This window comes from Gossypium arboreum, chromosome 10 (genome assembly GCF_025698485.1).
Source record: "Gossypium arboreum isolate Shixiya-1 chromosome 10, ASM2569848v2, whole genome shotgun sequence".
NCBI classification, from domain to species: Eukaryota; Viridiplantae; Streptophyta; class Magnoliopsida; order Malvales; family Malvaceae; genus Gossypium; species Gossypium arboreum.
In genome coordinates, this window is record NC_069079.1 from 23430995 (window position 1) to 23501753 (window position 70759).

The 70759-nt window shown below is 32.8% G+C and overlaps 4 protein-coding genes and 2 long non-coding RNA genes across 9 annotated transcripts; all 6 read right to left on the minus strand.

The window, feature by feature from the left end:
* Nucleotides 1-7502: 7502 nt before the first annotated feature.
* LOC108454676 (uncharacterized) lies at nt 7503-18401 on the minus strand. The gene is given in 18 exon segments (XM_017753212.2): nt 7503-7795; nt 8592-8723; nt 8726-8857; nt 11703-11850; nt 13471-13563; nt 13689-14015; nt 14893-14936; nt 14939-14966; nt 15124-15247; nt 15338-15480; nt 15689-15793; nt 15881-15925; nt 16583-16674; nt 16677-16707; nt 16818-16952; nt 17113-17388; nt 17492-17896; nt 17999-18401. Coding segments are annotated over 17 exon segments (2526 nt in total). The 5' UTR covers nt 18266-18401; the 3' UTR covers nt 7503-7795; nt 8592.
* A 455-nt stretch (nt 18402-18856) lies between these two features.
* LOC108454046 (protein ABA AND ROS SENSITIVE 1) lies at nt 18857-31414 on the minus strand. Of its 2 annotated transcripts, none has more exons than XR_001866659.2 (9): nt 31109-31396; nt 30618-30720; nt 29952-30051; nt 28814-28925; nt 26169-26697; nt 20012-20087; nt 19859-19905; nt 19395-19741; nt 18857-19157 (listed from the first exon to the last, which is right to left on the minus strand). XR_001866659.2 is itself a non-coding variant. In XM_017752356.2 (9 exons), the coding sequence occupies exons 2-8, from the start codon at nt 30704-30706 to the stop codon at nt 19555-19557; spliced, it is 1140 nt and encodes a 379-aa protein (XP_017607845.1). In that variant the 5' UTR covers nt 30707-30720; nt 31109-31414; the 3' UTR covers nt 18857-19157; nt 19543-19554. The 2 variants fall into 2 exon arrangements, 1 of the variants encoding a protein (XP_017607845.1); XM_017752356.2 differs by having other exon boundaries at nt 19543-19741; nt 31109-31414.
* A 1395-nt stretch (nt 31415-32809) lies between these two features.
* Nucleotides 32810-40712, minus strand: LOC108451910 (protein STICHEL). Of its 2 annotated transcripts, none has more exons than XM_053019980.1 (7): nt 40565-40712; nt 37642-39899; nt 37202-37421; nt 35445-36005; nt 34151-34931; nt 33312-33393; nt 32810-33209 (listed from the first exon to the last, which is right to left on the minus strand). In XM_053019980.1, the coding sequence occupies exons 2-7, from the start codon at nt 39847-39849 to the stop codon at nt 33111-33113; spliced, it is 3951 nt and encodes a 1316-aa protein (XP_052875940.1). In that variant the 5' UTR covers nt 39850-39899; nt 40565-40712; the 3' UTR covers nt 32810-33110. The 2 variants fall into 2 exon arrangements, with proteins under 2 accessions (XP_052875940.1, XP_017605115.1); XM_017749626.2 differs by lacking the exon at nt 40565-40712 and having other exon boundaries at nt 37642-39580; nt 39690-39822.
* A 5734-nt stretch (nt 40713-46446) lies between these two features.
* On the minus strand, nt 46447-48773 carry LOC108487495 (uncharacterized). The gene is made up of 4 exons (XR_008272734.1): nt 48703-48773; nt 48522-48588; nt 47395-47503; nt 46447-46716 (listed from the first exon to the last, which is right to left on the minus strand). It is a non-coding gene; the product is annotated as an uncharacterized LOC108487495 (long non-coding RNA).
* A 153-nt stretch (nt 48774-48926) lies between these two features.
* LOC128282461 (uncharacterized) lies at nt 48927-49760 on the minus strand. Its single transcript, XR_008272735.1, has 3 exons — nt 49607-49760; nt 49143-49221; nt 48927-49047 (listed from the first exon to the last, which is right to left on the minus strand). It is a non-coding gene; the product is annotated as an uncharacterized LOC128282461 (long non-coding RNA).
* Nucleotides 49761-61602: 11842 nt separating this feature from the next.
* On the minus strand, nt 61603-64079 carry LOC108466920 (uncharacterized). 2 transcript variants are annotated; one of them, XM_017767303.2, is made up of 4 exons: nt 63681-64079; nt 63313-63550; nt 62735-63043; nt 61603-62645 (listed from the first exon to the last, which is right to left on the minus strand). In XM_017767303.2, exons 1-4 carry the CDS (start codon nt 63713-63715, stop codon nt 62538-62540), a joined length of 690 nt encoding a protein of 229 aa, XP_017622792.1. In that variant the 5' UTR covers nt 63716-64079; the 3' UTR covers nt 61603-62537. The 2 variants fall into 2 exon arrangements, with proteins under 2 accessions (XP_017622792.1, XP_017622788.1); XM_017767299.2 differs by having other exon boundaries at nt 63313-63559; nt 63681-64074.
* Nucleotides 64080-70759: the final 6680 nt, after the last annotated feature.

A 70759-nucleotide genomic window follows, 5' to 3' on the forward strand; every position in this document is an offset into this window, starting at 1 on the left:
ATCTACATTACAAGTCGACCCGTATACTTGTACATACCGTTTCATAACTTTCCATTTTATTGCAGTATTCACACTTTGGGCATTAGTACATCCGGAGGCGGTCAAGTTGTTGGCGCCATTGCCGGGGAGGCAAAGTCACTAGATTGATTTTAACTTTTGCATGTTAAAGAATAATTAGGAAATTTTTAGGTTATAGTTACGACTTTCAATTTGTTCTGTTAAATAACACTTCTAACATTTATTTAAATTTTAGGAATCCTAGACACAAAATAATTAATCAGCATAAAGTTATGGATGACTTCTATTATATATGGTCCGATGAAGACTTCGATTATGACGGAGATATTTACGAAGATAAAGTCTATGATGATTGGAAAATCCAGGAAAATCAACGATTATTAATGCTCAAATTAAGTCAACTCCAAGGAGAAATCCCAGATCATCCCCAAGATGATAACAACCGCAATGATATGCCATCAAAAAGGTACCAAGAGGTGCCAAGTCTGAAATTGCACAGAAAGAATAAAGTTATCATAGGTGCTTGTGAAGAAGGAGAAACCTTAGACTACTATCCATTATAGCCGACGGAAAACTATTTAAACGAATTAAATAAAATCTCTAAAAGATGAGATATGGAGCTAGCTGAGGAAATGGACGGTGAATTGAAGAATCAAATAGATCAAAAACTCATCGTCCTAGAAATCTTGAGTAATACTAACAAAGCAGAATCACAAGAATAGTATAAGCTAAACCTACCAATAGAGATGATGATAGTTAGGACCGAATTAATAGAAGAATGTTTATCGATTCAAAGGTTCATAGAACAAAAAGACAAGAAACCAGCAATCCCAAAGGAGGACCTGAATTGACCGTTCTTTTCGTATCCATAATCTTAGACCAAGCACCCCAGAAGTTTATTGATCCGGGAATTTTCCAGCTATTGAAAGGAGTGGGAAAATATATATTGACAGAACTTACGATCATATAGTAGGTTACCGTCAGATCGAACAGTCGGTGTGTATAAATCTAAAGTTACAGTCGTTATGGAATGTTCGATTCTTCCAAAAACCAAATAAAGGAATTATCTGCAGGCTAATGAATGGACTTAAAAGCTTGTAGAGACAGAACTTCAGTGGCACAATACAATATTTTTTCTCAATTTGTCTACCAAGCGCATTACAAATTTCTCCTGAAAAGCCATACCTGATTGATGAAAAGGATAGAGACCTCACAGGAAACAATTGTGAGAAGCAATTTTCAAAATTCTTTTAAAACAAAAATGTTGAATATCCAGTAAAATAGTTGTGTGAGTATATGGTTTAGCCAATGACCAATAACAAGTAGACCATAAAGCAACAACCACTGCAGGGAAGGCAGAAGTTCCCACTTCCACTAGCCCTTCAAGCAATGATGAAGGGTTCAACATTAAGATGATTGATCATCTAACACCCTCTATTGAATCGCATAATCGAGTGATAACCAAGATTAAGGCTAAGGTAAGGATCATTCGGCAGATTAGGGACAGAAATGTAGCACTAAAGAAAGATCTGCAATGCAAGTGATACTTGCATAATTATTCACTCAATCTAGTGATCTTGTACTTTTGATTCAATGTACTAACTTACTCCTACATGTTTGTATCAACATTCATTTGTGCCTTGGTCTAATCAAGAGAGTAAGGATATTTAGCATTTTGTTGGCAATTTTGTTGAAAAAAAAAAGAGTAGAGTATAGATGATGGAGAATAGAAGTATATATGGAAGCTACTGGTTTGAGTGTTGTTGCTTGCTATATAGGAAGTATATGTCCTTTTGTTGACTAATGAAGTTGATGGTTAATGAAGCTATTTACGTTTCCAGAAGAAGATATTGCCGACATTGAATATGCATCAGAGCTTGTGGTGTTCATTTCTTTTTCTTTTGAACTTATTTGATTTGGTATGTATAAGTGAGGTGATGATACTTATTTGTTGATATTGTTACTGTGGATGTTCTGGAATTATTGAATTTATTTGGAACTACGATGCACTTTATTGTATCTGCTACTTGGATATAATTTAGAATTTTGATTGTTAGTGTGAATTCTAGAACGTCATTAATAGTTCAAAATTACTATATTATGTTCTAAGTTAAGGTAAGTAGAGCAAGGTTGTACTGAGGGGGAGGTTTTGTTGATTGTGGTAATTCGTTTTCCATGTTGTTTGATTTTGTTTATCAAATTGCCAAAGGGGAGATTGTTAAGGTAAAATGAGCGAAGAGTTGCTAAGTGGCACTCGGCATTGCCAATTGTATACTACCACTGAGGTGATTAAAAACTTGTCTTATTTAGTTTGACAATTTAATGAAGAAAATCTTTAGATCTAGTTAATGCTTAATGCTTAAACTCTTAATATTTATTTGTGATTAATTGGGTGTTAGGAAGAGTAGGGGTTAAAATTGGCCTCCCCACAGGGGATCATGCAAGTTGATGTTCCTTATTCTTAAAACTACATATAAAAATGTTCCTTAAGCTTCAAATGTTGGGAAATTTCATTTCTTCTACTGTTAGGATTCGGACCAACCATCAATCATTCTACCTTACCTCATCTTCCACTCATTGCTATTTAAATGCTTTTCTTCAACTACTTCTTCTTCTTCTTTTTATAGCACCTTGCTTTAATTAGTTTCCTTCTACTTTTATACATGATGAAATATAAAATAAAAAAGTAAAATCAATACTGAACATGCATGTGTCTCTAGAATTACCTAGTACAACATGTTTCTTTTGGTTTCATGAAAGTAGAGTAAATAATAGCAGATTAAGACGAAGGGTTTGCTTCACATGCAGTTCATGTTCATGGCTTTATGGACCACAGTAAAATCAATTTGGTGGACAAATTTCTGCAATTTTTTAGTCCAAGCAAAGAGCCACCACCACTGTCAAAAAATAAAAAAAGCTGAAACATATCATATGCAATTTTATTATGACCAACCCTAAGTCTAACAAGATATTTCCCAACATTTCTTTTTTTGGAGTTTGAAAACTTGTTCCTTTACACAGAATGTCCCATTTAAATATTATTTGGTTTGGTTCTTTTAATGTTATTGGATAATTTAAATACGTTATTGAGTTAATTAGTAATATATGAATAAAATGAAAACTCCTAAATTTCATTGTTAATTCTAACACTCTTTGGGTTAAATGATGACAAACTTTAAATTTAATATTATGGAGTAGAGAGATGTGTGTAAGAGAAGGCGTAGTTTGTGAAAGTGGACCCAGCCTGGCTTAGGCTAGTATGATTTTGGGGGCTTTGCCGAAAAGAGTAGGTTGTCATGGCTTTTAATATTTGTCTGGACTTGGAGTTAAGACTTAAAGGCCACATTAGCATGAGATTCAAAGCTGCACTGCCAATAAAGTTTATTAACCTTTCCTTTTACACTATCCATCTCTTTCTTCTCTGCCCACTATATTATGTACCTCTCCACTCTCATCTAATTTTAAACCTCATGGATTTCATTCTAAGTTATTGCTTATATTAACTTCACTTCACAACCCTTTCTCTTTTATCCTAAAAATGGTTCATTTTCTTATTTCTACATTAACTATCAAATATATTTTTTATTAGTAATTGGTTTCTCTTTTTAGAAAAAAATATCAATATCTTTATCTCGAATATAATTTATATCAATAACGCTTCAAGATTAAAACTTTAGGATCTTAAGTGTTCAAGTTCGGATCTCACCTATGTAAACTATGTGTAGGTAAATTAGTTTGAGTTTGAGTTGAGTTAATGATTGATTCTGATAATAACCGTTGATATAATTACAAGTTGTAACTTTAGCATATAAAAATTGTTAAAATAAAAGTATTATATTATTACGTAGGATTTTCTTAAATCAAATTTATTTTTTTATTGGAGAGCCAAGGATGATAATGATTGATGATTAGAATTAGGAAGGGGAAAAGGGGAATTTGTAATAAAGATTGAAGACGCGGCATGATGTAAAAGTAAAAAGAGTAGGAAGAAGAAAAGAAAGCATTATTAGTAGAGCATGAAATAGTAGGGAATTATTCAAACAAATCTATTAACCTAAATTAATTTGATGAAGAAAAGGGAAACATAGAAAGAGAGGTATGTGGTGACATGAAAAAAAATTAATTTTTGACATCTTTTAAAAAATGTGTCATTGTTTGAAAATTCAAAATATGTATATAATTTTAATTATATTTATTAAGTTTTAAGTGGTGGTTTGACACTATGGAATTCACTCGTATAAAAAAAATACAAAAGATAGATACAATTAACCCTAAAAGATATGGATGGAAATGCATGAATGATAATGATTAAAGAGCAAAGAGAAAAGGGAATCTGTAATAAATAAAATGAAGCAGCATTTATATGTAAAAGTAGAAGACGCATGAACCCAAGTCATTCAACACTTCCTATTCTTCTTTTATTTTCGTTTAATTGTGGGTCAAACTATTTGGTGAGTTCTAGGACTCATTTTTTCATATTTATTGTATCTAATTTAATTTTAATGTAATTGCATATGGTAATAAGATTAAATGATTTGAAGGAAATTTTTCAAAAGTAAAAATAAAAATAAAATTGATGACGTTAAATTTTGTATGATAGTTAATGAAATTCGAAATCTATTTTATTTTAAAAAAAAAAAAAAAAGTAAATGTCTATTGTCTTGAGATATGTTGATAAAAATAGATATGTGAAGAGTTTGGTTTTATTTTCCTAAAGATAAGGCAATGATAGTGCAAAGTTGTATAAGGGCTTGTTTCACACATTAGTTTGCAAAAGGCAATGGAGTGGTTGAATATTTTAATGACAATTAGGATCATAAAAGATTTTATTAATCAACTAATATATATACCTAATCTTATGTTCACCATCAACAAGATGACATTAGAATTCTATCCATTTTAAATTTCAAAAAAGTTTAGGAAACTATTTCTTATTTCGCCATAGCAAAATCATGGTTTGGTTATTTGAAAAAGAAGAATATATTTTTATTTGGATAGGTTGGATGAATGCTATTTTGTTACGCTTTTATTTTATATTTACCCTCAAATATAGACGTCCATATCAGCTAAGATGCTTTTACATCTTTTTTCATGTCCAAACTCTAAAATTCCCATTTTATTTTTTAGATTAATATTTATATATTTCATGGTTAATAATTTGCGATTATTATCTGTAGGTAACCAAATTTTAAATATGTTTGATACGTTTTCCTTATCTTTTCATTTATTTATTTTAAATATATCTTAAAATTATGATAGAAAAGTGTAAATATGATATTAGTGTTTGTTATTAATTTTACATAAGTTAACTTCTACATTTTAACACATTTCAAAACATTAGTTTTCGTTATTTCAATATTTTAATTTTTTTATTATCATAATAATAATAATTTATTTTAAATCTTTTCTATTATTTAAGATTAGATTTATTTTGATATTAAATTAAGTTCCTTTTAAATTATTTTAAACTAATTCAAAATCATAACTATTTATTTTATTTTTATTAAATAATAATTATAATTAAAATGATAAAATTTTAAAAAATTATATTAGGACATATTTTAAATATTAAATCATGTTTAATTTAAAATTCAATAATAATGTATTTTTGCTATATTAAAATGTTTTTAAAATATAAGATAATAATTTTATTTTAAAGCATTGTAAATATTTTATTTTTAAAATAAACTTTAATTAAATAAATTTTATACCAACATATATTTGTTATACCTATATCACGTACTCCTACATCTATCCTTAAACTATGCTATGTGTATCCGGTGAACCAAACTAAGCCAACAAATTATGCAATCAACAAACCTTCCACCTTTTACCACATGCAAACATGAGCCCAAAAAATCTCATGCCATTTCATATCTCTGCTAAGCATACATGATACACACGTAGAGATTCAAAGTCATTAATTACCTAGTTGCTTTAAGACGTCATATCTTAGGACGTCACTGAAAGAGAACTAAATATAATCTCGTTATTAGCAATATCTAAAAAGTAGACAACCTTATTTCTCAGTATAAAACCCACAAAAAAAACGGAAGAAAGCCAAGTCCCTTTTCCAGATCAAAACTTCTTTCCAAACTTTCTCACCAAAGATGGACCCTTTTCTAGTGGCTTTCCACCCCCACAAAGGTGAACCATCATACAATCCATCTCTTCCTTTCCTAATTAAACTCACTAGTTAACAATATTAAATAATTAAAAGTAAGACTTATTATCAATGACACTAAAGTGAAGCTAACTACTTTAAAAAGATTCTCCTCTTGAGATTGTTTTGAATGAGGCCATAGGAATCAAAAGAGATGAGGAATAAAGGAGCCTAGCCTAGGTTAAAATTGATTATATGCCCCATTCCAACTCGGTTCAAGCCCTACTGAATATGTCAGTTTGGTTCCCACTTCAAATTGTTTACATCGTAGAATATTTTAAAACCCTAAAAGAATGTATTGTACTCAGTGGTCCGAATTTGAATGAGAACATAAAAGAGATCAACAATAAAGGAGCCTAAACCTATGCTACCATTAATTGGGAAATTTGAGCCACACCTTTACTCCCAATTCTTATTTTGGAACTCTATTGTGGACACTTCTTTTATTATTACTACCACATTTAGTTGGTTTTAATTTTTTTTTGTTTTGTTTTGTTTACTTAAATTGGTTGTAAAATATAATTTTGTTGGTTTTTTTATTTTTATTTTTGCAATTTGTAAATGAAATGATTTGGGTTGGATTTTGGTGTTTAGGATTAGGTACATAAAAGTGCTAATGAGTTGAGATTAAATGAGTATTAAGGTCCATAAGTTTATTATTCCACTTCACAAAATCTATAGGAGTCCAAAGATGAAAGGAGAAACAAAAAAATATTACTACGATGTAAAAAAAGAGTTTAAAAATAAGTATTAAATAGCTTTTAAGAGCATTTTTTTGGAAAAAGAAAAAAAGAAACAGAATAAATTCTTCGTTTTTAAATTCCGTTGACCAAAAGATGTTAAAGCTGCATAAATTATTTGCATTGTACTCCCTATTATCAACCAAGAAAAAAACATGTAATGAGCATAGTATAATAATTCCATACCGATTTGAACTAATCTATATCAATAGCAATTCATCCTTCCCGAACACAGCATACAACTCATTCAGCGCTCTCAAAGTGCGCTTATTCTCCCATTTTTTCTTACCATGACAAGTATTTTGTGAAATAAAATAAAAAGGCTTTAAAAGACCCTCTTGGCCCAAACCTAAACACTCTAATATCCTTGTTCAAACCTACTCCCATTTTGAGTCAAAATCAAAAGATGGATAAATAGATACATCTCATCAAGGCTTTAGGAGTGACTAAGGGAGTCAAAAGAACAAGAAGTGAATAATTTATCAGCCAACCATTCTTCTTACGGCTAGATTCAATCTCCTAGTCTCTGCAAGAAAAATAATTTCATGCTCTTTTGAGAAGGGAGGATTGGGTGATTGCAATTTTCTCCGGCAAATAAAACTTTTGCACATTTTCATGAACAAGATCCATATAGACACATAGATTCATGAATCCCTACATCATAATTGAAAGAGTCAATAGAAAAAAGAAAGAAATGAAATTGATCAATATATCTCTCGAAACAAATGAAAGGGAAATGAAAACTGAAACATAAACCAAAGATCAACCAAGCCATCTCGGAGACTTGCGATCACCAAATGTTCAAAAATTCCTCTATCCAATCCTTTTCCTTCTTGTTGCTGAATATCTCGTATCTTTTTGTTGTTTCCCAAGCCTATAGTTCCATCATACATTACAATCAATCAACTAAACCTATTTAAAATAATAATCAAACTAAATTCACTAATCCCAATCAATTTGATGAAATCAGTTTGATTTAATTCAATTTAATTGGTTACCCTTGCTTATACATGACAATATGAAGCACGTACCATCAAAAAATTGCTTGTTTGCATCAATAGTACTTTCACGTTACAAGCCTTACAAACCAGACTCAAAAGACCTTAAGTTTTATATATATATATATATATATATATATATTAATTTTACCCTAGTTTTTATCAAATTGAACTTAAATCCCGAATCTCAAATTAAACTTAAATCCCGAATCTCAAATTATTTCAGATTTAAATCACTTCAAACATCTTAATTTTTTAAATAAGTTCAGATCAAATTGAAGGGTCTCAAATCAGAACCAACGGCTTTTCAAGTTGAATCTCATTTTCCTACCACTTTGGAGCATCTATGGTTGCATACTAAAAAGAGAATAAATAGAAAATAACCATTTCTAAACCTGTAATCCCACAAGGTTTGGAAATTAAAACTCTAAATCCAAAGATTAAACAGCCAGAGTGGAGAATTACCTACATGCAAAACGTGGGTCATTAAACCTAACGGTAATGGTAAAAGTAAAACTGTTGCCAACCTATTAGTGTGAAAAAGAAAAAAAGGAAATTGATAAAGCAATGGTTAGCACTTAGCAGTTCACCCTAAATGCATTACCCAAAACCACAACTAATTTATCACCAAAATTGGATTTTGCTACTAAGGATAATATTTTGAGAACGTACCTCAGCTTTTCATAAACATTTTTCTGAATTCATCATTCGATTTTGGTTTCTCATCTTCCTCTTTCTTGGTTCCTGGCTTGCTAGTAGTCCACCCAAGTGGTTTAAAATTTCTAGGCACTGCAAACGTATTTTTCCCTTCAGTTGAATGCTCTCAAAATGCTTACGAGAATGTGGTACCTGGGGAGCTACACTTGAACCCTTTGAGATTTCAACAGATTCTTTAGATGCAGAACTCCCTTCAATTCCACTCTGATTGCTATCATGTTCTGCAATTTCAGTTTAGACACATAAGAGACTAACCAAGCGAAGCTACGATGTAACAAGGATAAAGCAAATCGCACAAACGCATACACATATTATATGTCATGATAAAAGCAAAGGGAGAGAAAATAAATGCAACTGTAATTAACAAAACCTGAAAATCACCTTTGATAAAAATGAAGAAACTATCTGCATAATCTACACATTGCAAAGCAATGGGACTTAATAACACAGCTCCAATACATACAAAATATTCAGACATACCTTTTCCACACTGGAATAATTGGAAGTGCAGGGTAGGAGCATAATTTAGCTGAGTTGAGCTCAAGCTGTGAGAAGCTCGAGCACTACCCAACTCAAGCTTGATTGAGTTCCACTTTTAAAGCAAGCTCAATTCAAGATAAAGATCAAACTCTTAAAAGCTCACTCACTTAGGTTCAATTACCTAGTAAACGATAAAGCTTTGATTCCCATGCTCAATTTTAGACTCAATTATTTTTACTCAAGTTCGAGTTCGGGTTGGCATGGAAATTTTTCAATAATAATATATAAATAAAAATATACATTAAAAATAAAAAGCTTGATTAGGCTAGCAAGTTATTACGATCAAGCATTAAGATACTCAAATTTGACTCTCTCAATAACTCAAGCTTGACTTGACAATCCAAATTCAAGAATTTTCCAAGTTGAAACCGAGTAGCTTGTAAGTACATGCATCTCATTTACGGCCAGTAGAGTTTAAAATGTATGCAAATTAATTCTGAGGACAAAATAACCCTGAATTTATCAAAAGGATAGAAGAACTATCCTAACTGCGAAATTGAAAAATCCTTCAATTTAACTACTTAGAAAGGAGTGACTAGATATACCTAGAAAATGTTTAAACTGTGGAACTACAAGGAATTAAAAATAATAATGATAGAAAGGTACTTTTAGATATTCATCCCGTGCTACTTATGCAAAACCAAAATGCTAATGGAGAGATCAACCAAAGAGTTTATTCTGTTACTTCATTGTACTGAGTGGGGCAAATATTTGGTACTTTTAGTTTATGTGAATATTGGCTTTTTTTCTTATTGTTCTCTTATATTTTATTTAATATTTCTTGTTTTCCTCAAGAATGCAGAGTTGAAGTTTGTTGTCAAGCCTAACCTCCTCATTATGCCACAATACATATGAATATTCCATTTTCTATTAAAATAAAAATAAAAAATAAAAAGAAAGAAGCAAACTATAATAAGATGCAGAGCCAATAGAAATAACAATGCTAAGGTTCTTTTCTTTCATCTTCTCTAAAATTTATTGCCTTATAACTACGAAGGTCAAGATGTTGAAAGCCATAGAGCTTGAAGATTAATGCTAGATATAATTTGTCCAATTGTTCTAGAAGCCCCCTAGAACTCCATCCACCTAACACTTAGCAGAAAATTAACCAACAAGAAATTTAGGATATTCAAGATTGAGTACCATCTATTATGGAGTTTGAGCTCCAACCAATCTCAAGCAAACATCATTAAAAGAAACTCGGACTAGGCTTTGCTTGGTAGAGTGGAAAGAAAATTGAAAGGATGAAAAATTGAAAGGGTAGAAAATTAGAAGGATGGAAAACATACTTTTTTCTTTCCATAGGTGTGCTTGGTAGGAAAGATGGAAAAATGGAAAGAAAAGTAACTTTCTTTCCATCCATTGCTTGGTAGAGATGAAAAATGAAAAGAAAGAAAATAAAGCATTTGAAAAATGCATAATTTTGAACAAATATACACCCTCTCTCATTTTCTCTCCTCTCATCATTCCAATTTACAAGGATTTCTTTTTATGCATTAGGATGGAAAATTATCATCTCTCCTATTTTCTTTCCTCTCACTTTTCTTACCAACCTAGCACACTCAAAATTTATTATCTTTCCCCTTTTCCACTCCCTCCTTCCATCCCTCTGCTATTCCACCCAACCAAGCACACCCTTAAGGAACATAACTCAAGCTTCATAAGACTTACAAACTGGTGAAACACTAGTAAGGCAATAATACTAAATAGGCCTAAAGCTATCTGAAATTTCTTAGAAAACCCCTTATTCTATTATTTTTGCCGAGTCCTTATGTTGACAGAAAGATTTCACACGAACTTTAATAACTGTTAGGCTTATAGCCAACTAGAATCTTATGCCCTCGTGAAAGATGACACAACTTTTCAAGAGTGTATTTAGTATTTCACCTAACTATACCTTTTTGAATCAGAGCCATCCAAGGAGAAGAGCATAGAGATTTACAATCATCTTCAAAATTACATAAAGAAATGTGGTGATCTTATGTTCATGGGGGAAAAAGTAAAACAGAATTCCACAAGCGCCTAATCAAATAGCACATACACTAAATATCTAGTTATATTTCACATATTTAATACATTTACAATCATGTACTTATGGTTTCATCAGGCCTGATCCTGAACTCATTAATGCAAGTCTGCAACCAAGTTCACAGCAAGGTCTGTTCCAACCTAGCAGCTATCACTTACAAAAAGGAAAAGGAAAAGAAAAATAAAATCCTATATTTCAAACATGTGAAAAAGTTGCTACAATTGTCCTTTATAATTAAATCCACTCAAGCTCTGCTCCTGCTTCCTCTCAGCATATCATTCATTCTAGACATTTTCTTTTCCATTTGTTGGAAAGGAAAAAAAGTCTTCAGGAATTAACTATTTCATTTCAAATTTAATATACATGCACATGATAAATTGCAGATAAAGGAAGTTTGTGATGCCTTCTGGTAAATTAGGCATCTGCTGCAATAGTTTGAGAAGGTATATGAATCATTGCATAATCAAGAGTAAGTGTTCATGGAGATAGGCATTCACCAGATGTAGTGAGAGCACCAGATTCTCTCTTGCCTCGCTTTGGATTTGAGCGTGTAATGCACAACTTCTTGCCAAGCAGCATTTGCTTATTCTTTGCTAGAGCTGGAGCAAGGTGTTCTTCATCCTTAAAATCCACATATGCCAATCCCTTCAAATTCCAATTAAAGATATGAATCTTAAGTATATGTTCAGCCTGGCTGATGAAAATAATCTTAAAATTCACGCAGTATGTCGATTTTGACGCAAATTAGGAAAATAGGGTCCTAGACCTTAGGTATTGTTGTATAAATTTTCTACTGATTCAAAATCTTAACAGCAGGTGCTAAATTCTTAGTTTCTGAAATTTTACGAACTAATCTATAATATAATATTGTTTGGTACACATGCTATTGTGGATTGAATGCTCAGTAAAATTTTGTCCTTCAAAAGAGAGATGATCTTATAGATTTTTTTTTATTAATAAAAGTTTGAAAAGAGAGAAACTATACCTAAAAGTGAAAAATTATAAGGTTATAAAACCCTTTAAATAAGATTGACTGAATAAATAAAGTTTTAACTACTTCACAATAATTTTAAGAATTTTCCATCTAGTGGCTTCTAAATGACTTAAAACATGTTGAGAAGTTAAATAATTGACAAATTTTATATTCAATAGATTATCAAAATAAAATCTCAGATATGTACCAAAAATATTCAAGGAGAATCTGGTATATTCATCATCTTTCTGTGGTAAACCATTAGACTTAATAATGTTGAATATGTGAGATAATCTTGCGGGGGAATATCAGTTGTGAATGGCAGAAATAAACACAAAAATAAGAGAAGACATCCTTTAGCAAAGAATAATATCAGCATAGCTTGGGATTGCTTAAACGTGATATTCCTCATAGAAATTATATCTACTTAAGTACTAAAACCTAACTAAGTTTGTATCAAGGGTGAGGCCAACTAAACTGCAAAATTGGAAGGAAGAAAAATCTAATACAAAACATGAATTAGCAAAGATATATTAGTCTTTCACTTTCTCTGAAAATATGGATTAAATCCACTTCTTTTCAAACTTATATTTTCACCTATTTTTTTCTCTACTTCAAAATGGCGATTGAGTTATATTCATACTTCTTCTCTATTTTATATTTTCTCTTTTTAACAAGTGTATTCACATTTTCAAGTAAATATATCTTTCTTTTTTTCTTTTTCATAAAATTGTTTATTATTTCACCAACAACGTGGCTTGTCAAAGACAATCTATCAAAAGAGACAACAAAAACTGCTCGTAAAAGCAAGGTTTTCAGAACCAGACCAGTGGTCGAACCAGTCCAGACCACCGTTTCGACTAGTTTGTCCAGATCAATCGAATAAATTATTTAGAAAATCATAAAAATTTAAAATATATATTAAAAAAAATAGAGAAAACAAGTTCAACCGGTTTTTTTAGCCTGGTTCAACTGCCTGTGCAACCAATTCGTACCAGTTTGAAAGCCAACAAGGCCAACCCCTTATTTCGGACCAGCACCCTGACCAGTTCTGAAAACAGTGCGTAAAAGACATTCGACTGTAAAATACATAATCTGCTACTTAATAAAGATTGTGATATGGAAAGTGCAGCCTGAGCACCAAACTGACATCTAGTAAGCAGGCTGAAGACCGCTTCATGTTTCATTTCTAACATGGCAGTCACGGACACAAAAATAATTAAGAGGGCACATGCATGTCATACACAAATTCAGAGAGAGAGAGAGAGAGAGAGAGAGAGAGAGAGAGAGACCCTTGATTTTCCAGTGAACTTGTCATGCAGAATTCGAATCGCAGTGACTCCACCAACATCACTAAAGAATAGCTTTAGATCTTCATCTATTGCCTGCCAGCCAAATAGATAAGCTTGTCTTTTAGTTTGTACAAAAGTACAGAATATGAAGAAAAGTAAGTGTGACTATTTCTTTGAAAACAGGAAAACAATGGACAGCATGAAGGGTGTCAACTAACCCTAATGTTAAGATTTGATACAAATGCAGTGCACTGATTCGTATATAATCTGGTTTTACTAGAATAAGTGTCTTTCACCAGCTTCCTGTCATTTGCTTCAGCTAACTTCAGCCCTCGTGTGTTCTCTTTCTCATGCAATTTCTTCTGATTTTGAGTACTTTTCTGCCGCTTAGCTGGAGACTGTTCATCAATTGCGATTGAACCAGATTTCCTCTTTTCACGAGCAGTTTGCTTAAGGGGCTGCTCCCTTTGATCTGTCACTTCAGTTAAAGATTTAGATTCTTGCGCTAACCTAAACAATCGCAGCTCCTCAAGACGAGGCATAACCTGAAAAATTGAACGAAAAACAGAAAGTAATTCCAACTTTGGTAAAGGCTTATGACAACAACGGCTTATGACAACAACTGACAAATAAAACAAATATCAAAGAAACAACAATGGCTTATGACATCCCATGAAAAGAGGAAAAGGTAAGTACAGAAAACACAAACAAATTTAATAACTTTTTGCTAAACAAAGCCAAAAGGCATATTAAAAAGCACAGTTTATCTTTGTTTAACAGGGATAAAATGTGTTTCAAACTTCCCTGAAACTCAAGAAACTAAATCAATACTGTTGTCCAAGACTAAATAGAAACATATATTTTACATTTATAATGCAAACAAAATTTGTAGCATAATACTAAACATAGAATAACAAAAGTAGACCAGACCTATCATTTTTTCACGGGACACCTAGTGGCAAATCTCCCACCTAACCAGTGAGTTGAGAATGCAATAAAATGTTATCTTCCTTGATTCATCAGGAGAACAGATTTAGAAAATTGACAGCTTAGAAATGATAATAGACAAAATAACTACCTAAATCAGTGGTAGGCCAGTTGATGGTGAAACCAGGTGAGGTTAGGATTTCAATTTTTACTCCACATAAGTATTCTGTTTTTTTAGAAAAAAAAATAAAACAAAACTACTTCACATGTTATAAAATACATCTTTGAAATGTTAAATAAGTATTACTGGCTGAATAAAATTCTTGACAATTTCCAGAATGGATTTTTCTTCTTTGTCATCTATATTTATTTATTTTTATTTAAACTCGTCTACATGGAAGCAGAATTCCATAATTTTACGAGGAAATGTGTTAACGATGTGTAGTAAAACTTTTATATGAACAGCAAATAAAAGGAAAAATATAAAAGCCATACCTTTTGCACAGCATGGTCAAGATCATCCAATGTTCCAAATTCCTCTCAAAGCGCAACCAAGCATGGCAGATATCCTGAATGATTCTGTTTTTTAGAAAGGAATGTATCATCTAATTTACAATACATCTAAAGAGCAATTGAACAAAATTCAGGAGTAAACCCAAAAGAGTAACAAACATTAACATTATCAAACCATGCAAATTATATTTTCAACAAACATGGAAAATGTACCTCCGAACCTGTTCCACTAAATCTTTTGCTGTACCATCTCTTGTATATGGCCCTGGCTTCATTTATATGGCCTAAAGCAATTTCCATTGCTATATAACCTTGCCATGCTTCCAACATTGAACCACTGCACAGGCAGATGCATTCTTGAATCCTGTGAAACATCACATAACTAAACAACTAAAGAAAAATTCAAGCAAGTTTTCGATGGTCAAACCAGGTTTTAAGCAAGCTCCCCCAAACACCACGAGCAGCAGTTAAATTGTTATTCAATTTAAGCTCTAAGCAGGCCCAATAAGCATGCAAACGCAATAAACCATCAGTGTTCTTCAAGTGTGGTGATAAGTAATCTGTTGCTTGCTGAAATAAAGCCCACGAAGTCAAACTCAAGCATACAAAAGGGACTTACTGCTAGCCATCATAGCATGAAGATAAGAATTCTAAAATGTTTTTACATGCAACGAAGAACATCAAAAAGCCAAAATATTCATGTGCTTGATAACCTTAAGTCACACTTAACTTTAACCATGAGTCCTTTTAAACATGAAGAAGAAGTACACATGCAAACCTGAAAAGATTCCCTAATCAATGAATAGTTCAAAACATCGTCTCCTCTGGCTGATGAAATTCTACGCCTTAGGCCATCCACTCGAGTGAGGAACAAATCAAGGTACTACAACAAACAAAAAAGATTAACTAGTCAAAGCAAGAGTACTAATATATTACTTCAAAACATAATTAGAGAAATAAAAATCCACACCTCCTCAAGGGTCGAAAATGTGCATTGCACGGACTTCTCAAAGGCCTGAAACAATTTTAAAATGAAATTCAATAAAATAGGCTTAAATAGAACAATGAAACGATCAAAGCATTTTACATATTCCTTAATATAAACATGTAAAGAAGATTTCCCCCTCAAAATAGTTCCAGAAATTACAATAACTTATAAAACTTCTAATCGTTATAAAAGCCAAACAGCCGAAGTCAACAGAGCCACCATGAGAAAGCAAGGGCATTCAGTTCATTTGCATGTGGAAGTAAGATCATATTACATTATCAAGAGAACATAGAGAAAATAACACATGCAGAAGTTAGCATGGGGGAATCGTGAATTTGAACTATTGTTTTGCCAGTCCTGGATAAATTCTCTCACCATTTTCACTTTCTTCTTTTGATATAGTAGTAAAACCTAAGGGCAATATTTGACCAGCAGAAAAATAAAAAAGCTCATTTTTCCCTGTTAAACTATTTCCTAGAAAAACCTCCTAATGCTCCAAGCAAAAAACCTGGGTATCATATCCAGAAGCTATATGTATTAAACAGAATATCAAAGCTACTATTCATCAACTAGTAAACAAATTTCTCCTCCAATGATGAGCAAAGATTAAACTTCAAACAAACATCTGAATGTAGTCCAAACAGAATAAGGAGGACATTGTCTCTGAAAACAACCACAACATACAGCAGATATCTCTTTCTCAGAAGCAAGACCATGCTCCAAACATAGCAAATACCGAACCCAAAGTTCTCCAACCCAGGGGCAATTTCTTGTCGCCTTGAATAAACATCCTTCACAACGTTGCCTGCCTAAAAACAAAGGAAAAGGAAAATAATTGCTACTAACGCAAATTCAAGTATAAGAAGTAAAGGAAAGAACTTTGACAGTTAATTGAATAATAGTAAGTAAAACCAGGAACCTTTAAGGTTTTATCAAGATAGCGAGTATAATCAAGCCAGAGATCACTTGATCCAGGAAAATCAGTTATGGCACGTTCATACAGACTTTGGACTCGTGCTGGATCCCCAAAAGATTTTTCAAAATCTAAGTAGCCCTGCAACATTTTGATTTCTTTAATCAATTTAACCAGGCAGAGCAATATGAAGAAACCAAATTGAAGGAAGTGCTTTAAAACATACATGAAGAAACCAAACTGATTTTAAAGTTACTATGGAATGAAAGAATTTTCACCCTATAGAGATTTTAAACGATACCATAAAATGTTGATATCTTTCAGACTCAGATATACCCTGTCTTGTAATATGTTCTTCAAGATGAGCACGGGCATCGTACATCTCCTCTGCCTTCCGGTAAGATGAAGCAACACGGGAGGAAATCCCATCCACATTGTCGGATTCTGCATCAAGAGAATTTCCTTGCTCCACCTCCCATGCCTTGTAGGCTAGGAGAGTAGACTTCATGTTAGCAAAGGGAATAGACAACTGACGATGGAATATACTTTGAATGCGCTGGACCTGTTTCTCCTTTGCCTGAATGAATGATGGATGGATAATATGCAGTCAAGCTCAAAAACATGGTCTTCAGCGGAAGAGAAGTTTATAAGCGTAAAGAAAATAAGTATCATATTGGGACCTGAATGTCTGATTGGTCAATGGTTTGTAAAATAGATTGCTCAAACTGAGTGTATGCATCCCATATTTGAGAACCTTGAGCAACATGTAAAGCAGCAGCAGAAACAGCACGCTCAAAAAGATTTCTAGCCTTTGAAATCCCGTCAACCGAACTATCACATACTTTTGGATCATGTTGTAGCACATAATTTAGGTACTCACGCCAAAGGGGGATAGACAGATACTCAGAGATGCCTCTCTCGTAAAGTTTCTCGACTGACTCGGAATCGGAATCATTCAGAAGAGAAGCTTCATCTTTGGCCCATTCCACCCACATTGCTGGAGTCAATGGAAACAATACATTCATATTTTCCCTAGCTTCTCGTAGCTTCTCTATTTCACCCCTTATCCTCAAAAGCTTTACGTACTGTGAAATCAAATGAAAGCAGTGCAATAGTAGTAATATTAGGGATAGGGAATCTTGTAGTTTTCCTTTGACAAGAGAGGAAGAAAAGTATGATTAATATACCAAGACATGGGCGTCGTAGTTGGAAGGATTGGTAGAGAGGTCAGACTCTAAAGCTCGAAGCTGCTGTGTCTGCTCCGCTTCGTCTTCTGAATCGCTTGAGTCCGAGTCGCTATTGAGTTTCAGACTGCTCTCAGGGTTTTGAGCAGTGTCATCGTCCGCCATTTCAGTGTCATCTTTTATGGAAACCGAGGATTTCTCAAAATCCATTCTAGTTTCTTTTGCTTCGCTTTTTTTTTTTCCTCCTTCTTTCGCTAAAAATAACTTCATTTCCTTCGTTCCAAGAGAAAGTAGGATTTTGGATTTAATTTACATCTTTTCGATTTGGTCCCTGTTTTAAAATAAATTAATTTATTGTTTTTAAACAGCAGCATAAAACGAAATTTTTTTTTCAATTTGAAACTTCAATCTAATATCACCCGTCAACATTTTATTATTGTGATTCAATAGGGAGATATTTTTTAAATTTTAATGTTTAAATTAAACATTTGATATAAATGTAATAAATAATTTAAAATGGGTTCAATAAACCATTAAAATGAAAAATTCAGGCTAATTAATTTTAAAATTAAAATTGACTTTTATCAAACAAACAACATAATTATTATCCCCGAGAACATAATTATTATTAAATTTTATTATAGTTAGATGAGAATTTTGTAATTTGTCATAATTAAACAACTAAAAAGAATAAAAACATAATTGAATGACTACTAATGTAATTTACCATGATATAATTTACCATGACTACACCTATCATGTGAAGGAGTTTCACTAAATAACCTTCCATTCTATTTAAAAAGGAGGTAAACAGGACCATCTATTATTGCCAACAGAATCAGAAGGAAGACGCAAAACCAGTTCAAATTTGAATCAGCTGAATTACATTACATCTATATTAATAAAGCCTGCGACAAAATTACAATACTCCTCACAAAACCGTGTTTCACAATACAAATTCTCCAACCTATGAACCTGTAAACCAAGATCACAAGTGAACAAAGTCGATAATAACTTTTCACAACCTAATCAGCCATCTTGTATGCATCACTCCTGTGAAAGGTTATAATTCAGCTGAATAGACCAAGGTTCAATTGTTTTGCATCATATAAACCTGGATAGTGTGTATTTGGATCTTGGCTCTTCATCTCACTCTTAATATCTGCAATAGGGTCCAGCAGAAAATATCCGCATTATAATTTATAGTAGACAAAACTTGTGTTTGGACTAACATGATACGACTTCTTTTACTGACACACTGCACTTTGCATCTTCATTTCTATATGCTTTGAACTATGAGTTGCAAAAACTAGAAGACACTTTTGAATGGAAAACAAATTAGTATACAATATTTGGAAATTATAATCTGCTTAATGTCAAAGAAGACAAAAGCACTCACAGTTTGTGGCAGATTTCTTTCAGATGTCTAAAACCAAATTTTTAGAACTTGAAACAGCGTTCCAATTTTTTCCCTTTTTATTACTTTTCCTTTTTAGTAAGAGACTTCTCATTAAAATGCACAGTTGCAAGGAGGACAAACTCCGTACTTGCAGTAGATTTCATAGGTGTTGAGCTCTCCAATCAACTGCAAAGTTCTCATCACTGTCACTCTCACTGTCACTAGTTGACTCTTCACTGTTAGATTCCTGTCTATCAGTTTCCTTCCCCCTCTGACGCTTATTTGATCTAGAGGTCTCCAATTCCAGTTTCCTCTTCCACAATGTTTCCACTTTCTGCTTGTAAACCCTGAGTGAGGAAAAAGATGATAAATAAACTAGATGACTATAATAAGAACTTGCCTTTTTATTCACAGTTAAAAAAGGTGGATGAGTGCCACAAACAGTGACAAGCACAAAAACTTACTTTTGCTCCAAAGATTCAGCCTCTTCAATCATTTCAGCTGCATCAATCTGCACGTTGAAAAACATATATTACTCATAAGTCTATATTGCAAACTGAATTACAAGGCAGGCAAAACAGCCGTAGTGGGTCTACAAGGAGATAAAAGGACCTAACCTCCTCTTCTTCCATACGATTGTCCACCTCTTGCAGATCTTCTTGAATCAACTTTTCAAATTCCTTGTACTCATCTCTGATCAGGAAACAGAATTAGTCAAGGTTATGTTTCAAAAAGAAATATACAGGTAGGAGAAATTTGGGGCCAATTATCTATTGCAAATTAAATCTTAAGGAAATGTGCAGCTCAAAATCCCAGATTTTATGTCACTGATTGGTGAATCATATGAAAACACCAAAATGTTTTCCAGTGTGCAGTGACCTCATATTTTCTTCATTTCCTTAATTTCCTTTTAACTTTCAAATGTTAAGAGAAGCTAATCATGCAAAATAAATAGTTGGGTACAAAAAATAATTAACTCATGCCACCCACATAATGAAGGGATGGAGAATATTTTTAACAAAGAATCATTTAAATGTTGAATTTTTAAGGTTTAAAAGTGTTGGAATTCCTTAAATTAAGCAGATTTTCTACCTTAGTTCTAGGAATTTCCTTGTACTATTAGCCATAATCAAATTACTAATTTTTAGGGATAGGCTAATTTCTAGAGATTATTTCCTTTTTATTTTTCCTGCTATTCTTTAAAAGGCTGTAGTCAGATTAGAAGAAATAAGAATAATTCTTCTTCCTAAATTTGTACATGGTATCAGAGTATCAGGAATTCAGTAGATCCTGCTCTTTCTTCTCTTTTCTTGTTCTGTTTTCTCTGTTAGAAACCCTACTCGCATGGGTGACACCGAAAATTCCTATGAGACTCTTCATAAACTTCGGCTAACCAAAACTCAACTTGAGGCTCTTCATAAACTACTCGGGACTCCTACAGCCAGTGGGTCACTAGCTATTCAAGGTACTGCTTTAAATACTACACACGAACCTATCACAACTTCCTAGATACTAGACTCAGGTGCATCCGACCACATGACAGGTAATCTAAGTTTGTTTCACACCTATTTACCTTGTCATGATCACTCTCGGATTCGCATAGCTGATGGATCTTACTCGCTGGTGGCTGGAATGGGGACAGTTAGACTTACTGAAAATTTTTCCCTTGATAAAGTTTTACATGTTCCAAATCTTTCCTATAATTTACTCTCAATTAGCAAGCTTACCAAGGATGAAAAAGTACTTGTTGAATTTTCTACTTTAGGTTGTGTGGTTCAGGAACAAGAATCGGGGAAGATGATTGGCACTGCTAAAGTTGATGATGGCTTATATGTTTGGAACAAAAACAGTTCACAAGAAGGGATGGCCTTATCTACATCAAAAGAAGATTCTATCATGCTATGGCACCGTAGACTAGGACACCCAAATTTCATGTACTTGAAGAAATTGTTTCCTCTACTATTTCTAAATAAGAAAATAAGTTCATTGAACTGTGAAGTTTGCCAACTGTCTAAACACACTCGTGTCCCTTATCCTTTGAAACCTTATGTTCAATCTCAACCTTTCTCTTTAATCCACCGTGATCTATGGGGAGCCAGTCGAGTAAAAAACATCACAGGGGCTAGGTGGTTCATAACTTTCATTGATGACCACACTAGAGTTTGTTGGATCTATCTCCTTAAAGAAAAATCCGAAGTCTCTAGAGTCTTCAAAAATTTTCACTCAATGATTCGAACCCAGTTCAATTCAAATATTCACACCCTTAGAACTGATAATGGGAGAGAGTACTTTAATTCTATCCTAAGTCCTTATCTTTCTGAGCAAGGAATCATACATCAAAGTTCTTGTCCTGACACCCCTCAACAAAACGGGGTTTCCGAGAGGAAAAATAGACACCTTGTAGCCGTGGCTCGTGCTCTTATGTTTACTATGGGTGTACCAAAGTATTTATGGGGAGAAGCTGTCCTCACTGCTTGTTATCTTATAAACCGACTCCCATCTAAGGTATTAAACTTTCAAACACCTTTACATACTCTTCAAAAAAATTTTCCCTTGTTTCGTGTTCCTAATCTCCCAACCAAAACATTTGGTTGCAAAGCATTTGTCCACAACCATCAACCTAACCGATCTAAACTTGATCCTAGAGCCCACACTTGTGTCTTTATTGGTTACTCACCTACACAAAAAGGGTACAAGTGCTACTCTCCAACCTTACAACGGATGTTTGTGTCCCTTGATGTTACTTTCTTCGAAAATGAGCCATATTTTTCAGCCTCTCATCTTCAGGGGGAGATACTTAGTGAAGATGAGACCTTGAGCAATCTTCTCATTATACCTCAAGGCTCTATCAGCCCTACCACCACTACAAAACCTGCTGAAAATCCTACAGCCACTGTTATTCCTGTTTTGGAACCTGTTTTTCCTGTTTTGGAACCTGTTTTTCCTATCTCCACTGTTCAGCAACAAGAAACAAGGGTGATTAACCATACTAATGAAGAAAAACAGCCTACTCATTCTGAAAAACAACAAGAAAAAACTCAGGGGCTTCGTGTATACTCTTGGAGACATCAGCTGCCTGAGACAGAAACAGCAGTGCCAATGCCATCTTTACCCGAGGACTGTCTTGAGGAAGAAGTTTCACCTCCTTCATCTTCCATCTATCTTCCAATTGCAGTAAGAAAGGGCACTAGGAGCTGCACTCAACATCCCATTTCTCGGTTTGTATCCTATGGAAACTTGTCTAAATCCTACAATGCCTTTGTTTCTAATGTTGACTCTATAGAAACTCCAAAAAACATAGAAGAGGCTCTTAAGTCAACCAAATGGAGGCAAGCTGTGTTGGAAGAAATAAAGGCTCTTGAAGACAATGGAACTTGGGAAATATCTAAACTACCTATTGGGAAGAAGACCGTGGGTTGTAAGTGGATTTTCACCACAAAATTTAAACCAGATTGGAGCATTGATCGATTCAAGGCTAGACTTGTGGCCAGGGGTTTCACTCAAACATATGGGTTGGACTATGAGGAAACCTTTGCACCGGTGGCCAAATTGAATACTATTCAAGTGCTTCTCTCAATTGCTGTCAACTTAGAATGGCCTTTGATCCAATTGGATGTAAAGAACGCTTTTCTCAATGGAGAATTAAACGAAGAAGTCTACATGGATTTTCTGCCTGGATTCGAAGGAAGCAAGGGCCAAGTATGCAAGTTGAAGAAGTCCTTGTATGGACTAAAGCAATCCCCTAGGGCTTGGTTTAATCGTTTTGCCAAAGCCATGACTAGTAGACATTATACTCAAGGTCAAGCTGATCACACCTTATTCTACAAACACTCGGATAATGGGAAGTGCTGTATTCTCATTGTCTATGTAGATGACATAATATTAACAGGGGATGATTCTATTGAAATTGAAAGACTAAAAGAGTTCTTAAGTTTTGAGTTTCAACTTAAAGACTTGGGGAATCTTCGATATTTTCTAGGAATGGAGATAGCAAGGTCAAAGGCAGGTATTTCAATCTCTCAAAGAAAGTATGTTCTTGATCTACTTTCTGAAGTTGGACTGTTGGGTTGCAAACCAGCCGAGACTCCAATGGAACCCAACCTTAAATTAGGAACTGATAAGGATGGAGAAGAGGTAGACAGGAGGAGATATCAACTGTTAGTGGGAAAACTTATCTATCTTTCTCACACTCGTCCGGACATAGCTTTTGGAGTAAGTGTTATAAGTCAATTTATGCATGCTCCTAGGGAGAAACATTTGGAAGCTGCCTACAGGATATTGAGATACTTAAAAAGGGACTCCTGTAAAGGGTTGCATTTCAAGAAAGATGTAAATCGAAGCATAGAAGTCTACACTGATGCAGACTGGGCAGGGGCAGTTAATGACAGGCGCTCCTGGCGGTTACTGCAGCTATGTTTGGGGTAATCTCGTTACATGGAGGAGTAAAAAGCAATCTGTTGTGGCACGCAGCAGTGCTGAATCTGAATATCGAGCTTTGTCCCACGGTATATGTGAAGGAATGTGGTTACAACGGCTAATGGGAGAACTAAAATTATCCTATACAAAACCTATAACATTATACTGTGACAACCAGGCAGCAGTTAGCATAGCTCATAACCCTGTACACCATGACCGTACCAAGCATGTGGAAATTGATCGCCACTTTATTACAGAGAAAATTAACAAAGGGGAAGTTTGTGTTTCATATCTACCTACAAGACAACAAGTAGCAGACGTGTTAACCAAAAGCTTGAGCAGAAAAATGTTCGAAGAAATTATGGGCAAGCTGGGTTTGATTAACATCTACACTCCAGCTTGAGGGGGAGTGTTGGAATTCCTTAAATTAAGCAGATTTTCTACCTTAGTTCTAGGAATTTCCTTGTACTATTAGCCATAATCAAATTACTAATTTTTAGGGATAGGCTAATTTCTAGAGATTATTTCCTTTTTATTTTTCCTGTTATTCTTTAAAAGGCTGTAGTCAGATTAGAAGAAATAAGAATAATTCTTCTTCCTAAATTTGTACAAAAAGTCAAAAGAACAGTACCTATGTCCTGTGAGGATGATATTTTTTACTTCCTCCACTACTTGTACATTATTTACAATTATTTAGCACTCCATTCACATTTTAATTAAAAAGTAATTTACCCTTTAGAAGAGTAAACAAATCAGAGTTGAGACTATGATGATGATAATTACTATGATTTCTAAACTCCCATGTAAGCTATTGTACAACTATTTAAAAGTCCACTTAACTTTAAATAAACAAATATTATGGTAATTATCTTTAGCAATCATAAATATTTTATACTATCCAAACCACAGAACCATAAAATGGACATAGTCTTGAGAGGCTAAAGAGAAGGATCTGTGTGACTTTAAAACGAGTGTTAGAATTTTAGAGTTTAGACAGTTGAATGCACTGACTTGGGCAGCAAAACCAGAAGTTTAGACAGTTAATGAACATCAATCGAGTATCTTGAAGCGTTAGTTCAAAACTAGCTCATATTGCAGAAGCTATTCCAGCACTTGTCTTTGGTACAAGAGATGATAAGAAGGGTACAATAACAAAGCTACAAGAAGGGTATGTTCAGTGAGCAAGATGATGAATAGAATAAGTATTTTCTATCCCCCAATTAGTGTTAACCTGATAAGCATAGGATAATGAATAGGATCTCGTAATGCAGGATGACTCAAAAGGTATCTTCTTCCTTTTTCTCTTAACTTATTGGATACCCTTGTTTTTCTATTTCTCTTTGCATCTCTAAAAAGATTTTTTTTTTTTTTCTTTTGCTAGAGAACTGCATTTAGAATATAATCATATAGCGAGGTATCATAGACTAATCACAAAATATATCCTTACTTGAACCCTAGCACACAATATGTAGAAAACAAAAATCATCCTACCATTTTCTTAAGCTTACACTCAGTAAATAGGATAATCTCATCTAATGCAAACTACTTCCTTATCTTTGATTTTATGCTATTCCAACCCTAGTAATTTATTTCCTTTAGACAATTATAGTTGGACATTATTCGGTAGTAGTTCTGCAACCCTAAACAACAGTGTTCTAGTTCCAACTTCAATTTCACATTTAGCCTTTATCTGTATTTTTCTTACTGTTTGTGTTCTTTCATTGTCTCCACCTCTGAAACCGCATTATAATCTTTATCCTATTCTCTGTTTGGCATGTCCAAGATTAGGACAGAATAATTTCTGTTTGGTGTGCAAGATGAAGAATAGAATGATTATTTGACCAATACATCTTTCTAAAACAATGAAAGTTAAATGCAATTTTTTCTATAAGAAAAAGCAAGTTGTTAGGGGTAGAACAGAAAGCATACAAATAAGGGCTTCTAATCCTCAATATTAACCCATAAAAAGCCTCTCCATTTCAAGAGAATTGAGTAAATTTCATACAAGTACGGTTATCCAATTAATTATACTAGTATCCTCTTAGCAGTGAAACGTGGTTTATCCTATGTTATCTATCAACTCTTGTATATCACACACACTTAATTATAAATAGGATTCATGTAAACTGAACTAGCCTCTCAGGAGCAACTTTACACACTATTATCAGCTAATTACAAAGAGCAGGAAAGTAGTTGTGCTGGCAAAGCTTGAACTTGAACACTAACGTATTTTGTTTATCATAGTTTCTTATCTTTGAATCCCCCTTAAAACAATAGCTTCCGAGAAAGATATATAACATGCAAACCAGAAAACAATGGATTTTAAATATGCATGACTGCATTAAACTAGGAACTTACTTGACATCTATCTTAACAGGCTTAATGCCACGAGCACGTAAATCAGCTTCCTTATTGTCAAAGAATCCTTCAGGGAGAGCTCCCTTTACTTGCTTGGTTTCTGGAGCACTAGCCTGCTCTGAAGCCTGTATATTCTCCCTAGGAGGCTTCATGGCATTCATAGGTAACTTGGCATCATCCTTATCAAAGAAGTCATCAGGAAGAGATCCTTTAACGTGCTTTGTTTTGGTTTCTGGAGCACTAGCCTGCTTCACTGCCAGTTTATTCTCCCTTGGAGGCTTCATAAGATTCGTAGGTAACTTGGTTTCATCCCTATCAAAGAAGTTATCAGGAAGAGATCCTTTCACTTTCTTGGTTGCTAACTGTGTGACCTGTCTTGACTCAGGAGGCTGAGTCATCTTTGTTTGACTGGCACTGCTTTGAGGACAACCATCCTCTTCGGTCTCTGAATATAGACACTCCTTTGCATGAGTTTGTGCTGAAATTCCAGGCTTTTTGTTTGAACTAGGATCTGGCAACTTTTCAATCTCTGTTACAAAAGTGAATTAATTATGTCAACTCTAATTACCATATCATGTCACCTACAAATTACAATAACAAAAACAGCTTCCAAATAAATCAGAAGAAATAAAGTGCACACCATGCCTTACATTCTTTGTCGTGTCAACTAAGAAAGAATAGTTATTCTAAGAAAACTTTAAACCCATAAACAGAAGCTTATTTTAGCAAAGGTCTAATTTGGTGTAATTATGACGCAGGAGCTTAAAATTAAAAAATAAATAAATATATTTTATTATTTCAGTTTATTTTATTTAGTTTAAAGTATTAGATATGTTTTATTGACAGTAGGATTATTATTACTTGGGGGTTAAGTTTAGGATTATTAATTAAACTTTATTTGCAAGGAAGAGTAGAAACTTTGTTAGAAAGTAAGTCTCCTTTATATATTCTGTGACAGAATTTATAGCAGCAAACTTCTATTATTATTTCTTTGAATTTAATAAAGAAACCTAGAGGTTTTCTATAACCCTAAGTTTTCTATAGTTCCATCTTCTCTCCTATTCGTTTGTTCAGCCCTAATTCTTTAATTGTTTCTGTTTTCTTCCCCAACATACATCAAATTAGCCTTCATCTTAAATCAGACCCATAACTGTTTCATACTTCAAATCCAAACCTTTGAATTATATGGATACCAGGCTGTTACTACTAAGCGATTTCATACTTGTTGACACTTGTAAACATGAACTCCAGATGAAAAATATAATCATTGTACTGTTCGTCACTTGCATAACTTAAATCATCTATATATCTGAACCTTTTATATTTTGATATATAGATGATTTAAGTTATGCAAGTACATAGCTGGATTTCCTGACCTTTTATGGGTCAGAGGTCTCATTGATTTGGTTACACCGATGAGATTTTTTTTTTTTTCCAATCAGCATACAGCAGAAATAGACAAGGTTAATTTGGTAGCTTTTCATATGTTGGTTGAGGTGCAACTATGGTACTGTCAGAGGGAGCAGGAGGAACCAAATCTCACATGGATAATATTCATAGAATATTGCACTTTGAGATTTGGCATATGACTACACAGTAACTCTTTAGGTAAACTGGTTTACTTGAAACAGATTGGAAAAATTAAGAAGTATCAACATCAATTTCAAAGGTTGTTGGCAGGTGCTAGTACAGTGTGAGTGGACCAATGGGTGACTTGTTTACTGCAGGATTAATGGACTCAATTAGGCTTGTTGTGAAATGCAAAATCCCCCAAACCTTGTTCAGGCAATGAACATGGCACAAGCCTTTGAGAAGAAGCAACAACACTGTTAAGAGAACACTGGCAACACATTGACTAGAATATTAAAGACACCAACATGGCAGCAACAGTTCCCCTTCTATTGCTAAAAAACAACTCTGGGAATGATGAGATGGTGGCAATAGGTTTAAGTCTAAGTGGTGCGACTCCTCACTTTGTTAAAAAGTTGACTGGTGTAGAGATGGAGGGATAAAGAGACAACGGCCATTACAACAATTGCGATGAACCATACTCACTTGAGCATCAATGTAAAAAGCTATTTTGGTTAGAGATAAAGGATCCTAACAATGTTGTGCAAAACCAAGATGAGTAGGGGAACTAAAATATCCTTGCATGCAGTAAGGGGCAAAAAATATGCACAAACTATGCAATCACTAGCTTGCACACAAGCTCTTTTTCCAGGATGAGAGTAATGTTATGAATGCCTTAGTGCGCAAGACAAGAAGTCAGATGTGCCAAAGATGGAAAGAGCTTCTTACAAATTTTTCATGCTCTAAAATAATAATAAAAGTATTTATATCTATCTATCTATCTATCTATCTATCTATCTATATATATATATATATATATATAGAGAGAGAGAGAGAGAGTATATCCTGGCCATGCATATTTGAAATTTTAGGAATTGCCAGATGACCTTATTAATACATGCAATTTATTGACCTAAAAGCATTGAAGTCTGTATCATGCATTTAATCTTTTCTGTAGATAATAAGATAAAGTAAAGCTTGATGCCAGTATCAAAAGTCGAGCAACCTACATTTTCGTTAGGGAATACATCTAAATGCAGTCAAAACAAAATAATGCCATAATCAATAGCTCTTACCAGTTGTTTGCTTCTCCGTCCCATGATTATCAAAAAACCTTGGAGGCAGACCAGATTGCGTATTGCTAGCTTGAGTACGCCTAGCAGCATTAGCTTTCAAGGTATTAATTGCCTATTCCAACATGAAGCCTCTGATAAGTATTTCAACTAAGATGGATAGAAGTAAGCTAGCAAAGAAATCATGGAACAAATAATCAATGAGAAATGAAACTACAGACAATAGTAGTAAAACCCGGGGGGAAATTAAGTTTGATTCCAGAGGTATTGAATATTTGTTCTACCTCTATTTCTATGCCTACGTATTAATTCCAAGAATAGTTCAAGTTAACTCATAACTATCATTGCAATAGTTCCTTTATTTTTTTTTTTTGCATTTGCAGGTAAATATTAATATTTGTGTACATATATATCCATGCATGTATGGCATCTAAATGACCTTACCGAAATTGAATGAATACATAAATCAATGAAAAGGTTACTGTCAACAAGAAATTGGTTTGAAATCCATATCCATCAATCTGATTCAAAGAAAGATAATAAGGGCAGGACATGTTACTCAAAGGTCATATCTGGTGCAACTAAATTATTCAAATTTATATATCACAATCAGAGAAATTACAGAGTTTACACAAGTTGACAACTGTCAAAAGCACATTCCAAAACCCTTTCAGATTAAGGATGATAAAAAATAGACAGAAAAACATACGCCGTAAGACTGAGGAGGCAAATAAACAGAGCATGTTATAGCTTTAATGTACTCAAAAGTTTTCCTCAACCTTGCAGAGGTACACAATATATTGGCAATAAAAAATCAAACTCAGCTAATCCAACAAAAGTACTTCCTTAAACTTCAAAGATTATAAGAAAAGAACATGGCATATATATTTCAAAGCAAGAAAAAGTAGTATCAACATTCTTTGTTAACGTTGTAGCATTCTCACCACACTCCATAAACCATCTTATGGTCAACTATCTCCAAGACCTAATCAATTACCTAAAGACTGCTCCCAAAGGCACTCAACATCATCGAACATGCCTGGTGAGTTCTCACATTAGCATTATAACAGCATTTTGAACCTACCTCAGGCAGAGAGTTTTTGTCAAGATTCTGAGGGTCATACAGGGAAACAGACATTACCTCATGATGTTTACGAGAAGCTTGGTGTGCATCCCAATGGGATACAGATTTCAAAACAACATCACAAACCCGGCAGACAGGTTGGTCAGATTCATTGTAACTGCATGTGGAAAAGCAAAGAAAGAGAAATTACAGTCAAAAAACAAAACATAACTAATTTAAGTATTATATAGCAACCAACTTTAGAAGATGAAAATCAAAACCACCATTAACACTCTATATATAGAACAATGAGGCAGATTTAAAGAAATTATACCAAAAGAAGTACCAATTAAAATTATGTTTTCATCCGTTCACATTGTACACTTAATAGACAATGACAAGTATAGACTTTATACAAGCCTCCAAAAACTTAGAAGCAACATCCTCAAGAAAAAAAAAAGATCTAATTTTAGAACATAACCATGAAAATAATCATAACATTTGAGAGTCATTTCAAGAAGCAAGAAGAAATCCAATGCAAGCGTGACAAAATTTTCCCCACAGAAAATTACCCCTTACCCCAAGTTCCAGAAGGATATATTTCGGACCAATCCTTTAGAAAACAGACATTGAAAAGCAAAAAATATATATTACAAGAAAAAAAAACAAAATAGAAAAGCATTGCCAGGACATAATATTTTCATTTCACGGCTAAAGTATATTGTAATGAAGTGATAAATTTACCTGATAAGGGGAGAATCTATGCGCTTCTCCTTCTTTTGTGCATTCAATTTGGCGCGAAACAACGCCTTGTTCCTCCCTTGGGCATCCATTTCCTCTTTACAACCTTAACAATGAATAAAACAAATTCTTCTAAAAAATCGCAAATAATTGCTTCTTGAGTAAATAAATTTGTATAATCAGCGTTATAAAAGGCTTAGATTATAAAAAATTCACAACAATATAGAGAAAACAAGAAATAAAAAGGCTAAATTACAAGGTTAAAATTAATGCTTTAATAACCCACCGATACACTGCCCTATTAAATTTCCAAAAAGTATTCATAAAATTAAAGAGAAAACAGAGTGACGGGGACAAATCAGAAATATGTAGAAAAGGAAAATATAAGACCAAATAATACAAAGAAATAAACAAGTAAATTCTGAAAGACAACTGAAAATTTAATATATATATATATATATATATATATATATAATACAATGAAGTAACAGTACCTGGCCTCTTGAACAGTTGGAAATTGGATTATACGTAAGACGAAGACGCAAGTTACGCGTGAAAGAAAAAGGGAGAAGAAGAAATGGTCGCAAATCGAGAGAGAAGAGAGAGCTGCAGTTTCCTTTTCCCGGTAGAAAGCCAATAAGTAAAGGAGAAAAAGGTCGTAACCTAATGTAGAAACACCAACGTCCTCTACTGTAGAAACCGGAACAAACCGACCAGGGACGGGTTGAACCGGAAACAAGCAAGTATATTGGTTCGAATAGAGTCATCAAATTTATTTTTGAGGGGTAAAGTATAAAAATGGTGACCAAATTATTGATTTTATTCTATTTTTATCATTTAATTATTTTTATTTTTATTTAATAAATTAAATATTTTTGTCATTATTATATAAGTGATGAGAGGTTGATGTTAGTTTTTATTCGTCTGATAATAGAATTAATCCTTACATATTTTATTAATTTAATTTTAAATATAATAAATTTAATAAATTTAATTTTAATATTCATAAAATTCGTAATTTTAATTTAAATTCTACTAAATTCAATAAATTTAGCTCTCAATATTTATAAAAATAAATCTTGAATTCTAAAAATTTATAAATTTTATGAATTTAACCCTTTTAAAGAAAAAATCAGCATTTAATAAAGTTTTTTATATTTAATAATAAATTTAACCCTTTAATATTTATTTTAAATATAAAAATTTTCAAACTCCAGCTCCAGCAGCAGCCCCAGCAGCATCTCCGGCCCCTCACCACTAGCACTGCCCTCAGCTCCCCTTGCTAAAACTAGCAGTTCATCTCATCCTTCCCTCAAATGTCCTATTTCTGTTCTGCCATTTTTTTTTTCTTTTTATAGTGAAAAAAGTAGGTTGCAGATTTGAGCCTAATTATCACAAGCTTTCAAGTACCAAGTATTCATAACGCCATTCATTAGCAACAACCACGTCCCTGGAGGCGGCCATTCAAGCACCGGGAATTCATGCCCATGCCCCTGGAGTCGGCCATTTCTTTTGTTCCCATTTTTCTCTAACTTCAATTGTAACAGCAATGAACCCAAAAAATTTGTGGTAGATAGATTAAAATGGTGGTTTATTAAAATAAAAAAATTGTTTAAAGTAATTAAATTTTTATTGAAAAATTAATCTTATAAGCCCAAATTACTTTATTTTATGTAAGGTTAGGATTGAATAAAATGTCAATATACTTCAAGGTCGAGTCAAACTAAGTAAAGATAATTTTTAAAAGCCTCTTATCTAGGTTCAACTCAAATTTGTCTGAACTCGGCCCATAAATATTGAGGCTAAACTTATTAATTTTTTTAAAATTTGAACTAAGATACAAATTTTGTGAACATTGAAGTTAAATTTATTAAATTTTTATTTAAGATCAAATTAATGGAATATGTAAATATTAAAGAGTTAAATTTATTATTAGACTAATAAAAAATTTAATTTCAATTAGTTCTGGAATTTACTCTTAAAATAATTAATAACTATTATATAGTATTTCATTAAAAAAATAAATTGACATAACATGTTTAAGTTACTTTTACAATTTTAAATACAAATTATTTATTTTTATATCATAAAATTAAAAATAATTAGGTAAGTAGTGAGTAATTGAGATGAATCCACCATAATTAAAGACCCTGGGGGACTGAATTCCGTATTTTACTCAAATTGGAAGTTGGAAATAAAAAACAAAATACCAAAACCTGTTGGAAAAATTTAAAAGGTCGTTTTACAGCATGTCTCAATGGATATGTCTTTTCTGAAGCTTCTACACTTCCCCTCTAATCTCTTATTCACCCGTAAAAAATATGATCGAAGCTTAAAATAAAACAATTGCCAAATTCCAGCAGAAACTTTACATCAACTTTCCTATCATCAACCTCACATGGCTTGAAAGGAAAATTAAATACATAAATATTTTATATATTTATATCTAAAAGAAACAAATGACATCAAGAAACCCAATAGATTCAACATTCTAGATTACCTTCTACATTTGTTTTGTATTTTCTTTGATTTCCCACACTCGCCAAACAATGAAAATCGTCTAGTTCTGCACGATCGAACTGGTGTTCCCTTGACCTGTTACAAGAAACACGATCATGTCTTTTTTGCATAAGCTTGAAACAAATCCTGTGGCTTTTATATGTTGACAGAAACAAGGGAGGGGTAGCAACAGCCTACCTTCGCCCTTCTCCGGGGCTTCGAGTTATTCCAACAGAAAAGCCCACTGCATCCTCCGGTTCCTGACCCAGATTCATATCCACTAAAGAAAAACCATGAATGAGCAGCAAGTACACAACATGAAAACAAGTCGTAGCCTATTTCTTTTTAAGTAGAAAAGAAATTAAATAACCATCAAACCAGTGCGAAAACAGCATTCCAATGAATGAAATATTTCGGTCAGTTGGAACAAACATAAAACAGATCCCTTATTCTTACTATTAGTTGCGGTATAGTAAAAGTGATTCACGTTAAATACAAAGTGAAAGACTTTTAACATTTTGTACATTATTATTGTCTTTTTTTTATATATATTTTCATAGTTAACTTTCACTACAGTTTAATAACTTTTTCACCTTTATTTATAATTAAGGACAATTTAGTAAAATGTGCTTTTAGGTAATCATAAATTTCGTCAACCAAACAACAAAATCTTATATCTCAGCCAAATGAGCCAAACAGGGTAATCTAACATAGCCAGTAATGTGCTAAGCAGTCATACATTCCGGTAATCCTACTACTAGAGATAATCTTATATTTCATGAACCAAACACCGCTAATAGTGTTAGCTTCTAGTTCTAGTGAAAAGTAATAAATCGCTACAATACTAAATGGTTTCAGGAATGTTCCCCAGCATGAAGACTTTTTATGACATTTTTATGATAGTATCACTATTCAGTTATTGCACTGACAAAACTAACTAGATAAATATCTTTGAATCAACAATTAATATTTGAAGAAAGAATTGGTAAATGGCAAAAATAATAGGCAAAACCAGTAATGGTATCAAGCAGACTTACAGGTTTTCTTTGCTTAAAGTGCTATTGTGCAGCAAACTGGGAGACATGGGATAATGATCAGCCCTTCTACCTAGCTGGTCCTTCTGAATCTCTTGTCCATCATTTGTTTTCAAAATTTTAAGCTCCCTGTTTAGTTCCTCATCCCATTGCTGAGAGGAGAATGCTGCTGAATCCATTGATCCCAAATTACTTTGACGATAGACCTCTTGAGGCAGAACCTGATTCTTTTCAGGCTTCAACCGAGTCAATGATCCAGGAGTGCCTTTCTCAGCAGCCTGTAACCAAGCAGTTTCTAACCTTTGCTCACGTATAATGGATTCAATTCTTTGCATTGGAATCTCTTGCCTACACTCCTTTGAGCTGTCAATGTCATCTTTGCCTTCAGCAAGTAATTCAGGTGTTCTCACAATAGATTGTGAAGAATAATTAGAACAATCTTGTACTCCTCTCAGTTTACCTTCCAAATCACTAAAACTTCCCTTGGATACCTTACGCGACTCCTGATGTAAGTCTAAACTAGAAATACCATCTAGTACATTCTTAGGAATGGCCTTTCTTTCACTTCCAATTCCGGCAGCAGTTTCAACCTGCTGCAGATTTTCCAGCATCTCAGCTGGATTTGCATGATTTAAAGAAATCCCAACATCAGCCAAGAGAATTATTTGAACTTCTACATTACGTCTCATCACTATTTCCATAGAGTTTGTAATACTGCTTAAAAACCTCTCAGCTCTCGACTTGATATCTCCATCCGCAAATGCTAGATATGCAATTAGAACACCTGCTAGCAGAAAAACTGAGTAAGAAATAAATAGAAAAATATAATGCTATCCTAAAACATAAAGTTCTCTATCAAACAGATGTTAGCATGTACATAATTATCTGGATAAAGAAATAAGAGATGGAAAGGAATAGGTAGAAGTACATATACAGATGGAATGTGCCAACTATTTTAGTTGGACTTTATATCCATTCAACCTTCAGATCTTGTTATAGGTGTAACAAACTTCAAAGACTAGAAAGTCAAGGATTTTTCCCTGAAGGAAACACACAAAACATACTACAGAGAAGGCATAACACATACTACAATGTATCTCTCCCTGTAAGAATTGCCATCCTTTTGTTGTTGTAATAACATTTATGCATCATAGACCTTTATGGTCTATCTCAGAAATATATTGCTCACAAGTGGACTACGGCAAGATTGATGTGAAGAATTTGATGTAATTTTATCAAGAAAATTTATATATCATTGAGAAATATGCAAAATAAAACAAAATAACTTAAAGTCTACCTTCATCTTCAGCAAGAGACAAAAGCTTCCCATGAGCAAGTAGCAGCTGTCTCAGTGTCTTTGAGTGGCACTTGTTAATACACTTTGCCCAGATATCATCTAATTTTTCAGAATTTCTGCAGGCAAGTATCATATTTCCATTTAGACTATTGTCACATGCAGCAGGTGTGGCACTACCATCCAAATATCGACCACGTGAAGTTTTGGAATTGGAACCATAACCATCAATCCTTGACACTAATTCTCCCTGACGAGTGGATTTTCCATTCACAGATTTCTGTAAGGATGCAGTAGTTGATTTCCAAGGCATACGCTGAGTTCCAGACTTTGGCTTGTAAGCTTTAGCTTCCCTTGAAGTGCTTTGCAGGTCATCCTCAATTGTCTTGGCGCTCTGCCTCCGGCTGCTGCCTGACTGAGACAGATCCGGTGAAGGCAATGAACCAAGCTGTAGCAGAGTAGCTGTAAACCATGTTGAGCGTTCACTTGAAACCCTTAGTTGTTTCTCAGCTTCTGAAAGAAGCTTTAAAGCATCTTTTAACCTCTCCACTTCTGCTTCAGTCACTGCAGCAGACACCACAGATCAACATGGATATATTTCAAAATAATAATAAGAATAGTGTAAGAATAGGATTAAATATGATAAGCACTGCAAAAAATTTGCCCTTAGAAAATGCAATAGGAGCCTCCTCTCTTTCACATCTTCAATGTCATTGAATATTACCTAAGGGAGTTTATATAGTTATAGGGAAAAAAGACAATAAAAAAAATACCACATGCATCTCCAATCTAAGGAGCAGCAAATACAAATTAAGCATATTTCCATAAAGCACATACCAATATTTAGGTCATTTATTGCACTAGTGTATTCCATCCCAGATTGGATCCTACTCCATTTTATAGAGCAATGCAGGACAACTTAAAAATATTGCTTGGTTTAATGCATTAGTTAAATGATAATAACTAAGATAGCTAAAAGTGAAAAAGAACACTAAAACAACTGTTGTAACATGTTAACAAGAGATTTAATCAGTAGACAAAAACCTCAACTTGAAGCAAACAAATTCAAATGTTTCTATTTGACAGGACTAAGAACAAAATTGATTTTGATTGGCATGTAAGAATAAAAAAGTTGGGTATTTCTTATTTTGGTTATGAATAGAATAGTAAAGAGAAACTAAATCACGTAAGGCCTTCTTAAAGACATTTGAATAGAAATGGACTACTCCAAATACAAAGAAACCAAATGACATGAGGCATAGTTTCAAGTTTCGGAACTAAGAATTAGGTAAAAATAAGAACGACTCTAGAGCTACAAAAGATTTCTTGGCTTATAAAGGCATAGGTGTTTATTTTATTCTTCAATGGAGAAACCACATTCTAAGTGTTTACCGATATCAATATTCAAGCAAACTAAAGGGCATGTAGATACTGTATAGAATTAAACTCCTATCCAGTTCAACTATTTAGGCTCATTTTGCTCCAAATAACTAAACTTCAACATGTTATATGTCCGTCAATTTTTTTTCAGAAAACCATGATATATCTTATTTGTGACGTGATTTTTTCTTGCTTCTTTTTCCTTTTTTCTTGCTTCCTAGTTATTTTGATCTTCACAATGATTTTTGGTATCACCACTGCTGACTTAAGTACATCCAACTAATTATAACATAATTAGAATATGGAGGTGCCATTTTTCATATAAAAAAGCTTTCTCTGTTACCAAAGAAACAAAAACAAAGTAATTGGATGACACTCACAAGCTCGTCCACCAAAGAATGAATGACTGTACTTAGAATCAACAATATTGTAAGTTCCAGCAATGATATCCATAATAAGGCTGGCCAATTGGGACATCAAAACCATTGGATCAACCCCAGAGTCCATCAGCTCTCTAGCTCTTTTCACTGTTTCTGCCGTATCAGATGACATTGCTAATTCCAAAAGTTCCAATAACTTCTCATCTGAAACAACCCCTACCTGCAGGAAGAAAGTAATGCAAATAATTCAACCTGTTCATATGTAGAAAATTATTACAAACTCTGAACATTATAGTTCTCCTTATAAATGAGACTTGGCAAACATACTATATTCCAATATGTTATTCTACTAACCATAATTTTATAGCAATCATGAAATGACCAACTAAAACCTGAAAATGAAATAGCTGTGACAAGGAAGCATTTTCAAGCATACTCACAAGTTCATTTACAAGAGATGCAGTGATTCTTTTACCCAACAAACTTAGCTGGTCTAGCATTGTTTCTGCATCACGAAGTGAACCATCTGCATTCAATGCAATTAAATCTAATGCATCTGATTCAACCTCAAGATTCTCATCAGCAGACATCTTCCTCAACCTGGCCATGATATCACAATCTTTTATTTTGTTGAAGAGATACTTCTGACATCGTGATTGCACAGTACGTGGAACATTGTCAAGATCAGTTGTTATGAATATGAACACAAGACGTGGTGGAGGATCTTCAAGGAATTTTAGCAATGCCAGCCATATCTTAGAGGGCAACAAATGGCACTCATCAATAACAAAAACCTTATATCGAGATGAACTTGAAGCAAGCCCCGTTGACAGGCTTTTCAGAAGATACCTAACTCTATCAATTCCTCTTCTATTGGTGCTATCAAATTCCCAAAACTCCCTGCGTTTCCCAGAAGTGAACTCAGTGCATTCTGTACAACAGCCACAAGGCTTATCATCATCAGTAGTCTGACAATTCAAAGCAGCAGAAAAAATTCTGGCAGTTGATGTTTTTCCAGTCCCACGGGGACCTTGGAAAAGATAAAAGGGGGCAATCCTTCCCTTTGAAACAGCATTCATAAGTGATTGTACCACAATATTCTGCCCAATCAGTTCATCAAAGAACATTGGTTTGTATTTCTGACTTAAGCTCTTAATATTTTCTGGCGTACCCTCCTCCTCAGCTTCTCCAGTATGAGCTACAATCTCTAACCCATCTTGACTCCTACAGCTTGATGACCATCTCCTTCCATCCAATCTACTCAGGGCCTCTAAATCAAGCTCTCCAAAGTTTGTAGAGAGCTCATCATCACTGCACCTGGTTCCAATGGATGACCCGCCTCTTCCATCAGCACTATTGCTAAGCAATGGGAGAACACCTTGAGCGCTTCTCAAAGCATTTTTCCGCTTATTGGAAAGTGATAATGATCGTCTATGTCTATGGTACATGGATTGACTTCCGCAGAGAATGCTACTTCCTTTCCTTCTTAAAGTGTCAGAGAGAGAAGGAGAATAACAACTCCCACAAACCACTCTATGCTTTGGGGTCCTCTTTGTCCAATAACAAGGAATCCCACATCCTTGCTGACCTGGCAAATCCAAAGGGTCATCCACATCGTCATCTCCATCATTCAATGAAGTCGTGGTCGCATCCCATGAGCCAACAACGCTTGGGTTGTGGTTGAAATACTTGTTATAAGAACTAGTTGACAACGCAGGAGTGCTATAAGAATAAGAAGAATCTTCCTTTCTGTCAGCCTTCAACAACCTAGAGGATGGATGTGGCCAGTTCTTAGGCTTGAGCTTGAGAAGCAGTGGAGATGCCCCTGATATCTTGCGAAAATCCTCGGAATTACTATAATCTTCAGTGTCATCAGATTGATCAACAGAATCATCCCTTCCTAAACTTAAAGCCAATGCAGGATGAGCCTTGAGCAATTTTCTGGAGTAAACTGAATTTCTATTAACACCATTCTTTTTTTGTTCGTATCTAGAAAAAACATCAAAATTGGAACCATTTTTCTTACTATTCTTGTTGGCCCCCAACATTCTTTTGGCTGATGGTGTGACCAATGAGACGAGATTGGCATCTCTACACCTGAACAACATTGAAGCAGATCGACTCTCACCCAAACAGGTATCACTTTTAGAATCCCCACATTTCCTGGCATCGCTCAAGCTATTTTCATCCACGCTACCTTGAATCCAAGAAGAGGACTGATCCCCATCATCCCCATCATCAAAATCATCATCATCCTCCCCATCATCATCCACATTTACTGATGAAGATTTCTGACTCCTCCAATTATAAAGGAAAACCCTCTTATCTTTCTCATTGCCATTACTATTAGTAATACGACCATGACCATTGCTTTCAACTCTAAAAGGTAACAAAGATAAATCCAAATGAGCATTCCCATTTGACCTACTTAAACTTTCACTACCTAAATGATTTCTTGAAGCAGTAAAAGTAGAAGTCGATCCTGTACCTGCCGCTACTGCTGCTGCTACAGATCTAGAGGAATTGATAGGGGATTTCCAAGAAGAAGTGGTCCCAGGATCTCGCAAAACTCGAGCAGCTTTCCGGATTTGAGTCAGCTCCTTCTTCAAGTGCAGCCTACTTGGATCAGGCATTCTCAAATCTGACATTTTCTTTCTTCTTCTTCCGGCCTCAAATCAGCTAAACAAGAATCAACCCACTAAAAAAAAACTTTTAAACACTCTACATTTCTATCTCATTCTTCTCATCCATAAATTCAGATGGAAAGAAACAAAAAGCCATAAAATGTTTTGAAAGATAGTATTATTAGAAAGGCAAAGGAAAGGTAAGGAAGGGTTTGAATGCGAGCAGATCTGACAGGTGTTGTTACGGACAGAGTCTTGTAATGAGTTGATCTAGTGTGGGTCTCAGATTCTAATGTATGAAAGGAAACTGGATTTCTTTTTTATTTACAAATCCTAATCACTTTCTAGGGTTTTCTGTCGCCTTTTAGTTGGCGCCCCAAATGAAATCTTTTAAACTTTTTGCTCTGTTTTTTCTTTTTCCTTGTGAAATGAGTAAAATAAGTCTAATTCTGCTTCCATTCTTTCAAACTCCTTTATAAATTACTCAGTCCCACAAAATAAGCAAATAAAAATATTATTTTTCTGAATTTGGAGTTACACAATTCTTCAACTCTATTTTTATTGGTTTGTCAGCCAGTTTTTCTATTTTAAATGTGTGTTTAAGAAAACAAAGATGGTTTTATAATTAGATTTCATTCTTGAAATTTTAAAGGGTAAAGAGTATAGGGACTGAAAGCAAAATTAAACCAACTAAAAAAATTTAAGCGGAAATTGGGAAATGTGAAAGTCGGAAACTCACTCCAACCGCGGAGAGCACGGGATACAACTTCTATTCTGCTGTCACCTTGTCCCTCTGTCGCCTCAGAATTTCTTTTCCGCAGGTCACGTTATTTTTAGACTTTTGATTAAAGTATGTATTATAAATAGCAAAAAAAATTAAAAATTACTTAAATGAATATATTTATTAAAATTTTATAAAAATGAAAAGAAATTTTGATTGAAATCTAAAGTTAGAGGGTTGTGGAAGAATATTCTATCAGCAGTCGAGCACCAGTTGAGCATATTCTGTTATTTTTAGTTATTCTATCCGTTGTAAAATATTGCGTTTTAGGTCTTTTATTTTTATGAATACGGAGCATTTTGTTGGGGACGAGTTGTTCACAAAACGACTCGTTTTGATGTTAGCAATTGTTTAAGTAATACGATGCGGTTTTAGACACCTAGACTAATAGATGCCACATTGTTTTAAAATCGTTATTCCACACATTTAAGGCACTAATCAGGTAGTAAAATGGTTGTTAAGGATTTTCTACAAATTTTATGTTCTTTTTGTTACAAAGGTATCAAAGCTACTCAGTCCTCATAGCCAACAAAGGCTTCACCACCAGGCTTCAGAAAGATATGGGATTGTTGCAGCCGGAGCTATCTCAATTGCAGTTGGAGGAACCAAAATCGACTCACACTTGAAAGGCTTCCATGAAAATGTCAAAAGTAAGATTCGTTCAGAACTTCATTCACTCTTTAAGTAGTATTTGGGACAGTAATCATCTGCTAGTGTGTGGAAGTTGGGTTAGACAAGGGAAAAGGTATCTTAGGGGGCCCTCCCTCAGGGTTTCCATCAAAAGAGCATCTAGTTATGTCTCTTATGCCAGATTTAGGACATATGAATACATCTCCTCAATCAGCATGCATCGAACCAGCAGACAAACCCTTTAGGTTGGATTGTCCACATTTTGATAGGGTAGATTTTAGGTGTTGGTGGGCCAAGCTTGAGTAAGTTTTTGAAGCTGAGTGTGTGGGAGACCTAGCTAAGGTTAGAATGGTGATTTTTAATTTGGATGGGAAAGCCTTGGATTGGCACCATTTCTTTGTGTAGAGGTAAGGAGGTTTGTATCAACTAACTTGGGAGACTTATGCTCGAGGGTTGCAAGAAAGGTTTGGGTCTAACACCTTCCTGAATCCAATGTTTGTTTGAGTTGGTTTCCCCCAAACAGCAAGGATCTGTGGATCTTCTCCATGACAGCTTTGTAAGGTTACTAAATCAGTTACATCTGCCAGAGATTTATGCCTTGAGTATCTTTATAAGTGACTTGAAGCCCGAGATTGGTCAGTACTTAAGGTTATTTAAACCTTAGACCTTGGTTGAGGGGTATTTTCTAGCTAGACAAGTAGGAGGCATCTTGACAGGTTTATCGAGGAAAAGTTTTGCTATAGGTAGTGGTATAGGACAACTTAAGCTACTACTTCCTAATACCAAAGTGCATTAGTATTCTAATGGATCAACAAGAGTTGGAGGACAGTCTACTCACCCTGTGGGGCAAAGAACTCTCGTCAAATCTCCATCCCAAGCTGAAATGCATAAGAGGAGAAAAAAATAACTGTTTCTAGTATGCTTCCAAGTACACACTACGCCATAAATATGCCAAGTCACAGTTGTTCCAACTATTAATAGAGACTCCACAAGATTGTGAATGTGATGTCAAGAGCCCAACTTCTGAAGAATCCTAGTATTGCAAAGAACAATTGGAGCCATGAGACCAAGAAACAAAACCTACTACTTCAAATTTGTCCTTACGTACTCTTTAAGGGTCTCAAGAGCACAATATAATGGGTTTCTCATTGGCCAAGGTCAAGTGATTGTTTTGGTAGACTCTAGAAGTACACACAAGTTCCTGGACCCCAAGATGGCTAAGAGATTGAATAATCCAGTAAAACAATTTACTCCACTGACACTTATGGTAGTTAATGGAGTTAGACTCTCTACCTAGGGACTTTGTCGATATGTACAATGGGAAGCACAGGGCTCTAGTTTCAGTACTGATTTCCTGATACTTCCAGTGAAGGGATGTGACCTTGTGTTAGGTATCCAGTGGCTCTTGTCCCTAGGTTTCATCATTTGGAATTTTTATTCTTTGAGGATGCAATTTGATTACTATGGTCAAACTCATATTCTTCAAGGAATTTTTCTTGGAAGTTTGCAGTTGTTATTAGGGGGTTAGTTGTCCAAGTGTTTCAGTTTGGCAGGTCTTGGTCCATGTCCCATGTTGCTTGCTTCATGCCAACAAACATCCTTGTCCTTGTTTCATTCTCATTTAACACCAGAGTTACAAACACTCATTGTCGAGTTTGACGATGCGTTTCGAACACCTTTAACCTTTTGTTCGGTTACAAGATCATAGAATTCCCTTGATTGTTGAAATTCAAGTGGTGAAGGTGAGACCCTACAAGTATCCAGCAATTCAGAAGGCTGAGATAGAAAAACTTGTCCAAGAAATACTACAGGTTAGAGTGATCAAGGATAGTAACAGTCCATTTGCGTCACCTATTGTGATGGTGAAAAAGAAGGGTGGTAGTTGGAGGTTGTTCATTGATTATAGACAACTCAACCAACTAACCATCAAAGACAGGTTCCTATACCTATTATTGAGGAACTACTTGATAAGTTGGGTTAAGCTTCATTCTTATCCAAATTAGATTTGAGATCAGGCTATCGCCAGATCAGAATGAGCGAAAAAGACATATAAAAGACTATTTTTAAGACCCATGAAGGGCACTACGAGTTTACAGTGATGTCATTTAGCTTAACCAATACACCCTCAAACTTTTAGTCATTAATGAATTATATTTTTAAGAAGTTGTTAAGAATATCAGTCCTAGTTTTTTTGATGATATACTAGTGTACTCTAGGGATTTGTCAGAACACCTCAGACACCTACGAGAAGCTTTGTATGCAAAGAAAAGTAAATGCAATTTTGGCACCACACAATTTGAATATTTGGGGCATCTTATTGTTGTAGGAACAATTAGTCTGATGTAATATTAGTCCAGTCATGCATATTTATGTTTCTATCTTCTAGGAGTCATCCGTATCGATGCTCAAGACAAAACATCTCCACAATTAGACTAGATAGACAATATATTAGGGTGGGTTTAGAAGGGAGATGCATTTACCTACAATTAGTGTAAAAACAGCGGTGGCTGTAAAATCAGATATTGTAGCAATACTGTAACGTGAGACAAAAATTAAGCTAAACACACCCCACCGCCCATCCAAACCCATTAGTCTTTCAATCGGTTTGCTCATTTCTGATTAGACGAAGGACATGCTTAGGTTCATCTACTAATACAAGATGTCTTTCTATATTACAATCCAACCACATAATACTGCTTAGTGTTAGTTAAACATTAGATAACCAATGAGCCAATATTTGCTTCCATTTTACTTAGCGTGCAAAAACCATTGAGGACAATACATAAAAGGTATTAATGTAATTTGTGGATAATTTTATTAAACCAATTTTCATAGTTCCGATCTCTTATACTTACCATACACATATCATTTTCTCAATATCATTTTAAATATTTAATCAACAAGAATACATAATTTCACATATTACTCATCATAATGGCATAGTGTTTAACATCATAATTTCATAGTAAGGTCCATATGTAAATACCTGGAAAATTTTCAAATGTACTAAAGCTCACCAAAACATAGTCAAACATATTTAAAGTATCATTTATCACTAAAAATCAATAGACTTATTTGCTCAATTATATTCATGAAAGGGTGGGAATTTATGACAAACATTACTTTATTCATTTCATTATACTTTCATAGTCTCAATCATATCTTATACATCTACCTATCTGTCTTAACAATAAGTGTTATCATAGTCAATTAAATTTATCATGATACAATTTAATTCATTTTATATTACAAATATATTAAGTCCATTTATACTTGATCACCAATTAATCATCCATGTCCGTTGTTCAATAATGAACATTTAGTTATTATTTATTTTATTTTTATTAAAAATCATTACATGTAAATAACACACCCATCATTAGTAAACTATCATCATTTTAAACATTATATTTTGATTCTTCCATGTTTGCACTCATTGAGGCATATCTATCAATTTCAAACTATCATTTATCACTAACATTATTATAAGATTAACTACTTAGTAGATATATGTAAAAAAGGCAAATTGCGCTAGCACAAATCGATTTCGCTATTCGTCGTCCATTTTGTCTTTGTCCCTCAATGTTTCAACCTTGCCGTTAGCTACATACATTAATTCATTTTCAAGATAATATTAGTTCATATTCAATAAAAGCATAACCAACAATCAAGCATAATTGTACACCCTACAATTAAGTCCTTTTTAACATTAATGTTTGACATGCGCGTATGTCGTTATTTGCTCCATCAAACCAAAATCTAACTTCGTATTTATTCACTAAGGACCTCAATCTATTAATCCATATCATTTATTTCCAGAAATTTTCATTCCTTACAATTTGCTTCCTATTAACGCATAATTAATTATAAACTTTAAACTTAAATCAAGCTTAATTCAATAACTCCCACCATATTTCAAACATGTTCTTCACATATCTAAGCTTATTCAACCAAACATATGATGATTTCAAGTTCAAACTCTAAGTGTTCTTTATCATGCACTATAAGAAAACAGACTTTTAGCGGCGTTTTTTTTGGCCTTTAGCGGCGTTTTTACAAGTGCCACAAAAAACGCCGCTAAAGTTTACTGCGTTTATTTAAAAAAACGTGTTAAAGGTCCTAACCTTTAGCGGCGCTTTTACCACAAACGCCGCTAAAGGTCATGAAATTTTAAAAAATATATATTATAAAATATTATAAAAGTAATGAAAAATTAAAATTCATTATCAAAATATTGAGAAGAATAATATCCATGATATAAATATAAAAATTTTCTATTAAAATTCATTATCAAATTAAATTTTCTATGAAAAATTTAACTTTAAAACTAAATATAAAAATTGATGAATTCAAATTTAGAATTTAAAATAATAAATTAATAACACAATTAAAATCCAAAAGTTAGAACTCGAGTTATTAAATATTAAAATAAAAATAAAAATATAGAATCAAAACTAAAATAAATAATAAAAATTAGATTAAATATAAAGATATAAATAAAATACAGCAAGTCTTTTACTAACAGCAAGTCCTTTACTAACAGCAAGTCGAAATACAGCATCTTGTTTGCGAACCTAAACAACACTGACAATGCAAAGGTCTTTTATAAAAGACAAATTGCTAAGTTTTGAACTAGGAATTCTAATACCTCGAAGGACAATGCAAAGTTTAAAGCTTCATAAACTACACTCTCATCAGGACAAGATGTCAATGAACCTACAAACAGAGGGGAAAAAATATTATAGATTTAAATAGTCTGAAAGTGTCTAAAGGATTTTTGTAAACTACTCTAGTCTGTTAATACAGAAGTAGTTGAAAAGGCTGTGCATAATATGTACCTACAACATACAAAATAATGTAACGTGAAACCTAAATCTGTTAACTACAAAATTGCAGGAAAAGAGATCTTTTTTCCAGCAACTAAACACTTCAATTTGCAGCGATAAAACATCTCAATTTCCAGCAACTAAACACTTCAATTTGTAGTACTTAAAACACTTTAATTTACAACATTTAAGCACTTCAATTTACAGCATTTAAACACTTCAATTTGCAGCACTTTAACATCTCAATTAACAACATTTATACAACTCAATTACAGCGATAAAACATCTCAATTTCCAGACACTTCAATTTACAACATTTAAGCACTTCAATTTACAACATTTAAACACTTCAATTTGCAGCACTTAAAAAACAGTAGCCATCAATTAAATAAGAGGAATTTTAAACATTTAATAGTCATTTCCATCATAATCGACAGCAAATTATCCACCATTTAATTAGCTTAGTTTCAGCATTAATTCGGTAATGAGCAACAATATACAGCAGCATTCAATCCATCATACAAAGATATTTCAAACATCAATTTACTCACTTTCGGACCTCATTAACAGCAGCAATTTAACTGATTTCTTTCATACAGTTCTTCCAACCCGAAACAGCAAGATTAAACCACCAATGATTGATCTTACCTAAACCTGATAAACCATGTTATTAGGATGTTGAAATTTGAAAACGAAGATCATTGCTAGTGCTAATTAATAAAAACAACAAAATATCTAAACGTTGCAAGACAATAAGTCAAGAAAAATAGGGCATGCTTTCAATACTTAAAGGCTAGCTCAAAATGTTCCTAAATTGCCAAAAGGACTAGTAGAGCACTGAAATTTAGTAGGGACTAGAGACAGCTAGAGTTCCTTTCTTTCTACCTTTTTCATTTCATTTTGTCCTCCATATAAATTAATTAGAGCTATAATTTCTCTTGCAAAAAAAAAAAAAAATACCAGCTGCTATCATGAACATTTAAATACTTGTGCACATAACGAGATGATTTATTTCAAGGAACAATTAGTATAAAAAATTAAGGAGTTGTTTCAAAGAACAAAATAATAAATATAGAGCATGTTCTGGGTAAAAAATTAACTTTGGAACAAATTATAACACAAAACTAACAACAGTTTTAAGCTCAAACTTATACATTTATTCAATTATATAATTAAAACAACAATCTTATATAAAAATAATAATATAATATTTAATAAATATTCATAAAAAATGAATAAAATATGTAATTACATATTAAATTAAATGAAATAAGCCGACACTTGGAAGTGTAGAACATAGAGATATAAATATAAATCTCAAAGATTTCAAACCTCATAAATAGGCTCTAATTGGTTCCTTGGAGTTCTTTTAACAGTTTCACATTGTTGTTTTGCTCCATGTGCTTTTAACACTTTCTCATTGTCATTGTTTCACGTTCGGCTGAAATAGAAAGAAAAAAAGGACAGGTAGGTAGATACAACAACACATATCTACAGTGTTAGGATGCATAAAGAAAAGAATAGATGGCAATAAGTGACAAAGAAAGGCATAAATCATTGAGTATGAAATAGAAAGTAAAGAAGGGGCAGCTTAATTTCATGCCTCGTAATCAGTTAAAAATAGAAGCTTAGTGTGAATGTAAGGATTAGGTCTGATTACATTAAATTACTTGGTGGCCAACAGCTTTGCAGTATTCAATACATTTCAGTTCTTTCTTTGGTTTGAATTTTCCAACTTAGCTCAAACAACACTAGAGAAAAAAAGCCGACAAAACAACGCGTATTATTATTATTCCTACTGATTGTAGAAAAGTCTACAACAAAACCAAAATAATAGACAAAGAACATGCTTCTCCTCTGCCCCCTCCCCTGCTGCTTTTTCCTCTTCTTTCTGATATTTTCTTTGCCAAATAGTTCATGCTTGTGGACCTGCACACTCGTCAACCTAACCCAATGGTGATATCTTCTTCATAATTCTTTATAATCTCAACCTTATCTAAACTAAACTTAAAAAATTAAGGAGTTGTTTCAACGAACAAAATAATAAATACAGAGCATGTTCTGGGTAAAAAATTAACTTTGGAATAAATTATAACACAAAACTAACAACAGTTTTAAGCTCAAACTTATACATTTATTCAATTATATAATTAAAACAACAATCTTATATAAAAATAATAATATAATATTTAATAAATATTCATAAAAATGAATAAAATATGTAATTACATATTAAATTAAACGAAATAAGCCGACACTTGGAAGTGTAGAACATAGAGATATAAATATAAATCTCAAGGATTTCAAACCTCAAAAACAAGCTCTAATTGGTTTCTTGGAGTTCTTTTAACAAGCGATATTAGAATATCCATATGCTTTCAAGTAGAAAAATTTATTCAAGGGGGTTACTGTTTATGAATGGAATGCTTGTTAAGTGCCATCTATTAAAGACTACTTACAGTTTTCTCAAGTCCTTTGCGAACTAGTGGATCACATTGAATAACACCATATCTTCTACGGCCTTTGCTGGTAAAGGATAAACACAAAAAAATAAGAATTCTATTGTGAGTTATAAGTTATGAGTTATGAGTTAAGGCATAAATAATGAAATATAAGCATTATTTAAAGAATAAATCATACCAAGTATGGAGAGAGACCTACTTTAGCAGATGTTTCCAAAGATTTCAGGTAAATTTCATTGCTGGGATCCTACAAATACAAAGCTACCAAGTTAAAAAAAGAGCATTCAAGCATTGAATCTATAGATCCATCCATAAATGCAGAATTGATACTTTAGCCAAACAAAACTAAAGAAAAACCTCATCAACGCTTGTTGGAAATATTGAGTGCCTTTTCAAGTAAGGCTGGCCTCATCTTCCTTGTTAGTCAAAAATGCAAAAGAAGTCTGAGCATTTCCCAAAGACCATAAAGCATCATGCTTCTTAGGGTTAATCGACAAAGCCTCCTCTAGCTTCGAAATAGCATCTATTCACAATTAATTTTTAGTAACCAAGAAAATTAATATTTGAATTACTAATGAACGAAATTAAATTTATTATGTGCATATATATTATGAGAACCTTGAATCATATTCTGTGAATCTGGAACGCTTTGAAACTAAGACAACTCAAGTAAAGCTGCAGCCCATCTTGTTAAGTTCTGCAAACAATAAATACAAATTAGCCAAAAATCAATTTTAATTGAAAAAAAAAAGATGAAGAAGAAGAAGAAGAAGAGAAAAACGGATCAACAGAAGGAGGAAGCCAACGTCGGCATCTAGAGGATTGGAAGCATAAATAGCTTCGAAAATTTTACGAGCTTGCTCGAAAAAGTGTAGCCTATCGAGCTCACTCGAAGATTCCACGGCTGCTCATTCTAACTTCTTCTTCTTCTTCTTCTTCTTCTTTTATCGGGTTCAATATTTCTTATATAAATAGCTTGAAGATAAAAAAAAAAAAAAAGATAAAATAAAACGAGAGAGAGTCCGGTGAAGGGAGTAAAAAAGAAGCAAATACAGAAGAACGAGCAACAAAGATAATCTCACTCTCCATTTGCTTTGCTTCTAGCGTTATTGTTCAATTCAAGAGTTACTGATGTTGATGAGGGTAGTTGAGAAGAAGAGGAGCTTAAAGTAGCAAAAGCAACAAAGAGAAAGGGTGTTTTGAGGATACTGATTTTAGGGGAAATTTTTGGGGTTTCAGGGGGGAATTTGGGGATAAAAATGCATCATTTTTTAAGTAAAATGATTTTTGCGGCGTTTTTTATAAAAACACCACTAATCTCCATTTTATATTTCATTTTTATTTTTGTATTTCATTTTTTTGTTATCAATGTTTTTTTATTTATCATTTTTAATCTAATATTTAAATATATCAAATAGTTTAGATTAAATATTTTGAAAATAAAAGTATTAATTAGTTGTATAAAATTTCATCATTTAACAAATCTCAAGTAAACTTTAAATCCTAAACCATTTAATATATATAAAGTTTATCTATTATCTCTTAAATAATTTAAACTATAATCATAATTTTAAAATATTAAAATTTATATTATCGCTTTTACAATTATATAAGAAATTATTTAATATATAAATTAAAAATACTAATTAATCCAAACCCTAAACCCTAATCTCTAATCCCTAAACCCTAAAATCCTAAAATATAAACCATTAATCCTAAACCCCTAACTCCTAAAACTTAAACCCCAATTTGTAAACCATAATCCATAAACCTTAAAATAGTAACTCATAAACTTTAAACCCTTAACGATACACCTTAACTCGTAAACCCTAAACTATAATAATAATTAATTCAATATTTTAAAATTAATCTTATCTCTTTTACAATTATATAAGAAAATATTTATCATATAAATTAATAAACACTAATTAATTTAAACCTTAAACTTCTAATCCCTAATTCTTATACCCTAAATCCTAAAACATAAACACTTAACCCTAGACCCCTAACCCTTAACCCCTAACCCCTAACCCCTAAACCTTAATCCCCAACCCTTAAACCATAATCCCTAAACTCATAATCCATAAACCTTAAAATAGTAACTCATAAACCTTAAACCCTTAACCACATGCCCTAAACCGTAAACCCTAAAGTAGAATGATAATTAATTCAATATTTTAAAATTAATACTATCTATTTTACAATTATATAAGAAAATATTTAACATATAAATTAAAAACAATCAGCCATATACCAAAAATCTTTAAAATTATTTTAAATAATAGTATTTTAATTTTTTCATTTTTAACAAATATTTTCTATGTTTTTACTTTCAAATTTTTCTACATGTCATTATTTTTTTGAAGAATTTAAATATTCAATTAAAAATAAATTGTATTTTAATACAAATAAACCAGTTAAATTATAAATAGACAGATGAAACGTTTTTTAAAAAAAGCGCCGCTAAAGCCACTAAAAGCTCGGCGTTGTGCAAAATTTTTAGCGGCGTTTTCTCAAAGCGCCGCTAAAGATCGAGCATTAGCGGTGTTTGTTAAAAAGCGCCGCTAAAGATAGAGCATTAGCGCCATTTTTTAAAAAGTACCGCTAATGCCACTGAAGCTTAGTTAAAATGACGGCGTTAAGCATAAGTTTTGCGGTATTTTTTTAAAAAGCGCCGCTAATGCTCGATCTATAGTGGCATTTTTTGTTCAAACGCCGCTAAAAGTCAGTTTTGCTATAGTGATGGCATCATCAACTAACTCACATAATAGCAAAAATTAAACAATGGGTTGGTTAAACCAAGCTTTCATCCTTAAAAATCCAAGAAAATTATCAAAGAACAAGCTTATTTACCTTAGAATAAATGGCTGGTCATGGGAGGATGAAAACCAATTATTTTCTTCTTTTTTTCTTAGAGATGGCAATAGATGATACCAATGATGAAAATTTTGGTTTTCCTCTCTCTCGCTACAAGCTTTATATACATGTCATTAACATATAATTTAACCTTAATTAACTTTTAATTAATCTAATCAATGGCTAATATTTAATTACAAATCATTTGGTGCTTTTTAATGGCCATGATCACCTTAATAATTTAACCATAAAATAACCTTGGTCTAATAGCAATTTAGATCCACTTCTCAATTTGATCCTTATAATTTTCCGGATTAAATTACTTCATAAAAAAATATTATAAATTCATACTTAACACAAATATCTCTCGATTAACAATTCCATTTATTTGATTTATGAATTTTAGCTTCGAAACTGCATTTCTCAACACCGATTAAAAATCAGGTTGTTATAGATATCACAGATTTGTTGCCAAAAGTTGCATTCAAAAGAATGGATTTATTTATAAAGAGACATTCTCAACAGTCTCTAATAGAGACTATTTAATAGTTATTATGACATTAGTGAACCATTATGATTTAGAGTTACACCAAATGGATATGAAAATCATTTATGGGTGTCAAAACCAGCAAATATAAATTTTACGATAAAATAATACTATATAGAAATATAGAGCAGTAAGGTCGAATCCATAGGGACTGTGTAACACCTTTAGCCAATATCCGTCACCGAATTAGGGTTACAAAGCATTGGCATAAAAATAGAACATTTAAACATAAATTTATTCATTATCATAAACATATCATAAGTCAATTATACATACACATTTCATCCCTATATCGAGCCCTCGAGGCCCTAAAAATACCTTAGAAACGATTCAAGACTAAATTAAAAACATTAAAAAAATTTGAGAAAAAGTTGCAAAAATTTGCAAAATAGGGGTCTCACGGCTAAGACACACGCATGTGTTTCAAGCTGTGTAACAATCGAACTAGGGACACACGGCTATGTCCCAACCCATGTCCTCACCCATGTAACTCACTGAGTTGGGTCACACGACCATGTCACACGCCCATGTGCCAAGCTGTGTAACACTCGAAATTTCCCCACACGTCCATGTGCTAGGACTTGTAACTAATTGACTTTCACCCTAAGAAATCAAAAAATGACACATGACTGTATTGCCAAGCCGTGTGTCTATCACGGCTGAGTCACACGCCCGTGTCTCAGGCCCTGTGGACCCAAAATGAACCTTAATCAACAAGTTTACGAATTCAAACTTACTTAGACTCTAAGTAAACCATTTACTAACCAAAAGGCCTATTCAAAGTGACATTAATCAAGCAAAAAACATGCCAAAACAACATCCTAAGTGCCTAACCAATGTATCCTCATTGATACCACAAGTATATACAATTGTACATCAAAATAAAACATCAAACACAACTTATCAATTCATCAAATCTAACACCTAACCAATGTACCTATCATAGGCACCTCAAACACAACATGTCATTAACACATATCATTCATATTTGCATTGGAACATCTTACCTCATTCACAAGTATCATATAAGTTAGCAATTTACACATAAGAACATACTTAACATTTTACATATCCTAGAACATTAGTAATGATATACTAGCCTATTACATGCCATATAGTCCGAAATAAACATTCCAAAAACTACCAAAATATATGGATAATGTGACTTGAGTTTCGGTCCGATCGTCCAACCTTCCGAGTATCTATAAGAACAACAAATAACACAGTAAGCTCAATGAAGCTTAGTAAGTTCGACATATTAAAACGATAAATCTTATCGAAGTGAGTACAACAAATCAAATAATAATAATACGACCATGAATGGTTCCTGCCATCCACATTCTCAACCCGTAAATCATAAAAGTTCAATTCAATACTCAAATTTACCAAAAATCCATCAAAATCTTTAAACAATATACCTTACTGAGATTTTCAACTTGATGAACGACTTACGGATAAGAGTACATCGACAATCCCACCAAAATACACCAGATGCTCACAAGAGTTAGTCCATCCAAAACACACCAATGCTTATAAGAGCTAATCCATCTGAAACAAACTAGTGGGTCCGAAGAGCTAATCCAACTGAAACACACCAAAACAGAAAGTATAACACGAGTGTTCGCAACAAATGCTTAACCTCGGTTTACTCAGAAAACATATATATATATATATATATATATATATCACTCCAAAACCGGCTCCACTCCAACCCCCCATAACACACCATATCTCGACTGTATTCTATCCCGCGTTCAATCCGATCCAAATATAGAATTTCAACAATTTTTATCAAATAACTTACAACATTTATAATCAAATGTAATTAACACATTACATCTTATCATCAAACATTCTATAAAAATGTTAAGTTATGTACTGTACGAACCTACCTGGACTGAATTGCAGTAGTTGCAGAAGCTTAGGGACTATTCTGTAATTTTTCCTTTTCCACGAGAATCAATTAGGTCTTGATCTAAAATATAAAATTCTTTAATTATTAGCTTACATTTCACCTTCCAATTCACATTACATTTTATACCTTTTTTATTTTTCAAATTTACACAATTACCCTTAACTTTTATAACTTTTGCAATTTAGTCCCTTAACCCGAAAATCATCAAATTTCTCAAGTTAATATTCCATACGAATATATTAGGCCCTTAAATAGTCCCTAATAAACATCAAATTTACTATTAAACCCTAAAATTTTGACATTTTCACAATTTAGCCCTAAAATCAAAATTTAACAAAAATTACTTCACAAAATCATCAAACAATACAACTAAAGCTTCAAATACATGTTTATCAACAAAAACATTCAAGATTCATCAATGGGTACTTTTAAAATTTTTAATAGATTCAAAAACGAAGGTACGGGCTAGCTGGACCTAATTTCAACGATCTCCAAAACATAAAAATTACAAGAAATGGGCAAAAATTTCAATTACATGCAAGGTTTCTATGCTTATTCGATTCTCAAGCTACCATTTCAAGGTGATTTCGGCTATGGGAGAAGTAAAAATGAAGAAGAAAGGTTTTTTTCTTACAATTTATTTATTTAATTTCTTTATAATAACCATTTTGCCATTAAAAACTTAATATTTTTATCATTTTAATACCATTGCCGTCCAACACCAACTATTAGGGACTAATTGCTACATTGGTCCCTTCTAGAGGTGTTCATGGGCGGGCGGGCCGGGCTCAACTAAAAATCATGCCCATTTATTGGGCTCGAACTGGCTGGGCCCAAAAAATGGGCCTAAAATTTTGTCTAAGCCCGACCTGGATAAAAATATTAAAACCCGGGCTAGCCCGACCACCAGATTAATTTTTTATATTATTTTTAAATATATATAATACATCAAAAATACAAAAAATATCAAAATAAATATTTCCCAACAAATTAAAAATAAATTTTAAAAAATATGTAGACTTAAATAACACTAAGATAAATGCAACTTAACAAGCAAATGCTTCTAAAATAATAAAAAAATTAACAAATGCCTTTAAAATAATAAGAAAATTAACGATAAAATAAATTTTATACAATATCCAAACAATAACAACAAAATAATAGCAACATAATAGTAAAATGGTAGCAAAATTGGGAGAAAACAACAAGAAAATAACATTCAAAAATAAAAAAAATATGCAGATTTTTTTTGTCCTTTAGTGATTCGGGCCGGGCCCAGGCTAAAAATACCTTACCCGAGGTCCGGCCCATTTTTTAAACGGGCCTTATTTTTTTATCCAAGCTCATTTTTCGGGCCTATATTTTTGCCCAAACCCTCCCACATTTCAGTCGGGCCTTCGGACCGAGCTGGGTAGCCCGGCCCATGCACACCTCTAGTCCCTTCTCATGTAGTTGTTAAACTATTTAATCATTTAAATGCACTAATTATTAAATTTTGCACCTTTTTTAATTCAATCCTTTTTACTTAATTAACTATCTAAACGTTATAATTTCTTAATCAAAATTTGAATATGACACTAAAGACTCCATAAATATTTTAAAAATAATATTTACAAGTCGACATGATAGAAATTTATGGTCTCGAAACCACTGTTCTGTCACCACTGAGAATCGGGCTGTTACAAACAGGTTATCTAATTTCGCCTTTTCTCGTGACCAAAATTATTGTCGCGCTAACAGTCGTGCCCACGACCTGTGCGTTACAATGTTGAAAATAAAAAGAGGATTTTAGTTGATAAAGATAATAATATAAAAATATAAAAATAAAGTAAAAATAAAAGAATTGTGATTGCAAAATAAATTAAGCAAAATAAAATATCTTAAAGCTTAGCCTTAGCCTCAGTACACTCGGAATCTTGAACCGATCCTTGAAAAATGGTTTTTCCCTTCAAACCAATAAGTTGGTTATAACGATTGAGATGCCTCAACCATCAACATTTCATTTTGTAGTCGGTTCCAGTATAACCTGCAAATCGACCCTTGTCGAATTTCTAACCACGTGACACGTGCCCGTAATTTAAGACTTCGACAGTCTTGCGATCTGAAAAGCTCAACTCGAATCAATGACCTTAATCGCGTGGGTCATTTAAATCCGATCTCTATCTCCCTTAACGGAATCCAACTAGCTTTTTCTAATTGAACACGTCAATTTATTCGCGAGAATTTGAATTTAGGACGGCCGACTCAACCTCCCAACTGTACGCAAAACAACTCCAACCTAACGCATGCTTTTTGAATTGAAATCGAATCAGCTTTAAGGGACGAATTTGTACTATTTCATATACTAAAGAGATAGTGAATACCGTATCAAAAAGGTTTTTAGTGTGGGTTCATATCTCACGATTGTTTTGTTAGGGTGATAACCAGGCCAAGGCTAAAAAGGGACTTAGTTAAACATGAAATGAATCATTCCGATTCGCTAGAAATGGTTTTAGTGGAAATGATAGGAAGGGGAAAGTGAAAGGGACTTGAAAGGTAAATTAGCCAAAATATTGGAATTGAGAAAAAAAATTGGCAGAATGCCAAATGCCTACTGACGCAAGAAAAGAAAAAAAAGAAAGGAATTGATTTATTCAAAAAAACCTAGTATGTTCTCAAGTGTTATCAACACTAGGTATTTATACATATTTCATACTAAAATTTAGCACGTTTCTCTTAAGATAATATTAACTAAAAATCAAAAATCAAATTTCAAATTTAAACTAAAAATCAATTTTAATCCATTTATAGGATATTAACAATATCAAAATAATTTGATCTTTATCCAGCAAACTACTAAATCTTCAATCCTTCAATTTGGCCCTCATTTTTACTTTTCATTCCAATTTAGCCCTTTTTTATATGAATTTGAATTTCGGCACACCAATTTTATTTCTAATAAGAAAAACTCAAGTCTAGTAGTATCTTATTCGATAACTAGCCAAAAACAAATGTATTAAAAATATGAATTTATCTTGCTATCAATCATCTTTATAAATGTGATTTTAATAAAGAAGTTTATATGGATCAACTAGAAGGTTTCTTAATTGAAATTACATGTCATATGGTGTGTAAACTTAACAAGTTAACACATAGATTAAAATAAGATTTACGAAAATGCTACATCAAGTTCAATGATACTATAAAGTCTTTTAATTTTCAAGAAAGCATCATTAATACGTGTATGTATCAAAAGATCAATGGGAGCAAGTTTTTTTTTTTTTTAATTTTAGATGTTGACAATATTTTACTTGTTGCAAATTATTTAGGTATATTGCATAAGACAAAAGTTTTTCTCTCAAATAACTTTGAAATGAAAGATATAGGAGGGACATTTTATAGGATAGGAATTAAGATATTCTATGATTAACTACAAGGATTGTTAAGGTTGTCTAAAAAAAAACTCTATCAAAAAACTTCTAGAGAGATCTAACATGAATAATTGTTCAATAGGATTTGTTTTTAGTAAAAAATAGATGGAAAGAAATAGAACCAATTCCATATACTTCTAGAGAGATCTAACATGAATAATTGTTCAACAAAATTTGTCACACAATATCCTCAAAATATGTAGGATGGAAAGAAATAGAACCAATTCCATATACTTCAAAGGTGGGTGGTTTGAAAAAAAAAATACATGCTCAAATGATTCAACCATCTAAAAGTAAATGGAAATTTAAATTGTCATTGAATTTCCAATAGAAATCCACTTTTGCCTATTTTTTTTACTTGTTAAAGGAATCATGTTATGGAAATGTGCTAAATAATCTATCACTTTATCATTTATGACGAAAGCAGAGTTTGTGGCATGTTTTGAGGTCATTATGCATAATTATGGTTACATAACTTATTTCATAACTAGGGCAAGTCGACACCGTTACTAAGTTGCTGAAAATTTATTTTGATAATTCTACATTATTATTTTTCTCCTAGAATAAAAATTTATTATTTGAGGACCCCCCTCTAGAGATTGAAAAGACTTTGAAGGATGATAGTTCTTTTGTTAATTTGCTTATGACCTACTCTATGTAATTTTCTTTGTTTATTTTATCAAAAAAAAAAAATGTTCCACAGATGCAAAATGTATGAAATTAAAATATTTTGCCGTTAAAGAGGAAGTTTAGGAACAATGAATGTTTACAAAGCACATTAGAACTAATCTCATTAATATAGATTTGTTAACTAAAAGCTTATAACCAAAGACATTTATAAAAACATGTACATAGAATTGATCTTATGATAATTTGACACTTTGAGTCAGTTACTATGTTTTTGATATAAAATTAACATATTTTCTGTTTATCGTGTTTGTGTACACACAATTTATTTGAAATTATTTAAAAAAGGATTATAATATTAGCCAAGATGTGATATTTATGTTATTTAAAGACATGTTACATTAACTTGTAATGTTGTAGTATATGACTTAAACTATATACAACTCTCATAATTTACATTTGCAATTCATTGTAATATGGTAGTGATTATGAATATTATATTTTGTCACACATGCTCAACATTTATGCTATTAAAGTTTACATTTTATTTATTGGGCCAAGTAAGAGTATATAAGAGTTTCACCCATTTTATAGATCAATTCTAAAATCAAATAACTTAATTTAAAGTGATTAAATTATTTACTTTAGTACATATTAAATCACTTATGTTCATTTAATGAACGTACTAAAAAAAAAGATTTCTATTTATTAAGGTTATACACATAAAACTAATAATAATCTATAACGTTTGTCATTGAAGTTTGCGTGACCAAAAAAAGAAGATGAAGAGGTAAAACTTTATTTACAATGGTGTTCTTTTTTATCAAATCTAATGATTGATTCCAATTTTACATGAGATAATTTTTATATTTGTGAAAATCTTATTATTTTAAACATCTTAAAATTATTAATTATGCTAGATCCAACTCACACTTGCTCTTTTTATAAAAATAATTCTCTTTCCTCTTTGGCCTAGTTTAGTCTTACTTTTAAGAATTGCTTTTAAGGAGTGCTTTGGAGAAGTGATTTTAAGAAATACATTTAAAAATTTGGTAGTTTAATATTTAAGTGTTTAATATTGATGTCAAAAATATTTTAAAATAATAAAATATCCATTTTAAACATAGTGTTATAAAATAACAAATAAACATTTAAATAATGTTTAAATTAATTAATATTTTGATATTTTAATAAGAATATAAAAATAATTTATTATAATTTGTTGTTAATATTTTAATATATGAAAAATAAAATTTAAATATTTTTAAATAATTAAAATATATGACAAATAAATTTTAATATATTGTTAATATTTGTTGTTAGTCATCTTTTCTGTGACTTCAATTTGAATTTGAATTCTCTCTTCTAAATTTACAATATTTTAGTAGTGTTTATGGGTCATGTTGGATTTGAGTCAAGCCTAAGTATGATATTAATATATTTTATATTTGTTTAAGTCTAATTCTTTTTGAAATATGGACTTAAAATTTTGCTTAAACATTTTCATATTTGTAAATGGTTAGTTTAAACTCATTTTAGGCTTGCCTATATTATTTTTAAAAATTTTAAAAGTATATATTTATATTATTTTAATATTTAATTATTTTATTTATTTTTATTTATTAGAGTTTTATATATAATCATTTTTAAAAAAATTAATATTTACATTTGAGTAGTATTATATAATATTATAAATTTATGTATTATAAATTACATAACATATATAACATTAAACATGAAAAGTGGACAGGGCCAAACCAAGCTCGAGTCTTAAATGTTCAAACTCAAATATTCATATTTTAAATTGGCTTATTTTTTTTAACCCAAACCTATTTTTTGAACACAATATTTTTATCCAAACCCTTCCAAATTTTGAGCATACCTTTAAGCCTGGACGGGTAGCCCAACCTATTAACAGTCTACTATTTACATACTTATGTTTTTTTTGCAAGAATATTTTGCTTTTTTAATAAAAGGAATATCCATAAAAGAGAATTTTAATTATACCGAATTGTTGTTGTTGGAGTAACTCTTTGGTAATATTTCTAGGATTTAAAAAAAAAATTATAAACTTTAAAATTAAAGTATGTTTGGACAAGAAATTTTAAAATTTTGGAGATTTTTAGAATGCTAGCATTTTAAATTGTATCATTTTAAAATACAAGTATTTTTGGTTATTGTTGGACAATTCCTATTACAAAATAAAGACTTAGCACGGACAAATACAATTAATAAGGGAAAAATAAATAAATAAATATTACGTCGTGGAAAACTACTGCTTTAGAAGTGATTTTGCCCTGATCGGTGTAATCGAAAATGGACCTCGCCCCCCAAGGTTAACACAATGATTCCAAATTTGTCTACCCGAATGGGAAAGATACAAAAAAATTTGATATTGTTCTTCTTCAGTTTATAGAAAATAATATCAAAAATAATTTTAAAGGTAGTAGAAAATTTGCCCAGAAAAAAATCACACTAAGATCAATTACTAGGAAAGTTTGGAAGGATCACAAACGGTCCCACTTAAAACCCAAACTCCTAGACAAACTTCCTTTAATATAATATTTAGTAAAATAATAAAGAATGATGAGGGAAACAAGAAGAGTGATAGAGACTCTGATTTGTTACTTGTAAAAATGAGGAGAAATGAATCTTATTTATAGGATTCTCAAAGGGGCAAAATGATCCCAAAAATTCAACGTCCATATTGCAATGGTCAAATTTCAACGTCCATAATGTAACGGTCAGATTCCAACGATCATATTATAACGGTTAGATTTTTGCATTACCAATATTCCTCCACTAATACAAGAGAATTGAAAATTTTTGTAAACACAGAAAAAGATAAAATGTAAGGAGAGAAACAATGAAATTAGTCGCTTAAGCACTAATATCTTATGGATTTGAGCTAGTATGTAGTGAAATGAATGATTCTTCTTTTTAACAAGTGAACAAATCTTGAACTTGTTAAGATAGGGGTTAACTAATGACACACGACTAATATTAGATCCAATTAATGTGCTTCGATAGATCAACAAGTTTTAGCCAATACACCTTAGGATACTAATGAGTGTTCTAGAAAGACTGTCCAATGTCTTTCACAGAAGGTGACTAGTTTTTCACACTTGCATAAGTGATTTCATCAAGACTATCTTAATATAGACCACATGAATCAGGACTATGAAATCATTAAGAGAAATTAGTACATTCATCCTCTCAAATTTAAATTCGGTGAATTCAGCAAATCCGTCTCAATAGGAACACCCAAACTTTAGGATACGAATTAATTAAGAGTAATAAACTCAACCCCACGTGTTGATGAATTCATCAAGTCCATCTCAATATGAGCACCCAAGCCTTGAACTACGAATTCGTTAAGAGTAAAAACTTCATCTTATGCATTTGTCATAAGGATATGTAAAGTGTACACTATGAGTCTTTCTATGGTTTCGTTTGACCTCATTAAATTTAGAGAACTAAGTTGGATATCCACCATAAATTCCTCAACCAGTGGGCTTAAGACCCATCCCCCTCGACGAATGAAGAATCATTTTCCTACTTATCCCTTTGGTTAGAGGATCAACTAGATTCCTTTCAGAACTCATGTACTCCAAAACAAGTACTCCACTCTTTATTAAATGTCTCACATATTCATATATTATTTAAATATGTCTATTCTTACCATTGTAAGCTTAGAAAAATCGAAAAAATTAGATACAAATATTTACGTGGAAAAACCTTTTCGAATAGTATAAAAAATCATGGATAACAAAAACTTTACTAAAATCGATAAAAACTGAAAAGGGAGCATAAGATGGAGAAATAAATAAATACTGAGCCCGAAATACAAAGATTTCCCGAAATTTCCACAAACTCCATCTTAATTTTGTTGTTGTTCTAAACTATCTAGGGTTGCTAAAGGGACTATTTATAGGTTGAAATTCGTGTGAAAATATGACTAAAACACCCCTAAAATAATCAGAGTTAGATAGGGAAAATATAGAGTTTAACTAGAAGAAGAAATCTGGTTGAGTAGGAAACACATCGCCACATCTTGGTGTCATGTTTGGCTCGTCGGGACGCCATGCATTCGTGTCAACGTGACATCGGCTCTTTCTCATCACGACGTCACAATCTATTCAACCGAAATGCGAGGTACACTCCACAATATATAATTTATTTTTACTCATGTAAAATATAAAATATTAGAATTTAAAAAAAAAAGAAGAAGATATTTTGGAGTTTAGTTTTTTTTCTTTTCATTTTATAGTGATTAGTGAGACAATATGTACGAAATAAAGCAACATTAGGAGAAATTCTAAAAAAAGCGTAGGATATGAATAGATAAATTGAATTAGTGGAATCTTGATTTAAGATTTCTTACAAATTTTGAAAATCTTTAATATTTAGTAAATCTATTTTAGAAAATTGAAAATACATCCGGTATAATTGAGTTTTGGTAATGAAAAATTTACCTAAGATAGTATCGACGTGGCAGTAAGATATTAAAGAAAAATCAAGAAAGTACAAGGACCATTAGAAATCTTTAAAACTTGAATGGTAGAGAAAGAAGGATGGAGTAGGGAATTGAATATATATATTAATAAAAAACTTCATTTTTGTCCATTGATGGTAAAAGAAAAAATTGACTCACTCACTCATGGTGGGGTAGTTTGAACCAGTTTCTTAAGATTTTCAATGATCATAACTAACTTGGTATTGAGTCGATTCACAAAACACTTGGGGAGCCATCCTGCAGGATCTAACTGCATCACCATAATTACAATACACAGAATTATATATACTCACCTCACCTGCTCCTTATGTTTTTTTTGTGAAAAAGGAAAGAATATACCTGAAGGACGTAAGTAACAAGACAGGAGTTTAAATCATCAAGCTTCTCCACAACCCACCCTGACTGCACCAATAACCCTCTAATTGCATTATTTGGCTTTGGAAGCAATCCAGCTGCTATTTCCTTTGGCAGTGACGCCACTGCTACAACCACAGTGCCATCCTCCATGCTTTCACGTCGCTCGTAAACTATGAATTCTCTTTTTCTGAACAAAGCCTTGGAGTTTTCTCCAAACTTGAGACGAATAATGCTTAAGTTATCTTCAACGTCTTTTATATATCTGGCATCTACCAGGTCAGGGTCCCATTGCTGTCCACAATAACCAAATTTTAATATTTATGTTGAATTCAATCATTACTACCATTTCCACACCCTTGCCTGATTACACTCATTAATTTCTTTAATAGGGTACATTCAGAGTGTATGACAACTCATATATTTAAGGAAAAGGGATATTTCATTAAAATTCATAGTTTAGTATACGAGGAACACATATATTTTACAGAAAATGAAAAAAAAAAGTTATAATACCTAGCTAATGCCACCAATTAATGTAAAACAAAAGAATAAAAAATGACCTTGGCAGCATCTATAGCATTGGCAACGGTGATGAATTGCTGGGGTGAGACAGATCTGAGCAGGCAGCGACTACGGAAAATGTGAAGAGAGCCAGACCTGCGTTTGGATATCTCTACTCCATTGTCAAGGGTGAGGAGGATCTTCCATCCATCCCCACAATCACTGGAAGCCGACATTAACAACTCCTGCACACAGCTCTCACTTGCAAAGTGCACGTATCTCCTTAGAGACTCCTCGCTGATGCTCCTTTTCACAACCAAATTAAATTAAATGCCAGAAATATGAACACTCAAACTTAAACCATAGCTTCAACAGAGGCATGCAATATTAATAATATCAAACACAAGATCAGCCAACGATTTATTACCATGACTGGCTGCAAGCTACGGAACTAGTGTTCATTGGTCCTCTTTAACTTTCACTTTAGGAATAGGAGGATTAATTTCATGTGTGTGCATATATAGCGAACTCTGATAACTACAAGGGCAGGGTGGTGAAGAGAGTAAAATAATTAGTGGAGGTGGGCCGAGGTGATTGCTATTCACATGCGGTGCCAGAAGAAGCTCCATGATTAAAACTGCTGCAGGCTATGTCTGGATCTCTGGATATAGATAAAAGTTAGATTCTTTACTTCTAAAAAAGGAACAAGAAGCTAAAGGTAGGGAAGATGACGCACATGGATTGTTGGTAGCTTTAGAGAAACAACAGAGAATAAAACCAAAGCCACACTAATTAATGGGGGCTTTGCGCTCAATAGATTAGTTTAACTTGCCTGTTTATGGGTGACACGCAGTCTATTTAAACACCCTCTTGAATCATGAGGTCCCCAGTCACATGCAACTGCAGCACCCAAGTTTCAAGTTGCCATAGACAAGAACATATGGCTAGGTCCTTCTAACCTATGCTGGATTGTTGAATATTTCATTTCTTGGCAACTACATCCTAATTTTAAGTATTATTATCCAAAATTTTCAGATACTCATTAATTGCATGCATTGGGTAGATTGTCCGGATAAAACAAAGAGAAAAGAGATTTATCTAGCAATATTAATCACCTCGTCTTGGTTGTTCTTTAAAGAAGTAAACAATTGACCATAAAATGTACTCTATTCTCATGAACGGTGATAAATGCTAAAAGTAACATATTTTAACATCATTCTTAATACGTTTTTGGATGATTATCTAATGTTAATTGTGAATTTTATATTTCTAATCCTTTATATTCATACTTTAATGCTTAATAAAGTACTTGAGAGCAAATGCAGCAAAAAACGAGTGAAAATTGGAGCGTCGGAGCAAGCTATAGGAGTCACACAGGTTGAACCATTCCGCATAGCTAGACCACAAGGGCGCATAATAGATCGTGTCGATTTCACAGAATTGCACACTAAACTACGAAAAATTGCAATTTTTAGGTTTTTTGGTTATTCTAAGAAATATATATGACAAAAATAAGAAGAAATGAGTGGGTCGTTAAGGAATATTCAAGAAAACCACTCGAAAAAACATCATTGAAGCCACTTTGAAGCAGATTTCTGTCAAGATTGAAGATTCTCAATTGATTTATTAAGAAGTTATCATGAATTTCTTTATTTCTTCCGATTATACTATATATTGGATATTTTTATTTTCAAATATGAAAGGATTTGAAAGGATTTTTTAAATACCTAGAGAGATGAACCTTATAATAAATTTTGTCGTTTGATTTTTATTTTATGTAATAAATTCTTAGTTTTTGTTCTCAATTATATGTGCTTAATTTTTGTTTATATTTCTAGATTATTGATCTATATTTGATGTGCTTAAATCGATGGTTAAGTAGATCATGTTTAAGAGTAGATCTTGCGTAATTGAGTGGGGTTGCATGCAATCCTAGAAATAGAACGATATAAATCTATCGGATTAGAGAAAAATCTTATAAGAAAATCCATAGCACAAGTTAATGCGATATAAAGATTTTAAATAGAAAGAAATGTAATTAATCAAACTAGAGCAGAAGTCAATACAGATCTAAGATACTAAATAAAATAATTGCATAATTTAGATTGACAGTGACAGATGAAATATAAGTGAATTCTTTATAGGGTATTGTTTCGCTTCTTAATTTTTACTTGATTATTGTTGTGATCCGTTCTTTTTCGTGTTCATTAGTTAATTAATTTAGTTAATTTTAGTTTTAATCAACCACTCGAATTATTCGGTTAAATAATAGGAAGACGATAATTATTAGTACTTTTAAGTTTTCATGGAAACAATATATTTGCTCACCGTAATTATACTATTAATTGATAGGTTCACTTGCTTTAGTCAAATTTTTAGTTAGTTCTATAGACATCAAACGGAGATCGAATCCCCAATCACATGGTTAAAAAGATGAAATGAACAACCACCACACCCTACCTCATGATTTGTAGTTTGTTTATTTTCAATATTTTTATTTTTATTTTTAACTTTTGGAGATAATATTTTTACTTAAAAACTTTTTTAAATATTATCTAGGAAATATGTACATTTTGTATAACTTTGTCGAAAAATTCCCTTGCATTAATAAACTTTGAGAAAATAGACTTATTTGTTGAGGAAAATATTGAAGGATAGAGAACCTAACTTTACGCAAAGGTTTGGAACTTTTTTCTCTTTAACGCGAAATTACTCGTCTTTTGGTATGCACATTTTTAATGCAAAAGAGTCACATATATCACATTTTGCTTTCTAGCTGAAAAGTATTTTTGCTTTTGGGAAAATCATTTTAAAAGCCAAATAATATTTCAACCTTATTTATAATCCAATGTATTTTATTTAATATTTATATTTAGCATACAATTATTTGGGTAAACAACATTTATAGTCACCCAACTATATTTTTGTTCTTTATTAGTCACCCAATTATCTTGAATTTTTGGTGTTTATAATATTACGTTAGCCAATTAATGACCAAAAAGATAATATCAAATAGTTAGATGACTATTTTGTAAATTTTTCATAGTTGGGTGAACAAAATGAAAAAAAACATAGTTAGGAGAACTCTTTATGGTTTACCCCAATTATTTTACTATTGAAATTTATTTCAAATATATAACATTATATATTTAAATTTGTAATGATTATATTTTAACAATATTTAAAATATAGATTATATATTCAAATTAAATTTTACAACTAATTTATAATTATTTTTTAAAACATTTAAAATTTATATTAATATATCAAAATAGGCATAACTGTAAAATGACATAATTGTCGAAAATACCCTTAACGTTTATGGGCTTTTGGGTTTGAGCCATTAACTTTTTTTTTTTGGATTGACACCCTCAACGTTATAATTTTTCTAATAATCAACCTAATTTTAACGGGAAACATGAGTTGATTTAGGAAATAATATTTTTAAATGAGATCTTAGCAATTGGTAGCAATGCGGATTCGACAAAGGAGGTTTATGATTTGTGCTTGGTTGGGTGTTTTCTCACGGCAGGTGTGATCTATTTCCCGGCAATGAGAAGTACGATGGCAAATTTGTGGCATCCTGTGAAGGGAGTATAGATTTCAGATCTAGTAGAAAAATTATTTTTGTTCCGATTTTTTCATAAAATGGATTTGGAAAGAGTACAAAGTAGATCACCATGGACTTTTAATAGTCACCTTTTGGTGTTGCATCGTATAGTAGAGGGAGAGATCCACTAAAAGTCCATTTATTATCTGTTTATTTTTGGGTGTAGGTTCCTGATTTTAGAACGAATAGCAAGACAATTGAGAGATTTTGTAGGGGGTTTTTATGGAGTATGATACAAAAATTTTGGAAAGGGGTTTTAACAATTATAGGCAAATTCGTCTTTTGCTTGATGTTTGACGATCGCTAAAAAGAAGGAAAAGGCTAATGTTCTCGCCGAGTATTTGTTCATACGCCAATTTCAAGTATGAACGATTAACCCTGTTTTACTTTTATTATAGATGTTCAGGTCAAAGTGACTCTTTCTGTCAAATCAAGATGGAGTCCAAAATTAATGTTGTGGAAATGGGCCGAAATTTGTCAATTCACGCTCAGTCAAGGAGAGCTTTGGAAATGAACAAATATGGCTAAACGGAGAAAGAGAAAGAGGGTGTGAAGGAACAATGTCGGATAAGGTTAATCTTATGTTGGGGTGAACTTGGAAGGAGAATCAAATGGTGGGTCCAGTCAAATAGCAATGGAACATGATTCTGAAAAGTGTCATTTAGAGGGGGTAAAGGAAAGAGACAACCACGAAGGGAATAAGGTTCTCGAGGTAGGTCGGGAATAGATGACTCTATGGGAGGAAAAGAAGGAAGGTTGGTAGTTAAACCTCATTATTTATCGGCGGCTGCCAGGGGGCAAGCCAATCGATCGCAATGAAACTCTTGAATTGGAATGTCCATGGGTTGAAGAGCCCACGGACTGTTAGAAGACTTCGACATTTGTTGAAGATGTATAATCCCCAACTGGTCTTCTCTATGGAGACTAAATTGGATGGTAGAATGATGAAAGTAGTGAAGAGACGATGTGCTTTTGTTAATAGAATTAAGGTGGTGACTGATGATTCTCGTGGAAGCCTTTGTTTAGCATAGAAGGAGGAACTAATTATCACTTTACGTAGTTTCTTTATGAATCATATGGATGTGGTGGTAAAAAAAGAATGAAGATGAGAGGGATTAGAGATTTACTGGTTTATATGAAACCCCATTTGTTAGGAATAAGAGCGATTTATGGAATGTTCTTCAGAATTTGAGGAATTATCAAGAACTCCCATGGCTAGTGTGTGGAGATTTTAATGAAATTATGTATTATTTTGAGAAAGTGTGAGGTATTCCAAGGGCTGAGCAGAGAATAAAAACATTTCGGGAAGTTTTGGTGGAGTGTCATTTATTAGATATGGGCTATTCTGAGACGTAGTTTACATAGGAGAGAGCGAATTTATCGAAAACTAATATTCAAAAACGATTAGATAGAGGAGTGGCCAATGATGGTTGGTTGGGTAGATTTTTGAATCTAGTATTCAACACTTACCCTATTCCTTTTCTAATCATTGCCCACTTCTAATACATACGGATATGGAAGGAAATGTGAGGGTTAATAAAAGATTCTACTTTGAAGCATGGTGGGTAATGGAAGAGTCTTTTGAATGAGAAATAAAACGAGTTTGGGAATTGAATGAGGGGGATATATTTGCTAAGTTAGAGAGTCTTCGGGTTGAACTGGGAAGTTGAGCAAGACAGAGACAAGAAAAATGACACGATTTGAAAAGGGCTTTGACTAGGAAATTGGAGCAATTATTGGTTTTAGATCGGGATTATGGGAATTTGGCAGAGCTTATTGACACAAGAGTTCAATTAAATTGGGAAATTGATAAGGATGAAGCTTTTTGGGAACAAAGAATGAGAGTTAATTGGTTAAAGCTTGGGGATAGAAACATGGTTTCTTTCCATAATAATGCTTCGCACCGCATGAAAAAGAATATGATTTAATGTTTGGATTATAGAGATGGAAGGGTAAGCAGGGAGGGGACAAAGATGGCAGAAATAACAATGGTTTTTTTTTAAGAATTGTTTGGGACAAAGAGGGTGGGTAAGTTAACACATATTTTCTCCAGAGTGGGGATGTGTATTACTGATGATTTGAATACTGTAACACCCATATCCCATTCCGTTATTGGAATAGGATTACGGAGTGTTACTGTACAAGTTGGAACATTTTATTACAATTAGCATCCAATTATCATAATAATTTCATAAATACAAATAAGATTCAAAATGAAATAAAACACACATTTACGGGCATTAAATCTAACTTTTGAAGCCCTAAAAATAAGTTAGGAATATTTAGAGACCAAATCGGAACAAATCATAACATTTAGGAAAAAATTAAAAATTTTCAAAAGTGGTTGTAACACCCCTAACCCTTAACCGACATCGGATTAGGGTTACGAGGCATTACGAGATAGACAAAACATTTCAGACTAATTCAGAATCACAGGTATTATTTAACATCATTTCATAAGCAATCATCTCAAAATATGGTCTATGAGACCTAAAATGTACTTTTAGGAGACATTCGAGACTAAACCGAACACATTCATAAAGTTCAGAACTTTTAAAAATTTTCAATTCTATAGAGGTCACAGACCCGTGTGACCAAACCGTATGCCCCACACGAGCATCAGACAAGCTCATGTGAACCAGCGGTGCCAAAATAGAGCTTATATACTGACTTATTCCCATGGCCAACAGACACGCCCGTGTGCCACGGCCGTGTGATTCTTAGCTAGCTACTGACTTAAGCCCACAGCCAACAAACACGCCCGTGTGCTATGGCCATGTGGCACAATGCAGGCTTGGTTTAAGCCAATTTCATACTCAAAACATGCTTCATTACAACTATTTCATCATCATTCAACAACTCATTCAAACCATATTAAAACTTAACACAAACATACCATTTGATAGCCAACTTTCATTGCATAACCTATATTTACAATTCAAAACTTAATACATAAACCTTCTAGCCTATACATGCCATACTTTAAAATATGTACACTTTCAAAAGTACCAAAATGAGATCAATAGTGTGGTGACAATCCTCGACTATCCCCGAGCCTTCAGTAGCTACGATAACTATAAAACAGACAGTAAACACACAGAGTAAGCTACAAAGAGCTTAGTAAGCCAAATACAATTGGTCTAACTACTAAAGCATATAAATACAATTCAACTATAAAGATTCATAACCATTTCATAGAATAATTTATAAACTTAACCATGCTCCTTTGTTTGCATATATGTCATGCTTCATTTCCATACATATTTCACAGAGACAGAGTTTTTCATATTCAGAAATTTAGTACGATACAAACGTACCTGCATAGGTTATACATTTCATATACTCAATCTCAGAGTTCGTACACTATCATCAAACGGGTCAGAAACGGTATAGATGCTCATAAATAAGTACAATACCGACGTCCCGGACGTGGTCTTACATGTAATTCAATATCGATGCCTCTGTCCCAAGCAGGGTCTTACACGAAATCAGATACGATGCCGATGTCCCAGACATGGTCTTATACATAAATCTCAATCGATGCCTGTGTCCCAGACACGGTCTTACACGATGTCTCAGACAGATGTCAACTTTTCTTAGAAACATACAGAGCTTTTCAGATATTAACATATTATCATACTTTACTCCATAGATATTCATCAGGCACTCAAGGCCATCCAATACAGATTACAGTTTATATGTGCATAATTTATTTCAATTAACACGTAATTGTAATTTGACTTACCTCGGACGGATTTCAGATAAAACGAGTCGTCTATTCAACTATTTTGGATTTCCCCCGATCTAAGTCTGATTTTCTTTGTTCTTGATCTAATACAATAGAAATTCAACCATTCAATCATTCATTTCATTCAATTTAATCCATATGCACATAT

Excerpts from the sequence above, each read along its gene's own strand:
- LOC108466920 (XM_017767299.2), bottom strand. The coding sequence starts at position 63,715 with ATGAACACTAGTTCCGTAGCTTGCAGCCAGTCATG. Across the intron at positions 63,560-63,680 it reads GTAGCTTGCAGCCAGTCATG|GAGCATCAGCGAGGAGTCTC; the intron begins GTAATAAATCGT and ends GGTTGTGAAAAG. Across the intron at positions 62,646-62,734 it reads TTGTTACTTACGTCCTTCAG|TTAGATCCTGCAGGATGGCT; the intron begins GTATATTCTTTC and ends ATGGTGATGCAG.
- LOC108454046 (XM_017752356.2), bottom strand. The coding sequence starts at position 30,706 with ATGGATGCCCAAGGGAGGAACAAGGCGTTGTTTCGCGCCAAATTGAAT. Across the intron at positions 30,052-30,617 it reads ATAGATTCTCCCCTTATCAG|TTACAATGAATCTGACCAAC; the intron begins GTAAATTTATCA and ends TTCCACATGCAG. Across the intron at positions 28,926-29,951 it reads CTTCTCGTAAACATCATGAG|GCAATTAATACCTTGAAAGC; the intron begins GTAATGTCTGTT and ends ATGTTGGAATAG.
- LOC108451910 (XM_053019980.1), bottom strand. The coding sequence starts at position 39,849 with ATGTCAGATTTGAGAATGCCTGATCCAAGTAGGCTGCACTTGAAGAAG. Across the intron at positions 34,932-35,444 it reads GTCTCTTGCTGAAGATGAAG|GTGTTCTAATTGCATATCTA; the intron begins GTAGACTTTAAG and ends TTCTGCTAGCAG. Across the intron at positions 33,210-33,311 it reads AGCCCCGGAGAAGGGCGAAG|GTCAAGGGAACACCAGTTCG; the intron begins GTAGGCTGTTGC and ends TTCTTGTAACAG.